The following is a 58,951-nucleotide window of genomic DNA, read 5'->3' as shown; positions in this document are numbered from 1 at the left end:
ATAGCTTGATCCAAAGCCCTCTGGTTTTAGCAGCCTTTGAGACAATGACGGTGCCTCCTTTGCTGGGAGGAACAAGCCATATTGGGCGTATAGGGGGAGAGCTGGCATTTGGCTTGGATGCAAGTACCCCGCTGTTGTGTCTTTGCTCCGTGACTACCCAGTAGGACAATGGCGGTCTGCTCTCGTGAGCTTCCTTTGGCACAGGGTTGTCATCATCTCATGCCTAGTCTGACCCTGGGTGGACTCTTACTGCAATCTCTAGCTGTATTAAAAACAATGTTTTGGTCTCCAAGTCTAGGACAATTACAAAGGAAGTCCAGGGAAGCATTGCTCCAAAACGATCGAATGCACTCGCTAGTGACTTAATGACATGGCTTTAATGAGAAGTTAACTGTAATAGAATGGAAACTGGAAACAAAACCTTGCCTAGGTCCCTTCCCGTGTGCTCAGGTTGGTGTCAGCAGCTCAGTAAATGCTCACTGCCCCTGGGTCACAGGAGCTTTATTTTCAGTCTGGGGAAAAGGGTTTAACATGTCTTTTTAAAACACTAAATTATAAGCCAGTAAGAGGCTATGCATTCTGTTTGATAGCTGTTTTCATGTTAATTTAGTACAATTTCTTCTGTTTACATAAATATTTAAGTAGGAATTTCTTTTGGTGCAGTTATCCGTTTATTAAACACTAAACAGAGAGGGCAGTTATGAACTCCTTGTTAGGAAGACCTCAGGCCGTATTCTGATCTCTTTCTTGAGGGTCACACGGAAGGCGACTGTGCGGAGCTGCCTGACAGGGCAGGTGCAGAGAGCAACGGAGAGGGAGTGTTTCAGCCCAGCAGCTAGCCGAAGCAGTAAGTGAACATGGAGGAGGGAAGGTGACAAACACAGTGTCACGGCACAACCAGCTGCAGAGGTGAGTCACTTGGCACTATAACAGCTCTTTCAGAGCCAGACTCTTCAAGACTTCCCAACGCCCACCATCAACTGGGACGTCAGTTCTTTATAATGCTTAATGATGGTACTTGTTTGATTGTAAAGATTATTTAACCCCTATCACATGCAGAGTGGGAATGTAATTAGGACAGCAGCAAATGCATAAATATGCAGAGACCCCAAATCCTCCCATTGTCAGCTGTGAGAGTACTTATTTCTATTTACCTCCTGTATTCATTCAAAATCTGGGTTCCAAGACCCATTTGCAAATGGCTAAACACTCCTTCAGTCTTGCATAGATAGGAGATAGACTTCTATTTTTACGAGGGAGTCTAAATCTCAAAGAACTGTAGTAATATTTGGTAAAAGACCCCTTTGTCCATTTTATGTGATGTTAATCCTGTTAGTTGCCATAGAACGTAATTAATTTGTACAGGTTCAGTAGTGTGTGGGACTACAGGAGCTACTGCTTCTTGCAAAATGGACACTTTAAATCTCTAAAACTCTTAAATTACCTGCAAAACTATTTTTAAAAAAGCTAGGCTGAAAACTGTCACTCTTCCTTTTGAATAATATAATAGTCTTGTCATATGATAGTGAAATCTGCTTTTATTTTTAGATTTGCTAAGAGCTAAGTACTTAGCTATTTACTCTCAGTTGAAATATCATCTTTTGGCTTTTGATGCAGAAATGAAAACACAACATTCTAATTAGTAGGAAGTAACAGCTGCCTTTATTGATTATTTTAAAATAAGGATAAGGCATTTCAAATATTCACAAATATTTCTGACATATTGCAAAATAACATAAAAGAAAAACCATGATCATATGGAAAGCAAAATAGTTTTAAAAGATTTTACAAATGAATTATTTATTTCTTCCAATTCAAAAGTTTGTCAAACAGAATATCTGTTTGGTCAAATGAATTTGCTATACATACTGTGCTTATGGCATCCTAGAGAACAAATTGGAAAAAATTCTTAAAACAATGCTCTATCAGAAACAGCTTTTTGGAAGAGGGCCTCTAATGGTCTGGCAGTTTCATCTCCGTGGACTTTGTGTAAGGCCCAAAGTGATTTTTTTTTTGGGGGGGGGGGAATTTGGGGGTTTTATAATATGGAACTGACAATTATTTTACATCATATGCAAGTATTTAAAAAGATCTGAGCCTATTTTCTTCCATGTATGCCTTTTTGATGCTTTAAGGCTATGCCACTAACAACATTTTATCAATCTTTGTCATTTTCTTAAATATTACAATTTTTCAAATTTAGAACTGTTGACAGCAATGATGATGATGTTTCTCCTATAAAAATCCCAAACCAAACAGAAATACCCCGGGGAACTGCACATCACATGCAGGATGCATAACTAAAAATGTAGTCCAAAATTCTGCTAAATACTTAGCTCCAGCTAGAGCTAATATTTGTTTTAGTTCCAAAAAATGTTTACTGTATACAAAACAGTTGGATGCAACATGGACATTTGACAAAGATCCCTCGATGCATTTCATTGTCTGAATTGTTCGTATAGGATTAACACAGCTGCCTTTTTTGCTTACGTCTTTCAGGTGGGTGGCAATGGCATAAAACTGCAGCTTGTGCTACCTCGGGGAAGGAACGTTCCTCGTCATTTCAAGGGGCTCAGTCGTACGGGACACAGCGCACCTCCTCCGGGCTGCTCAGCCTTCAACATAACAGGAAGCTGCGGGCAGGACTGAGAGTCCTTTTGGGCTTGCTCCTGAGCGAAATGCAAACGTGTACGGCATGACCAGATGCCAGCTTGCATCAGGTGAGGATTTGCTTTTTTTGCCTTCAGCACATTGCAACATGAAAAACTGCACCAGCATTTTGTGCAAAAGGGAACTGTCAGGAAATGTTTTTCAATGAGCACCACTAACTGACTTTGGTAATGTATCTGTTGGCACAACCAGTGGAATCAGAGAGTATGATACGCTCCTGTCTTGTACAATACGAAAGCACAGCTGCCGTTTACCTTGCAACTACAGTCTGTAAATATTAAAAACATAAATATGTTAATAACCATACACATATACACAAAACACAGCAGTAGCAATATTACAGGATGCAGTACCTACTCTATATAACTGCTTTTTGTTAATACAGATACAATGCCAAAATAAATGCTTTTTGATATGCAGCAAACCCTTCTTTAAAGGTCAATGGCAGTAAGATAGCCAAAGTTCAGGGCCAGGCCTCAGCTAATCTGAGCTAGCTATGAAGCTAGGTCAATCCCACTGTCTATCAATATAATCAATAAAACTATTGTTTTATTGCAGTACAGAATCACAACATTTGGCATTAATTCTCCCTTTTTCACAAGTGCTTCTTGGTATGAGCACTCATCAGGCTCTACAGGCGATAATGTTGTTACATACAAAATATAATTAGGGCAAAGACTAACAGAAACGCCCAGCACTGGTTTAGAGTCCCTGAATCCTGGTAGGTGCTCTTCACTATTTTAAGTGCAGATTCACTGGGGTTGCACTTAGCAGACCATCAAGAAATTGTCACTCTCTAAATGTTTCTTTTTCACACGGTTTTGTTTTGAAGCTTGGTAGGAAGAGGATGAGAAGGGCTAGAGGAGATGACTTGTGCCAGTCCACTGTCTTTGCTAGTGTTCTTCAGAGCAGCGTCCTCTCCTCAGGATGACATCATCTAGTCCAATGTCCCCAGTTCTTTCTTTCCCTTTCTCCCCCTTGAAAACAATCTGGGAAAAGAGAGAGACAAGTTGGAGTGCAAAAATAAAATGAAAGAATCCTAGGTTGAGAAAGGTCTCAATAGAAAGAAAGCAAAAGCGTAAGAAAGCGCAGACAATCTTAACTGACTTACAAAGCCTGTTTACTCTGCTCAGAATTAAGGCTGTTTTTTTTTTTTTCTTTTTCTGATCTTCTCCCTTTTTCACTTTGGCAGGATTTTAGTGAGGAAACAACAGGTCAAGATTGAGATACAGTAAATCAAGGCGTTGATCAAAGCATCGTTCCAGCTGGCAGACCTGAGGTGAGATGAACTTCCACATACTATAATCTGTGGTGCTGGAGGGTGCTAAGGTTTAGCTGCTTAAGGATCTTTCCACATATCATCTCTGCAATGTTCTCATTGATCCTCACAGCACACACACAAAATCATGTGTATTCTGCAAAATGTTTTCTTAGAGAGGAGCTTTCCATTCCTAATATACCTTGCAGCTGGCTTAGTCTGAACGCCAAACATAGTTGTAGGAACTAGAAGCACACATCCTTTATTTAACAAATTCTGGCTCCTGCAAAATCATGGTAACCTAAAGAAGCACTGGCTCCTTGGAAAACGGATTTAAGCACATAATTAGCAGCCAGATTTAGCCTGAGTAGGAGAAAATTCAACAAATAGGAAGCTTGACTAGGACTGTAGCATAAATCATGCAGAGAACGATACACACAATGGTGAGCAGACTTCCTTTAAGAAAACATTCTCATAAATTAATATTGCTCCCTCGTCTATTGCTAGAGATTCACAACTCTGAACTGCTTTAATATGCAGTAAGTATTTTTGTCCACGGTTTAAAAATTATTCAAAGCACACAGCAAGACCTTATAACAGTCTGCTGGTTATCACTGAGCTAGAAAGAGTTAATACAGATTAATGGATCAGAAATTCAGCTGAGTAGTTTAAAATAATTTGGATTGCTGAGAGCATATTCCTCTTCCTAATTTAAATACAGACTAGGTACAGGGGAGGTAAGAGAAATACTATGCTGAATATACTGAAACAGTTTTTAGAAATAAGTGATTTTGGATGTGCTCTACAAATAGTTTATGCAGCGCTAATTCTTTACAAATTGTGATAAAGGATTGTGGTCTCCCTAGGCCCCTCAAATCACTAGTGTTTAGTTGGTTTTGGTTTTCATCTATCTAGAAAATTAAATTTCCTTTTTTGCACTGATTCCTCTGTGACACACTGTGACAGGGGCTTCCCTGGAGTTTTTTTTCATTCCCTGATCCTTTGAATAAATTGTTTAGGTCAGCAGACCAGGATTCCCACACTAGATGGAAAAGTTCCCAAACTCGACTGTTCAGTACGGCACTGTGAGGCAGCTCCAGTCTGTCAGGCACATGGACAACCACTGTCTAGGCCATACAGAGAAGCAGGGGACAGTGCAAGGGGAGAACTGGTGTCCATGTTTAGGAGCTGGGATCTCTAAAACTCATTTAATTTTCTGACAGATAATATGTTAGTAATATCCACTTCTTTAAAAAGCTGCTCCATAAGATCTTTATTTCACTCAACACTCCTGGCCATCCTCAGAGGCAGGGTGCTAAGTTTAGAGCAAAATACATTGTTCACTTGGTATAAATTTCCAGAGTCTCAGCCTATGACATTCACTTACATGATGGCAGAATGTCTTCTGGTTTATCAATTTCTTTTCTAATAGAGTATCAGGATTTATTGTTATTATTACTGAGCTAGTTTTCAGAAAATTATCTGCAATAATTCCAGCATTCTCATGTGATTAATATTAATTATTTAAGGCCACATAATGTACACATGGCTGGCTCTCCCCATGAACATTACAGCATTTACCAGCGAGGTTTCTAGATCACCTGATACAGTCAGAACAAAGCAGGCCTTTAGGCACCCAAACCCCTTCTTCATATCCAAAATAGAAGCAGAGGTTGTGGGAAGACTGCCGAGCTTTTGGTACATCACTTTATCATGCAATGTTTCTAAAACTACCAGGTGTTAAAATGTTCTCCATGATACTGCAGACAGCTTCTTTTGATGGTGCTAAACAGCTCTGCGTTACTGGCATCATTCACCTCCCTGACCAGATCACCTGTGGCTAGGCTGAACAGCACAAAACGCTGACAGACTGCACTGGTAACCTCCCTGCATTATCAAAACTGAATGGTTTCAATACCCTTGCTATTTTAACTAGTTATTAATTCACATGGGACACTTCCCATTCCATGACTTTTTTTTTTTTAAAGCATCCTTCATGAGGAATCCTGCTACAAGCTTTTCTGAAATCCAAGTACAGCACGCCTTTGTTCATTGGACTGTTCTTTCCTACATGGTAAGTGACTCTCTTAAACCTGGATGAGGTAGATCAGTACAGGCTATTGTGCAGTTTCCCATGCGTGTATTGGTGTAGGTGGGTTTTCTACATAGAATGAATTTAAAAAACAGGCCTTGATTCTCTCATCCTTAGTGTGAGTCCATTGGCAGAGAGAAATTTAGAAGTAAAATACAGACTAAAATTGGACCTAGAAAACAAATAATCCAGTGCTACATCATCTAAGTGTCTTCAGTTTCTCATGCTAAAAAAAGACAGTTTATGGAATTGTACTTACACTCTTGATGCCCAAGCCTCGCAAAGTTATGTGCGTCTGTCTCCAGCCATGGCCACCATTTCTTCCCCAGACAGCTGGTCCGTGAGGACCGTTTTTCCTCACGAAGACGTGGAGGGCACCAGAATGCAGCGCAGACACCTTGTGCCTGAACGACAGGCACAAGTCCCTGGCCTGAGCCATGTGACCCAGCGGCAGGATGAGATGTGCTGCTCTTCCATCTTTATCTTTGGGTTCAGACACCGTAAGATACTGTCCCCCTGCAACAGAAAAAGATGTTAGTTTTTTAATTGTACTACATTTCAGGACCAAATGCATAACAGTTGTTTAAAAAAGAAAAGAAAGAAAAAAAAAAGGAGGTCTCCAAGGTCCAGTGAATCTTAAATACAGTCTATAGTTGCTGGGGAATGTGAACCAGAACTGATGCATCTCCCTCTGCCAAGCTGAGTAGGATTTATAGCGTTAGTCTTCCCAGGTTAGTTGTTCCCTGTCTAATTTCTTTTTAACAAAGCAAATAATACATCTTTTGAAAATGAAAAGTGTATATATTCCTTCACTTCTGTCAACCCCACTGTGACTACATGATTTTAAATCCAGGGTGACATTAAAGCTACTGTGTACATTTATACACGTTTTAAGAGGCAAATTTTTGCTATTGGATAGATGAATGCAAAGGCCAGCATAAATGCTACAGAGCTATAGTTCTGTTGCTTTTTTTTTTCTTTGGGAACTCCGTAGTCTCCAGTTGGGAGAGCAACAGGTACAAACGTGGATAGGCTTTTTACTTAACCATAATTTAAACACTTAGTCTGGGTTAGATACACAAATCTAGAAACAAGTAATGATTTTTGAATGTCTGTTAGCTTGATACATTCTTTTAAGTCTTCCCTAGCCATAGTCAGTTGGTATGGAAGACACAAACTTAATTCAAAACCCTATTATTCTCCCTGATCCCATAAGAAGGAAAGGCACCTTCATAAAAACATCTAGTACATGAAAATTAGAGGCTCTTGTAAGTGCGGCAACATCCATTAAACCTAAAAAAGAGGCACGTACTTCCCTAAATCCCATGCACCCTTTTCATGTAGGCACTTAAAACTACAATAAATGAAACTTCAAATCTTGTAGAAAATCCAGACCTGTATTTTTGCTTCAAACTTTTCTCAAAAACTTTTTCAAGTTGGATGGTAACTTTCAAATCTGAACTGACCAAAGGTGGGTTTCACTTTTTTTTTTTTTTTAACCTCTTACTCTGAACCTAAGAATCACTTTTGGTGTCAGAGCAGAGTATCAAAAATCCAGGTTTAAGGATCTTAAGAAAAAGATGGCTTGCAGGCTTTTTATTTGAAACCAATACTATAGAAATGTTGCTTTAAAAAAAATATATTGCAGACATATACAGCATTTACTTCATTACAGAACAGGAAAATGTTTTACATTTAAGTGTTTCCCTGCTACTACTAAACCAGAGCTTCTTTTTTCTTTTTTTTCCTCCAGCCTGGTAACACTTACATTAAAGCTTAAAGCCTCTTTTTTAAAGAAATTACTTTCCTCAGAAGCTCTGAGATGTAATGATAATGCACCAAACACTTAAAAGGAAAGCAAATCTTGTCTCCAGTTCACTACTACTATATGGGTTTTTTAGTTCCTTTAGTCTCAATGAAATTTAACTAAGCAAAGTATCATGCAGCTAGCTAAGGCTTCAAATCTGCATGTGGGCCTGAAGTGGGATCCGTTTGTTCCATCTGTCCAAGTACCTGTTAAGGCTTTTTTTTTTTTAAATGCATAGCTTTTACATCAAGATGACTAACTGGTAAAATAAAAACAACAGAGTTTAAATAACTGCACCTGTAGATACAATTATATCAGCATAAAAGTAAAGACTTGATTCATTAACTGCATCTGTTTCAGATAGTTACAGTGCCTGAATTCAGTCCCCAGGAAACAGGTTTAGTTAAGCACAAAACTGACGTGTCTGGAGCCAAGCCCCTGCAGGAAAAGGTCCCCTCAGAGCAGCGTTTTCTGCATGCAAGATAAGCTTATCTTCATGGCACCTTTCTTCATGGCTTCATCATGGCACCTTTCAAAATGCAGATTCTGATAAACCAATAAATATTAAACTTTTGAAAGGTGAAAGCAAACACTCAGGGACAAGCTGTGAAAATAAATCTCTGAAGCAAGCTATTCTGGACAGGAGGGAGTGGGGTGGGTGATTTCGTGGGACTAGTTTTAACAGGTTATGTCAACAGCAACCGAACACATACAGGAAACAAAAGCTGAGATTGTCCCTGACTGGAAAGCAACGAAGGGAGAGAAAAGGTCTAAAAAAAGGCAGCCAGTTAAAAATCCTGGTTCTGGAACTTAACACACATTATCAACAATCTTAGAGTACAGATAATTAATACGCTTTGAATAGCATGCTTTCTCAGAAAATAAGTCTTTTCTTAGGCAAATTTGCCTGGGATGCAAGCAGGAGAAAAATTACTTGTTCCTAAAAAATTTCACCAAATGTTTTTAAATTCATTGCTCCAAAACATGTGTGAAGTATCTGAGTGGTCTTTTTTAAAGTGCCAGCCTGCAAGCAGGACACAGTTGCCTGTTCTCTGAGCTTTGCTATCTATCTGAGTCATTTACGTGTTTTCTCGAGCACCTGAAGTACTGCAGCATGGCCTGCGGGCGGGGAGGGACCTGCCTAGTAAGCGAGAGCAGCACTTCCCCGAGGCAGCTGAACAGCCCAAAGGCGGCACAGGGCTCACCTGCGGCAGCAGCGCAGCAGGGGCTCCTCAGTGGCAGTGTAAGCACAGACACCTACGACATGGGCGTATGTAAGGAAAACGGCTCACAGCGCCCTCAGTCTCCCTCAACTTAACCTATCACATCTTGCAGCCTGCAAGCGGGTTTCCTTCCGAAGTCGGCCATCCGCTCAGCTCACATAATGCGGCACTGTGCACTTCAAAGGCTGGGCTGCTGCCGATGAAGTAATCCCATCGTTACGGGAGCCGGAGTGTGCGTCTAGTCCCCCGCGCTGCCGGGGGAAGGGTATTCACTCGAGTGCCAGTAAAATTGGCTGGGGACAAAATACGACCAACTTCCAGCTTTGCCGATTTGCAGTTCTGTGGGACTACGCAGCGAGGGGGTCCCCGCTTTTGCAGTGCAGATGCAAGTACTCCTCCTATCCTGCAAGTGCTAGTGTGCAGGCCGCTGTCACATTCATTTCAAGGTCCCTTTACCATCCCAGACACACACTTCCACATTTTCAGAAGTCGCTGCATACTAGCAACCTACCTTTACTTAACAGTTTTCCTATATACAAAGTTGCCGTAGCTTACAGCAGAATTTTATAAAATCAAACTGAGACAGACCAGAATCAGAACATTGTATTTGGCAGCAGAACAAAAATATTTCCAGCTCTGTCTATAATTTTACTAGTGATATGGAAATAATTACATTTGCATGGTGGCTTGAAAAATAAGCTTTGTTTCTCTGTAAATAAGATAAAAGTTGTTCTCTAGTCCACACTTTTGTTCTGATTCTTTTAAGACAGATAGTCTTTTACTCAATACATTTACTACTCCTTCAGAGACACTCCTAGTGTAAAGATACTACCTATGATAAAAGTTCAAATTCTCAACTGAACTTTAGTGCTGGGAATACTCAGTTTTGATTTTTCTACACAGAAGAGGTGTGGGTGTGAAATACATCCCAGAATTAAAGGGAACAGAGTCTGTGTAAATTTATCACAATATAAGAACTGTCACCAACCTCTGCAGGACCAAGTTTGGGTGGTTCTTCAACCACACGATGCAAATGTACACGTTATCTTACCTGATGGATCTCGAACTGGTTCCCAGTGCAAATCATCATCTTTGTCCTTGATCCAGCCACATAGTCCACTATCAAAATTACAGCTGTGTACCAGCACACCTAGGCAGAACAGAGCAAAAATTAAAAAGAGTGATCCTGACCCTTTTGTTGGGGACCTACAGCAACTTCCCATGTGGCTGACGCTGGCAAGCAAATGGGCTTATGAAAATAAAATGCAGCGGAAGGAGCACTAGAAAAAGAATCTACAGAAATACTGAAACAATAAAGGGGATGCTATTATTATTATTTACAATTCAGCCCACTAATTTTGTGATAAACTTGACAAGAAAAGAAACTATAAAGGCTTAGTTTTATGGAGCATAGTTTAAACAAAGAGGCTTAAGATGAAGGAGTCCTGTAAAAATGTATAAATAAATAAGAATGCTCCAAAAATCCTAAACCCCAGGGTGGGGCTGGGGATAGAGGATGTGATCTTTACCTGGGTCATCATTTGCTTCAAACTCATCAGCAGTAATCCCTTTTTCAATTTCAAGTATTTCAAACAGATTATTGCTCACTCCCGGCTGGCGTGGAACTGTGAAAAAAAAAAGAATGAGAGAGATAGATACAGGTAGTTAGTGACCTACTTCCTTATCTTTAATAAAAAACAGCATAGCCGCCCTGGGCATTGTGCTGCTCTTGGAGAATTCAATATATTTAATTATATTTGATATGAAGATTCATAAACTTTATGCCTATGTGATTTACGTTGTAACATTTATCTATGAAAGGGGATTCCAAATCTGCTAAAGGCTTTTCAAATGAAAGCTGCTTTTTTAACCCGAGAAAAAAAAATTAACCTTGAAGCACAGTATTGCTCTCCAAACGCTCTGTTAAAGATAGTCATTTTGCAATAAAACAAAGCCACACTAAAGCCCTTTCGCAGACTTTCAGATCCACTCACCTTCCACAGATGTTTATAGGGGAATTTCAGAATTTCAGAAAACAGAAGGCCCTGGTACTTGGAGGAGGTCCCACGTGAAGGAATGAGATCTCCTACACTTAGAAACACAGCTAAAGGTATATCCATCTATCTGCAGAGGATTAGAATTCCCTAAACAATTATCAGGGCTGTGATGAGAGTTGAGAAGGAGTTTTACAGTGGAAGCTGGAATTCAACTGTAATTATACTTTTTACACTCCAGCAAAATCTGCCCTTCAACTGCTGTTCTCAGCTGCAAAGAGAAGGGACATGCTGGGAGACTTATGGCCTCTGGGACTGTTAGGCATTCAGCAGCCAGGTCATCTTCAAATTTAAGAGGTCTTTGGGGGAACCGTGGCTGCAAAATGCACATGGCTACAATGACTTCCACTTATTTCTGAAGACTCGGTGCCAGTCTGTGCAAGTCTGCAGAAGTAACACGCAGATGTCATGCCTGATGGACAGCTGTAAACTGGAGACACACAGGTTGTACTGGATAGAGGTGTCTTGATAAACCTCTTAGAGACAGGTCTGGCATGTAATTAACAGCAGTAATGTGTTTCAGACAAGCCCTTAGATGTTATAGACACCTCTGACACCTATGGTATTTGTGAGGGCTTTATCTACTAAAAACTCAACACATTCTCCATTCACAGTGCTAAAATAAATATTTAAATATCTATACATGCTTTTTAGGCAAGTGAGAACAAGAAGAATCGAGATGATTTACGATTCTAATCTGAAATAAAGGACTATTTTGTTTTCAAAAAAATCAAATCAAAGGTAAAAAAGAACACACCTTTGGGTCAGTCTTTTTGCACTAGGATCAATATGTAAATAGTACAGTTGAAAGAACGCCTAAATCCATAAGATATAGCAAAATACTTTAAATCAGAATGAAGTAGCTTCCTTTGGAATTAGGATTAAATAAACAGCCTGATTAACAGTTGACCAAATGCATGTGTATTTTAAAAGTGGGATTACCAGGCTACAGATCTTGGATAGTATTTTTATAATAAAAATAAATAAATAAAAAGCTGGAAGTCTGTAGGAAACTGATTGATTCCTTAATAACATAGTTATTTTAGGAAGCATTACTTCTCTCATTTTTTACCATTTGTAGATTTTGGAATATGTCTATTTGCAGTCTTGGATCTTAATGCACAAACTGCCTCAAAGACTTTAGGGTGGCTTAGGGAGTAAAGGCTCCTTAACTTTTAACAATAAACTGTTTGCAATAATATTTTTCTGTTTTGTTTAATCTGTTGTTTAGCTTGTATGATTACATTTTGAGATTTAATGTGAAAGAAATGTTACAAATGTGCACAACCTGCAACACCTAGGCCAATAATCACTCTGCTGTATATTTATGCCCAAATACTATATTCAGACATATAAAGAATGAAACTCAGTTTACCTCAGGCACCAGAAAATCGTCACAGGATTGTTCTGAAAACATCATTCACCCCTAGTCCCTTCCAGCAGTGTATTCCTGCCTTTCCGAGGAGCTCCATCTAATATGTAGCCTGGACAGTTTAACAGTTACAACCAAAGGAACCGACACATCATGCAGTTATAGCCATACCTGCATAGAGGTGCTTATGATGGGGTACCTTCCTCCGAAGTAGAACAGTATAGGCACTTTCATACTGCTCTAACGGCACCTGCGTTACGGTCATGGACAGACAACCACGAGTAGCGGCTTATCGCTGCCGTGCATTACCTGTGTACGTGCACCTAGAGCACCACCGCTGTCACAAACGCAGCAGCTATCAGCATGATTTAAGTTCAGCTGCAGGAGTTTGAAGTGCCTGCAGTCACTCACTATGGCTTTACTCAGGAATGTTAAAAACGGGTAATTCAATTTCTTGAGCTTACTATGGCTAGACTGATGGAACATCAAAATTTGCAGCAGTATTTACTTACAGACACTGCTGAACTGACAGCATCCTGTTAGTTACTGTCCTTTCTGGCAGCACTGTGCTCTAACTGCAATTTTCCCTTGGATAAGCCCTCACAGTGAAATTTCACCCCATGTTATAATCACGCTGTACTCTCCTAATCCCTGTGGAATGCAGCAGTTACCACGTATGACACGTATCAGTGTTGTATTCCCCAGGGATTATCACCTTACCTTTCCTCTCCTCTGAGCTAAAGAAAAAAAGATACTGTTAACTGCCTGCGCTGTGAAGAAAAAGCAGGCAAATAGCTTCACAGTTTTTGAGTGCAGGAGTATGTTTGTACTATATAGCTCTCAGTCTGCAGGGAGCATACAGCCTTCTCTTCCAGTGCCTTTACATCTGCCACGTTCAGCTGACACAGGGATGGGAAGAAGCCAGCCCACCATAGCTAAAGTAGCCTAAGTGCCCACCCCGGCGTTACAGATGGACTCCAGACTGTGTTCGGTGAGGAGTCGCACTGTCATCAGCCCCACGCTGCCATGCAGCTACCTGCCATGGGGACACCCACCTCCTCTTTTGATCTACTTCAACCACTGAATTTAGCACTGTGCACTTCAGTTTCTTCCGCTTCTTCCTCTGTGCCTTGAAATCAGTTTTCTTAGGGACAGGGGGCTCACACTGTAGACTGATAACAGGTTTTGAATGAACAGTATTTCCCTGGGAAGGGACAGAGAGATTGTGGAAACCCGCTGCCCTGACTCCTGTGCATGCTCTAAGAGGTGCAGGATTCTCCAGGGTTACAGTCTCTAGGTCTGTGCTTGCCCTGTGGATCCCCTTCCCGTTTCCCCGAATCTCCTATTTATAGGACAAACTGCAGGAAATATTAGCAATTTATTTTCCAGGCTATTTCAATTTACTTAGTAAAACACCATTTCTAATGCATTGCTATAAGAATCTGAGTTGCATGTGCATGCATACACACAAGCGTTCTCCAAATTAAAGTTGATATTATGGGTCTATAATTTAAGTTCTACAAAAATGTTTCTTCAAAACTTTTCTCCGAAGTCCTATCCAAACATTGTTAATATGAACTTCTAGAAGAACATGTTGTAATGCTTTAAAATAGTCTCCTTAGTGCTCAGACCTAATTAGAGGAATGTACACTCATATCCAGAAACAAGAGCTACCACAAGAGATGCAGGACTCTAAACAGGATCCAAGTGTATGCTCTTTTTAATAAGATGACTAATATGTTGAGTGGAGATAGTGGGAGAACGTATTTGGCACAATTATTTTCTGCAAGCTTTCCAAGTCCTTTCTGTGTACTTTATATAGCATATCAGTGTGCTTTTCACTTAACTTCAATGGTTTGATAAAGCTTGTTAAATATAAACTTGGCTTTTGTTGGAGAATTTTATAAGCTATGGATGAGCCAATACACTAACACTACAATATTCTCAAAGTTCGTTAGCCAAGTTCTTCATAAATGTGGGGGGAGGGACATCTAACAGCTGTTTAAGATGAATGTCTTTTCAGCCTTTTAATCCTTGGGAAAGCAGTAGGACATTTTTCATTTACTTGTTAATGACTCAATTCGGGAGTAAAGGAGATGGTATTTATATATGGCAGATTATTTATAATTATAGAATAATCACTGTCTTGGTGTTAGAAAACCAAAACAAAACATGAAGTTGGAGTGCAGTTTCATGTTATTAGTATTTATTATTACTATTAATAATGTAGTGTGTTCTGCCTTACAAGAAACATTGCGTTCTTAAGCAATTCCATGCCACAAAATACTCACAGCTGAGCTTCCAATTTCTGCTTAAAAAAAAAAAGCCAAGAGGAAACAGATTTTTTGACTGAGTAGCTGATTAAAAAGCTGTTAAAAGTTAAAGTAGTTATGATTGAAAGTTTTTAAATTCCACTTCCAAAAAACCCAAAAAAACCCTCAGAAGTGATGAGATCTCATGCAGACCTAGTACCAAGAGTAATCCAGAGGTCAGTCAAAATTCTCTGTCCTTTAGTGAACAAGAACACCTCCTCTTTTGCCCAGGCTATACTGATATATGCTGGACTAAGAAGAAGGGGCAGCAGAGAGGTACACTTCACCATTTTATCTGGGTACCCCCAGTGTCCAGCACACGCTGCCAAAAACTCCGTGGATTCTCATTCTGCCATGAGAATTATTTGAGCAGCAGCTTCCATGGACTTTCCCTCCCTCTTTGGTATCATTTTCATGAGAGGAAAAGGTATGGTGCTAGCGTGTGACCACTCTAAAGTCCAATTTTGAATTTTTCAGGCAGTTATAAGGCTCGTTAACTTTGACCTACGTATATTTCCAGAACATTTTTTTTTTAAAGTAACATGCCCACCTTTCTGTGAGCAGCTATTCAGGAGGAGGAGAATGGCATTTCAGTTTCAGTGAAACACAGCTAAAATAAGTAGTCTACGGAAGCTTAAGATCAGATCTTGGAATAAAACTAGCTGGAAGATTGATGGGAGGATATGATTTGTAAGAGTCCTAGATCCTGTGATCTAGCTCCAGAAGACAAAAAGGAACAAAATGCCTGTCTTAAATGCTTAAGTATTAAGACAAATTCATCTTAACAGGTATGAGAACAGTGAGGACAAATTAAATGCTATTGAAAAACAATACTATTCCCATAACATGAAAAAGTAGCAAACTACATTCTTTGTTTTTAGTACTTCCCTTATTTCAACAGTTTCAAGGATCACATAACTGCATTTGCTGCGCTAAGGACTTTTCAGTCATTGAAAGGGGGAGCAAAAAGGATTACGTTTTAATCCTATCCTTAAATTTTATTAACAGCTGATATGAGGAAAGTCTCCAAATTCCAATCTTTGCAGCCCCACTAAGAGCTAAGAAGGACAACTGCTGAACTATGTTTTAGTACAAACCAGGGGGTTTTGTTCTTGCTTTGCTGATACCCAGTATTATACTTTGTCTTTAAGCCTGTGCATTTAATGCTTGTTACCCAGATCCTGATGGTGGCAGAAATTCAGAGTCGTATAGGGAAGTACATTCTATCTGTTAAGAGACCTTATGCATCTTAGTAAACAAAAAAAGATTTCTCTGTACTTCACTGCAGTTTGTATCAGTCCCCAAATAGTTAACTATTAAGCCATTGCTGCATTCCTCCACTGCCATTCCCCCTATATCCACATCAGGAGAAGATTATCCTTGGTGCCAGATTCCACTGTCTGCATCTGACTAAGTGGTTCAAAGGCCAAGGGTAGGAATTCCAGCTTAAAAAAATATTCATTTTTTGTTGTCCGAAAAAGCAGCTTATCAAAGTTATTACAGTAATTTTAAGAAAAGGGGTAAAGCATCTAAGGCAACCACCACAACCTAATACCTTTCAAAAATTCCCATGGTTAGTTAACTAACATTATCAGCAGAGTACTTTGCAATATTTCATCCCTGAGGAGACCACTGCAAATTCACTGGTTCTCAGCTAATTTCATGCACCTTCAAGAGTTCTCTTTGCTGCAGCCACAAGCTGCACAACACGAGCGGTCAGGCGGCAAGGCAAAGCAGCATTTACACCATGCATTTTGTCAAAGTCTGGCTAAGGCTTCTGCTCTCAATAAATAAATGAAGAAAATCCATGCACCACAAGATAACCCAGTCTAAAAACACCACTTTAAGTACTAAGGTCTTCATCAGACTAAGGGCTGGAAGAGCGAAACCAGCAGTGGGAGCTGGCCACAGCGCCCTGGGTGCTGGCTTTGCCTACTGTCACGTGATAAAGCACTACCCCCTGGTTCTTCGGGATGCTACAGCCCGGGGCCGCATGCCAGGAAGCTGCCACTTAACAGAGCACCATAACTCTGCTGAACACTTGGCAAAACTGACGTTGGTGCTACCTCATGCTTCGAGTGGATCCTAACGTTTAGTTCCCTCCATCACTTCTAAGACAACAGTGAGTGCTATGAGGTGACTAAACTGCTGCCTGCCTTACCCTGTGGCAAATGAGTAAAGCAGCCAAGAGCGAGGCTTTTTCTTCTCTCTTCAGGCAGCCATATGGACCACTGTGCAAATTCCTTTCTGAGAGCCAGTTTTTTGCTACCTCAACTGCAGAAGTGGGGAAGGAAACCTAAAGCAGCTCAGCATAAGCTAAACAAAATCAATTCAAATCCATGACCCATGAACACTGCAAAGATGTCTGATGGACGCAAGATTAAAATGGCAACAGAGTTTTAAGAGGCTGAAGGAAGCAGTTGAAAAAGTTGCTTCCCCTGAGGAAATATGGAGGCAAGTGAAAAATAAGAAATCCACACATGGTTTGGGGGGAGGAGGAGGTTGGCACACCCATGTAGCAGATATGAGGCATGTCAGGGGTTAGCTGAATCTTATTAATTATTTCAGTTTAAAATTCTCTATTGTCTTAACATTTTCATTCTCATTGTTGTGCTTAGCTGGGACAGGAAAATGTGAAGAATACTTTTTAAGAGCCCCTGGCTGAAACAAGATGGAAGCACCGCTGCGCTGAGCTCACGGTGCCTCACGCAGAGCAGTTTGCATCCGGGTGGTCTCTGGGCCAAGCCATAAGGGCTGCAGCAGCTGCCCAGGCGTCAGGCCCTGCTCTCCCCTGGGCCTGGAGCAAGCGGCAGGCTGCCCTGCAGGAGCTTGGGCTGCACGACAGCGGGCAAGCGAAGGTTAGCACACTGAGCAAATACCATTTGTAAGCTATTATGAAAGGTGTTCAAGCTAATGTATTTTATCTCCATCTGCTGCCAGCTAAGAGCATGCAGCAGCCAGTTCTGCAGCCCAGCTAATGCCCCAGACCTCGGTGCCTGGCAGCAACTCACACATGTGGCTGAACCCCTGCAGTGACGGTATTTGGGCACGTATGAGTATCTCCATATTATCCTTACAAGTGTGGGGCTGAGAGCAGGCAAGGACAGGCTGACTGATGCCCTGCCCATCACTCTGTAGCCACGCATGTGGCTGTAGCTTTTCTGCCAGCTCCTACATGCCCCCCAGGAGGAAATGCAACTTCTCCCCTTCCCCACAGTCTCCTGGGGTAACAGGACATTAGTCAGTAGGTGAGGTAACACCCTCCTCTACAAGCAGCACTTTCCTTTGCAAGGCAACCATTCTAGAATAAAACCGTTTTGTTGGTTTGCACTCTTGACTGTAGGCTTCAAATCCTACCAAACTAAGCTGGGAGGAGAACCAGTGACCACCAGCTAGCTGATACTTTCAAAGTAACCATAACAAATGAACAAACAACAACAAAAAAAGACAAGATACCAGCTTTGTTAAGGGTCACATTACTTGCACCACACAATTTCCTGTCATCTAGAGCACAAATAGAGTATTTGCTTTTGGTCCCACAGCTATGTTATAAATTTAACGTACAGCAAGTACATCTTTAGCAGGGGATAAAGGAAGAGGTAATATCCAAAGGCACCTATCTGTCAGTCTGAGCTGAGGAGCTGTATATCCCTGTGTTGCCTACCGAATCCAATGACAATTGCTGGCACCTGACACCTCTTAGAACGCTTTATTGTGCAAGGAAGTCTTGGAAGCTATGCACGTATTATCACAAACCTCCACGGGCAGCAGAGGACCTCATAAAATGTTTATAAACACTTTGTAAAGATAACTTTCTCTCTGTTTGTTGTACGTACAATAACGTAAGCTCACAATCACAAAACAAAAAACACTTTTACTTTTCTGTTTCCCAACCCACATATCTCAAGTGTTCATAGCGAAGGCATTTGGTTCAAAAAAACATAGGCTTTAGTGAGAATTCAGGAAGACTTAACTGACAATAATAAACTCTATACGATGATTTATTACCTCATGAAAATAGCTGAACATTATCCCTCTGACGCAGAAGTCTGCAGAACACTTACGCAACAAGACAAGGTTGGCAGTGGATTCTACACATTCTGGAATAATTTCGACAGATCTCTGTATTTTTTTAATCTCTTGGTTCCCATCATATTTAGTTTTGGGAGGCTTTACAAAATTTCTTTTTAGAACTTTACATTAAAATATTTTTGTGCTTTAGTAACCAAATAGATTACATAGATCAGTTAACAAATAACCCTGAAAAAGTCAGTAAGAACACCCCTTTGAATAGTGCCAGGCCTTATCTTTCTCAATTCTAAGTCAGTTTTTGTCTCCAGAATAAATTAATCAAACTGTCTACAGCAGATAAAATATTAACAGGGGAAACAAACCTTTTATATAAAGAATAAAATACTTCACTGTGTAATCACCTAAGAGAACTCCTCCCAAGAAGTTACCGTATAGACGCCACAGCAACCAGAAAAACACACCCACGTTGCTTGTCCACCTGCTGTGAGACAGCAGACTTTCTCCTGCATTGCTTCAGCTTTATTGTACATCAAGCTGCAGGAAAAGGGCTGATCCAACACACCCTCCCAATCCCTAAAATTAACTGCAGGGCTAAAGATGAAATTGGGTGTTGAGTATTTCTTGGCAGACGTGTAAGTCTGCATGTGCCGGCAATGTCATCTGTGGTATGCACTAAAGGTGGCAGAGAAACGGTGCTGTATCTTTCAGAGCAGCTCTTAAAATGACACAGCCTCATGCTATGAGCATCTTCAGTATCATGAGCTTTTCACATATCCATTTTCATATACACATTCCATAAAATAAGCTTTCATGATATTTTGATGCAATTTTGCAGTTGCTTAGTTGTAAATATTAAAGTACTATTTGAATACATACAATATATATAACATAATGGAGTCTTCAGCAATTCAGACACGGTTCCACCTCTTACCATTCTTACAGCTAAGGAAATGTGCTGTGCAACAGTGACTCTCAAAACTTTGATTTTTGAATCCATTAACTCTTTATGAGTTTACTGAATAGTTCTGTTTGAAAAAAGTTGTCGTTTTCCAAAAAGTCACAATGTTGCATTTCAATATTTTTCAATAACATGCCTTTACTTTCTCCATTCAAAACTTTTGTTTGGAAGTGTAATTCGGTTAAGATCTTACACAGGGCAATATGCTCACAAATAATTTCAGGAAGAAAAACTGAGTTCTTTCTTGTTTGAATTGATCCAAAACTACTTCCCCACATTTTTGTTAGGCCACAAAATCAATTAGGTGTACAGCTTTACCATACGACCATTTTCAGTTTCACATCTTTGTTCTCATTTATAGAATGTTCCAAAAAACAAAAGTCCAGTGCATGCTTTCACCTCACTGAATTTACAATTCTGATAAATAAAAGAATATGTAAATTTACTTACTGAACACATCTCCTCGGGGTTTCTGAGGATCTACCTGGATCCTGTTGTCAACTGTAGTTCCTTGGGAAGACGTAGTTTCAATAGGAACATGGGAAGGATCTCCAGTTGTCATCACAGGAATTCTTTGTGGTGGTAGCGTAGGCCTTAATGTTGTAGGGTGAGGTTGCGTTGGAGGTGGAGGCCTCGTCACTGGCTTTGTTACTGGTGATGTTGTCATGGGCACATACCTGGTGGTTGGCCTGGGTGTAGGTCGAGTTGTTGGCCTGGGTGTAGGTCGAGTTGTTGGCCTGGTCACTGGCTTTTCTGTAACGACAGCAGGTACATATGGTGGTCTGAGGGGTTGCCTTGTGCCTCCAGCATCAGGAATCCTATTGGTTATACTACTGCCTCCCTTAGGAAGTGTGCTGTTGCCTTTGAATATATGATATGGACCAGGTGGTTCAATCATAACTTTGGGAATAACTGCAAAGAGAATTAAAATGGGAGCAAAACAGACACCTGAGTCTTTCGCTTCAGAAACTTAACAATATATTTCATTAGTACGTGGAGAGAATTTGATGAAATCTTTTCTCTTGTACTGAATGTTTCCACTGATTAGAAACACACTTCAGTATCAACACTACTGAATGATCACATCCCTTCAGATAGTACTTCTCATTACAGTATTTTAGAGACAATTTAGAGTGACTGAAGGCACACAGCACCTTCCAGCCCTGCCTCCTCCCAAGCACCAATTCACCTTCACAGTTGGCAAAACTTTCTCAAAAGAGGCGTTAGTAAAAAACATGGTCAGGAAGGTATGTCTTAAGGTGAGCTCTGAAACTGGACAGGTTTGTACTCAGGAGCAAAAGGTAAGTTTAGTAAGATTCCAATGTTTTAACTGTTTTGTTCATGGATAGGCAGATGCCTTTGGCTTAAGAAACTATTTCAGGCCTCTCCACTTCTTCTAAACACTTCTCCTTATCAATAAGCATTAACCATTTTACAGAGATTGAAAGTAAGCCAACTAGCTCTCATTTAGATCTATATCTTTGCTAAACACCAGGAAAATAAGTAAATAGTATTTTTAGTCTTTCCAAAAAGGAGAAGGTGAACTGAGCATCGCCTAAATCACTGACACGTATTCCGAGCTGCCTACAATACCACCTCCCCCAGTATTTTGTAAAGAAAGGATGACATATTTTAACTCGGTTTCACAAAGGGAGTTTCTGCAGACATGAAATGCAAGAACATCTGTTTTGTTATTTACAATTTACTATTTGTTAATAAACCTTTGTATCTCATTGGAGATCTCCCCAATAAGAACTCCAGTCATATAGTTTGTGTACAAGTGTTTCAAGCATAACACAGTTAAAATGAAGAACTGCTGTTCGGTGAACAGTGAATTGTTTGGTGGTAGCAGGGAAAAAGGTTTTCTCTCCGGCCATCTGTTTATTACTATTCTCTTGAACAGCATGCAGTTTTTACATTATGGTATATTAAAATATAAAATGCACCTTGGGACTATGCCTAGCAACACACAAGCAGTGTGTCCACATATAATTGCAAGTGTTCAGGTTTTGAAAGATCACCTTAGACAGATTATACTCCCCTCTGACAGCTATAGCTAAAGGGAACGAGTCCCCAGTGGCAGTGCTCTTTAAGGAGATCAGTGAGTCACCAAGGACCAGAACCCATGTATAAACCCAGGGTCTTCAAAAAGATCCTGCAGATCCATCTGAGAGTAGTGTGGGTCCTGAGGGGTATCAAATGAGGGGGGAGATCCAGCAGCCTACCCTGTACCAAGGGGGACAACTGCTTCACCCAAGAATGAGATGAAGAACTGATCACAGAATCACAGAATGGTTCAGGTTGGAAGGGACCTCTGGAGATCATCTAGTCCAACCCCCTGCTCAAGCAGGGTCACCTAGAGCATGTTGCACAGGACCCTGTCCAGACAGCTTTTGAATATCTCCAAGGAAGGAGACTCCACAACCTCTCTGGGCAACCTGTTCCAGTGCTCTGTCACCCTCGCAGGAAAGAAGTTTTTCCTCATGTTCAGACGGAACTGTCTGTGTTTCAGTTCGTGCCCATTGCCTCGCGTCCTATCACTGGGCACCACTGAAAAGAGTCTGGCCCCATGCTCTCTGCACCCTCCCTTCAGATACTTGTACACGTTGATAAGATCTCCTCTCAGCCTTCTCTTCTCCAGGCTGAACAGGCCCAGCTCTCTCAGCCTTTCCTCATAAGAGAGATGCTCCAGTCCCCTAATCATCTTTGTAGCCCTTCGCTGCACTTGCTCCAGTAGTGCCACATCCCTCTTGTACTGGGGAGCCCAGAACTGGACGCAGTACTCTAGATGTGGCCTCAGCAGGGCTGAGGAGAGGGGGAGAATCACCTCCCTCGACCTGCTGGCAACACTCTTCCTGATGCATCCCAGCATACCATTGGCCTTCTTGGCCACAAGGGCACATTGGTGGCTCATGGTCAACCTGTTGTCCACCAACAATGTACTGGATGGGGATGGTGAGTTCTTCCAGAGATCCCCGCTCTCAGCTCTGCTCGCAGCTGGGGAGCAGTGCGGGGGGCACAGCAAACTACTGAAATTGCCAGCTGCAGGATGCACATAATCAGCAGGGTACAAGTCACACGTACTCTTGACCAGATCCTGCCCTGCTTACTCAATTGCTCTCATTCTGAAGCAACCTCTAGAATGAGGCTGTGAATAGGGTTTGGTAGATCTCTTTCTAATTATGAAAATGTCTCCAGGAAATATATTTTTATCAAGGCATGCTAAGACTCAGAAAACTCTGAATACATTCTCTGGCCCTTAATTATCTATTAAAAATAGCTAAGAGAAACTGATCCCGACATTGCTATATCTCAGTATTTACAACACAGGACTCATGACCACATTTAGTTTCGGAATTCTTTTCTTAAAAGGAGCGTTACGTACGTATGCAGTTTGTTCCATTGTCTCTGTACCCTTCTTTACATTTGCATTTGTAGGATCCTTGTGTATTGTAACATCGTGAAAAAGTACCACACTGATGCTGGCCAAGGGAACATTCATCTATATCTGCAACAAAAAGTTAAATAAAAATCATTTACATCAAAGGAGAAACCTGCCTTTCCCCTTATCCCCACAAAAACACAAACAGTATATATGGAAAAAATTAGGAAAAAAATATTAATTTCAAAAAATTCAATAAAATTGAATTGCCAGTAGAAAAAGGAAGACAGGCAGTCATAAATTAATGTGGTGATACAGGTGTCAGGGTAAAAGGGACTGTTGTGTAATTCTTGTATTGCTTGGCTTATAGCTTAGCATCAGCTTTGGTGATTTGCTGTGGGTAGATTACAGTTGAAATCATGAAGATTATAATTTCAGTAACTACTTCTTGAAGATGACTTGGTAAGAAAAGAAAAACTGAGTTTAGGAATAGGCATGTTCCTAATGCAGCCAAGCATTAAATTGTTTGTTCATAAAAGGCTTCCTCTTTGTTATTATACCTGGATAGAATCTGCCTGAAACATCGTCTATGGCACTTCCATGTGACTAGTGATGCAAGCAAAATCTCCAAAATTGCAGTGCTCTGCATAGGGATTTCTCTCCAAAATGTACTTAAACAAATATAAAGCAGTGTCATTATTTTACATGATCCCTTTTTCAGTGAAGGGATCATAGCCAGTTGAGGCACTGAGAAACTTAGACAGCGGGACCTGGGAACATCTTTTTCTCTGTCAAAGGGCATTACATCGGCTGCGTTCCAGCCTCGTGTTCAGACGAAGACCTGAGTTATTTTCCAGCCCTCCTCCTTCCCCCACCCGTTTTCAGGGGAAGAAAAGTTGCGCAGCCTAGGCTGGAAAGAGCTGGGGTGTGCTCTAGCCACATTTAATCATCTTGGAGCTTGGGGCATGCTATGAAGCACACCTGTGTGACAGTGCAGACATAACTTACACTCATACGCTGTCCCAAACCTACCACTGCTTATGCCAAGTGAAACCTGCAGGGACAAAGACTTTGGAAAGAACTTCCTGAGGTCACCAGCTCTGCTCTCCCACTAGCTTCCTAGGGAGAACCAGTTACCAGAAGGGGGCCAAATACATGCTTTCAGTTATTTCTGTCATCCACCCTTTCCTAAAATATCAATGAAGAGCAACCTAAAACAACCTGCTTGAATGTTTCAGCCACAATAAGTGAACATTCTTCTTTAAAACATTAATTCCAGTTTAGAATATGTAGCTGTATTCCAGGCATACAAGAAATTTGCTGTTGTCATTACCATGGCATTGGTATTTGCCTCCAATATACATTAGATCAAAGCCTTTATGACATCTGCAAATGTAGCTTCCAAAAGTATTGATGCAGTGCCTAAATCGGGGACAGATAACTCTCCCAGTAGCACATTCATCAATATCTGCAAAAAGAAAGGAACAGTATTATTCTTTGTAACACTTAAAATGCTATCTATATTAAACTGGCTTCACGTAACAAAAAACTGAAGAAGAACAGGCAAAGTATTTTTGAAAAGCTCTTTTTGGCTGCAAGCTGGTCAGGCTGTGGCTCCTCAGTTCAACTCTTGGTCACATACCCAAATTTGTGTCTCCTGTGCCAAAAACAAATACTGTGAGTGACCATATCTGTGAGCAACAAGAGATGCATGGATGTAAAGGATATCACTACTGGCTTCTGAGCGCTTGCTGCATGGTCTTGCAACCTTGGGACCCTTCCCCTGGGAAAAGATATAGAAAATACAGAAAACACAACAGTTTCTTCAAAGGTATTCCTTAAAATACTCATCCTTAAAACTATAACATCTTTTGTCTAAAGAAAAGCTATTTCATGTCAGTTGTATAACTTTCTTTTCTCCCATTGAGCCCTGCATGGTTACAAAGATAGCACCTTAATTTACAGCCAAGGAATTATAAAAAATACTCCAGTAATTCTTTTTAAAATACTCTGAAACTTCTCCGAAATATCATTCCTGTAGCACGGGTCATATGCACATATTCAAAGTACATCACCCTCCAGTAGAAAGTGGTTTATTCTTTTAAAATCTCAGGTGTCCCTAATCCATGGACTGCCCATTGAGCCTATCAGAAATCTTCATCCATTCAGACTCACTTTGAACAAGAAAAGTTCAAGCTAATCCCGGAGTGAGGGTTGGGGAGCGTGTATTTCTGGGACTCCTACCAGTTAGTTACCACAGGCCAAACACTTTTTGAGTAACTGCCCCTTTGCAAGTTCTTACCCTGCAGTATGTGCGCTGCAGCTGACCCCTTTCAAGAGGAGTTGGTTACCTAAGTGACCTCAAAGTATCTCCGCTACTGAGGTACGTGGCTCCTGTGTGCTCACAGCAGGACCTGAGACCTGTATTCCAGGCAGGGACCGAGGCTTAGGCAGACATGGGTGATGCCTGATCAGTGTCAGATGCCCTTCCTCTCGCCGAAGCTGCTGTTTGCCAGGCTGAGTAACTAAGCCAGGCAGAGGCCCCGGGAGTAGCCGATGCTAACCCAAGGCTGCTTTCGCTACCTGGAACAACTCTTGGCAGGAGATCAGGCAGATACACAAAAGCCACTTGCACTGCCACTCTGTAGCCCTTGGAAACTCAGCTGAAGCCTGCTAAGTACTTGAACCCTAATTCTTCACTGAGGTAGAGACGCGCCATGCATGGCTGCCTCTGACGCATGGTGCTTCTGAAGTGTGTTGGTTATCTACAGGGCATGGTTCAAGCCTTTGCTCTGCTGCTCTATCAAGTTCTTGATCTATGGGAAAGCAAGACTTTGCTCTCCAAGCAATTCTTTTTCCAAAAAGCAGCACTTCAGCTGCAGGTGTCAAGACTGCAAAACAAAGCCAAGTGACTGATGCCTTGCTGCTTGTGAAAGAGGCCTCACGAAGGCGGAGAGGGGTGCAGAATCTGAGTCTCTTACAAAGCACGGAGGAAATGCTACTGCTGGCAGACAGTTGCTCTGTCAAAATCAAATATTCTTGATTACTAAAGAACAGTTCAAACAGGGAAATAAAAGAAACAAAACTGCTGGTTAGTTAAGGCAGCTATCCAAGATGGGAGATGTAACTTCAAACTCTCCAAGCTGTGTTTCCCACAGCCAAAAGAAGTAACCTAGAGTCATGAGTTACTGGCTAGATGGACTCTCCCAGTAGCTCCTGCTGGCACCGTCCCACTCTGCATAAAGAACTACAGAGGAGAGCAAGGATTCAAACCTGACCTCCCACACACTTGGCCCATCAGACTCCTCTTTGACATGAACAGTTCTCCTTTACTCTGAGACTGGAGCACTTCTGCTATGTCTCAGTAAAGGCCTGAATAAGAAAGAACAAGAGACCAAAACTGGGCACGTCTCCACGTCCCTACACACCTAAATCTTCCTATGAATCTGCCTCTTGGTTTGAATACATTATTAACATTTTTACAAATGCTGCTATGTTCTGTAAGGTCATTTAATTTACAAGCCATAATTTTCTACCTTTTACTAAAATAGTATTTCAGCACTGCCTATTTCAGACTGTTGATTACTATGAGTTTGGGTTTTTTTTAATCCTAACTTCAAAAAGCAATTCGGTAAGAATAAATCAGCCAGAGAATATATTTCATCATGGCATGGAGTAAGTTCTTTAAAACCTAATGTAGTTTGTTCTGCCTTTCCTTCTGTGCTCATGATATTGCAGACTTACTTAAGGGAAGAGGTGTGTTCAGTAACCAGAGAATTACAGTGGTATCATTTATTTGTCTGTGCAGTTATATGTCCTAAACGTATAGGACTGAACAGCTGATCAATACCCCTGTTGAAAACTGACGCAAAAATTAATGGAAAAGTGTTGTAAAATCTACTGCATACCTTTAAGGTGAGATGTGGATGCTCTTTGTTAGTAGAAAACTGCTTTTTGATCATTAGCTAGAATATGGTATGCAAGTGCTTGTGCTTAGTTCACTAGGGTACTCAAACAGTATAGTAAGTGTGGCTTCTTTCAAGCCCATGGGCCCACGGCAATTTACACCTGGGCCCAAATAGCGTAAGGCTGTTTCCTTTTGCCTGCTGCAACACGCCGTGGCTCACACCTGCTTCCTATGAAAACCAGGGCGTAAAGGAGTCATTTGTATTCCCATGGCAGCCTGGACTGGAACGGAGGTACGCGCCCAGACTGAGCATCAGGAACTGCTCCAAAGGCAAGTAACACAGACAGCACCTCAGTGGCTGCGACAGTCAGCCTTCAACAGGGAAGCAGAACTGCAAACAGTCACTTCTCTCCTTGTGTGAATAAGGCCATATTACCAACCCGAGTACTAAACAACTATGAGATTGATTTAAAAATAGTTTGATTTTTATGTTTCCAAGACCATATTTTCATGTTTCTCTCCACAATCAAAACTAACAAAAAAGACTGTTTTGCAGTGAAAATAATTATTTTCAGTCCTCAAATAATTTCAGACCTTCTAAAGTTGAAGTGTAAATTATTAATTTCATAGAATGAAAAACCCAATTGAAAAAGCTGGTAGCACTGCTTCATCAGTTATTTTTTGATTCTAGAGTCATTTATAATCCTGATTTTTACTGAATACTTTGCTGAATTCCATTTTGATTCTTTGTTATTTAGTTTATGTGATTTACCTTCGTAGCTGAATTGTTTGGTTCTTTACTGATTGGCTGGAGGAAACATTTTAAAAAGAGAATGATCAACACAGGATAACAAACTAAGAATAGAATAATTTTTAGAGGAATTTCCACCTGTGGTAAAAATAAGCACTACATTCCCAGCTGTCTTTTGAACTCTCCTCAAACTAGGATTTCATGAGCTAGAGCCAATGCACATTTCAATTTTCTTACCACCATCTACACTTTTGCTTGTGCTGCAGCAACGTCTGGATGCTCCCAGGAGCTGACGTGCTCCCCAGCAATGATGAGCTTGTACACATGAGCAAAAGACATAGCCCTAGCCCCAAATAACTTCAAATCTTGAAGGTATTTACTAGTTTTAGTACAGCTCTAATTTGACAGAGAAACTCTGATGGACTATGTAGGAAATAACACAAAAAGGGTGCATGTCACAATCATGTCTTACCAAAAAACGGGAGTGGAGCATATTATGACCCATGAAGAATAACATCTTTTGCTGTGACTACTTTCTCTGCACTGTGCAAGGCTGCTCTGAAATTTTTGTGGAAAATTTAAAAAACAGGTTATGCAACAGATCTGAATGGTGCACACCCACTGATATGTGGGTACACACGCATGCACACAGTTCTTCACCTTTCAAGAAAAAACGCGTTTTTCTGAAAACTACACTAAACTGAACTGAACAAGCTTCATATAACAGGTCTGAGTGCTAGTCTTCTGATTATTTAAAAACAGCATTAAATGTCCACTTTGTTTATTTCAAAACAGGTATGAAGGTTGCTTGAATCTTCTATAAAAACGCACACTAGAAGGATCTTGTGAGTATTTTTCTAGCAATTTTCTGCTTTAGGTACAACTTCCTTGAATTTGTACCAAAAATCACTTGGCTCAAAATGCCACAAATCTCTTCCAAAGACCTCCATCTGCCATGTCTACAGCATGATTAATCATAATTCAACCCTTTCAGCATCTGACAATTGTTATTTTTGCTACTGTTGAACCCATTCTTTTGCATACACACACATGCCAATCATACACTTGAGAAAGCCTCCGGCTAAGTGCCTGCTCCTTACATCAGAAGAACTAGTTTCTGTCCCTTGCTCTGCCACAGGGTTCTTGGTCAGCATGGATAAGTCACTTCAAGAAGCAGTTGTCTCCCCTGGACAGTTGTGATACCCAGAAGCATGATTAGAGTCATCCACACTCTCTTAAATTCTTTCAGTGCAAGTATGCACAATTCCTACAGGTTATAGAACTGTAGCTCTGAATAAGGTACCAATAATAAAATCACTGGAGCATCGTATCCACTCAGGATGTATAGTTAATGACTAATGAAATCACACGTCATGCTGTTCTTCATACCATAGTAATGTGTGGCACAATATAGTCTGATTAACCAGGAGCTCCTTAACCACATTCAAGATGGTGAGAATAAAATATTCCACTTTTATGCTGTCTGAATTTCTGAGTTTATTTTAACTTGGGGTTTTCAAAGATACCTAAGAGAGACAGGAGTCTAAATCTCATTAATATTGGGAGTGTGCACAGACCTTCACTCTGCCCCAATCTAATCTCAGCAATTTGTATAAATTATCCCTGCATTCCCTGAACCAAGGCACCACCCTGCTTTCTAAGTGTATGAGAGAAAGCTGCCCTCTCCATCCTTTTTTGATACAGACAAGTACTTTGGAGCCCCTGTTAGCAATACTTTAAAATTAGCCAGTAACAGGAGGGAGTGATAAGGGCCAAAAGCTTTGATGCCAAGCAGCCTGTGCAGACTTCAAGCAGACAGTCAACAAAACTTGTGGGACTGGAAGAAAACATTAGGGATCTCTGACTTACACCATTTGAGAATAGCTGAGCAACACCCCAAACCTCATTCCAATAATGTTTTTACACTGCATGTACAATGCATTCTAAATACACCTGATAAACTCTCTTGAACTGTGTCCAGTGTAAGGATGAAAACATTTCTGGGGAAGAAAAAGAAATCTGCATCTTATCACTTACCTACGCAGGTCCTCCCATCAGGCCCTAGCTGCAATCCTGGAGAAGGACAGCGGCAGCGTATTTCCCCTTTCAGTACATCACAGCCATACTGACAGTTTGCCATTGAACAAGTAAGGGCATCTACAGAAAAATAAATGCACATACTCAGACGAAGACCCTGATTCATACCAGAAAATCACCAAGATCTTTGGAGAATTAAGATAGTTCAATTATAATAAAAAACAGTGGGAAAATGCTTGTTGAATTTTATAGGTGTCCATTCAGGCCTTTGAATGGCAAGTCCACATGCAGTAAATTTTTTCTTTCCATGAATTTCATTTATAAGGGGGGGGGGGGGGGAAGACAATTGTAGCAAGTTGTGTTATGAAATGCAATCCTCAGTCCCCATGAGGAAAATAAATCCCAGTACGTGCTATAAACCCCCCAAGGCAGTACTACCATTTTAAAATAGCACCTTTAATAAAGGTCATTTCTCTCTCCTTCTCTCTGTCCAGACACTCAAAATATCCACTTTTACAGGAGAGAGAGTAACCTGATCTCCAGAAAGATCACAGTACAGTTTTATACCAAACAATCAACATCTGCAGCTCTAATGACTTTACATTTATATAGACATAGCACTGCAGAACTGCAGGTGTCTTGCTGCTGTGAAAACTGCAAGCCCTTGTTCCTGAAGGCCAATTAACAGTGATTTACAGCGCTGGAGAATGTTTCTGGGGAAGCTAGTAATAGAACTAATAAAATCAAAATATTTGCTCTTGTTTGGTTTAGCCTAATTTCATTAGAACAAAGAAGCTCATTTTGTGCAACTGCCTGATTTCCAGCAGGATTTACTTTTACTTTGGGACTCATCTTCATTTCATACAAGTTTCCCTGGGAACCCTGAGCAGTAACACAGGGATAACTGAAGGGGAGGTTTGAAAAAAGAAAGCAACAAGCCTTGACATACTAGAGCACGTTCCATCTGGCATGAGCATGTAGCCATTCAGACAGTAGCACTTGTAGCTGCCGTAGGTATTCATGCATCGATGTTTGCATGGCCGGGGTTTTAGTCCACACTCATTTAGATCTGAAAAGAAGGGTACGAGGGAAGGGGGTGGGAAAAGAAATATACAAAGTATTTGTGAAAATGCTAGCAGTTAAGAGTTCCTGAAGAAAGAAGAAAAATATGGCAATTTGCTTTTTATATACAGTCCAGCTCATCAGCAAGTGTCCAGAACATCCTGCATGAAGTCCTATTCAGTCCTTCTGCCAAGTGGAGTATTTTCTTCTATAAGTATCATAGATATCCCTTTCAGAAATAACAATATTAGCATTAAATTATGTACTAGTAGAAGTTTCATTAGGGAATACATGACTTCAGACTGCTCACATCTTGCTGCTATCCACATCACCCTATGACCACGATCAACCAGAACACTAGACTAGGAGAGGCAAAGCACACATCACTGCTGCAAACACTGTCAAAGACCACGCTTCAAAATTAGTGGCAGAGGAAGGCAGGAAAGCTGATGCTGACCCATTGAAAACAGTCTAGTGGAAAAAATGTGCTCCTTATCAGCTAGACAATACTGAAAAAAGTACCTGACATCAGTGATATTTGTCAAGGACTACCCATGAAGGCTAGTATTTCAGATTTACAGTTTAATACACACAGAATTCATCACTTAAACCGAAAATACTCAGCCCACAATTTTCACATTAGTAGACAAGGCTTCTAACAAGAAGTAAAGACTGATTCAAGAATTCCTTCAGAATTCCCTTCCAAGAATGCACGTTGATTTTATCTGGGTAAACGAGAATAATCTGTTACTGACCATAGTCATTTGCTGTAGTTATGCAGTAAAGATGACAATAATAAAGTTGAAAATAATAAATCTATTCACAAATCCTGTCAGCGGGTAGTTTTACAACTGAATTACTAACCCTCATTTCTAACATTGCACAATGCCATCTGGAGTTTTGTTACAGTAAAAGAGTGACTGTTATTTCCAGGAACTTTTCAAAGAGCCACCACTCCCTAACCAACGTCCTGGAAAGGTAAGCCTTGGCTCCTAGCAGTTAGTAGGCACATGAACATAATACCTGCTATATAAAATGCTGGCTGAGAGGGAGATGCATCCTTTTTATAGGCTAGATGTGAAAGATTAGAGATTAGAGACATTAAAACAGGAAGACAAATGTACCTCCAGTTAGAATCATGTCAGTAATTCATTAATTACTTTATGCACTATAGATAGCAATCTTAACAACAGTCTATGTTGAAATGGAGAGAAAAAAGTTGCATTCACTACAAAGAGGAAGTCAGAGAGAACACTGGTTTTAGGAAGTTAAACACAGAATTCTCCAAATTCCTAGTATTTGGAATTTAAATTCATCTTGAAACACTGTAATCATTTAGTTTTGAAGGGCAACGTTCTCCATCCTTCTTTTTCCAGGACAATACTTTTAACTGCTAGTCTAAAAGTTGCAAGTATTTCCCCTTTCATTAGGACTGACACAATGTAGGGCAATCGGGAGCAAAATAAATCGCGCTCCAAGACACCAATGTAATTCCAAACCAGTCACAAGGATTTTGCTTGTACTTGTAATAAGCATTCTGTTATGCCACTGCAGCTCCCGAGAGCTCCAAACAATCTATGGTTTTCTGAGCTACTTTATTTTCACCCTGCTGGAGACAATGAAGGGCCAGCATTATGCAGGCCTTTCCCACAGCCCTTCCCCTCACTGACCAATGCAAAGTTTTTTTATTTTGTTTTCCAAGACTTTGGGACATACAGCAGGTTTAGGGATAAGAATACTTCCTGCTTCTTGTGTTGGGAGAGGGCAGTAGGAAGGGATACAATTTTTGCTTTAATCCTGCATAAGGCTGACCAAGAATTTTCTAGCCTGGAGGGTTTGCTTAGGTCCTAGAGAGGTGAGGAAGACCAGGTGAGTAACGTTGGTCAGAAAAGGTTGCCAAAAAGGGGAAGGGCTGAAACTGTGGCTTACAAACAACGAGCTCTGAGTACAGAGGCCGATGGCCTTCTCTACACGCTTCCTGCAGAACGTGCATTTCAGAAGGAGCGTCCCTTCTCCATACCTTCTCACTCCCACTCTCCAGGAGTTTGAAGACATTTCCGAAGCTGCTAGGAGAACATACTAACTTCTCCCAGCAGCCACCAATGCCAAAATTGTAAGAGTAAACATGCTGTATTTGAGAGAAACATCAGTAGGAGAGATGTACATTTTCTACTGTGAACTCAGTATCTTCAGTCAGGAGTGATGACTATTGATAGAATACAAGCACAGGTCAAATGGAAGAGCAGCAGATGATGCTCCTGGAGTGGGAGGGTAAGTTTTGAATGTGAAAACCTTTACATAAAAAAGTTTACTTAAAAATTCTCAATAATAAACATGTGAGAGATGTGCATTTTGGAAGGCAAACTTCTCTAGGAGGAATAAAAAAAAACTACTTTTTTTTTCTTTCTTTTGTGAAACTCATTAAAATTACACAGTTCCTGACAGACATTACAACTGCACTAACAGAGTAGTGACACATTCAAAACCTTTGTTAAATAAATAAAAGTCATTGTTAAATTCAACAATTTTGTTAGAGTTTACTTACAATTCATAAAAGTATCTTCACTGAGCCCAAACTAAGGACTATTTTGAGATTCACAGGCAATAATAACTTTGAATTTAAAGAGAAAGAAAGGTTCTTATTTTAAGTCTAAAATATCTAATTTTTTCCTGCTTTGTACAAACCCCATCACTTTACAAAATAAATGCATAACGGTTGCATATAAAATAATTAGAAGCAGGGCCAGAATAAGGAGCAGTAATACTGAATTTAAGCTGTTAGGGCAGGATTTTATTAGTGCCTGTATGATCCTCTAGTGCTTACATCCCATTGCACTTCACATAAGTTTAGATGCTCCTAAAAACATGACCCTTAAGAAGAACTCTTTCCCTTATTTCTGGAGCTACTACCACAGATCCAAAGTTGAATAACATAATGATTTATGGCTGTTCTCAGTTTAAAACTTTCCATCCTGTATAAAGCGTAGATTACATTATCACCCTTAAATAATTGGATTCTTCCACAGAACACTGAATACTACACCACCATTTGGTACAAAGTATTTTTAGTACAGAAACGAAAGCTTTGGTGTTGATGAATAGGTGGCTATTAGGAACATACACTGAGAATAACCTCTTAAAAAGCAGGTGCAATGAACTGCATTAGTATATCACACCACACACTTTGGTGAATTTTGACTACATTTAGTTACTTCTACTGTATTCACTTTATTCTGTTTCTGCCTGTGAATAAATACTGTCACATCAGTTTTTGACTCCTCTGATTCAAATCTTAAAAAACATGCTGTGAGTAAAATGCCTGTGTCTTTCAACAGTCAATTTTTTTTCTCCAGACTGACATAACAGAAAGCTAAGGTCACAAGGCATCAGAAACGGGCTATTAGCACAGCTCCATTTAAATGTACAACTCATGTGCCACGCGTTTTCACTTTTGCCTTTGACATGAGCTGTTTTTAACCTTACGGAGTCAGAATGAATGCTACTGTTTAGGAAAACAAGGATTAGCAATACCTTGGCTGCTTAAAAGCAAAGCCAGCCTCCAAAAAGGTTAGATATGTTAAAGCACACAGCTCAGCCCGTCTTATTTTATTTTCCCCTAAATGCAGCTTTTCTGATTCTTGTTTTCATCAGCACAGACAGGCACATACTCAGCAACCACACTGCAAGCAACACTCCATTTCCTAGGAGGCACATTGTGCGATTACTGGCAAGTCTTACGGGTTCTTCATAAAGCCCTGCATGAATATGCTGACAGCTCTCTTTATCTACCTCCACACTCCCATAATCTGTAACAGCGTGCTTCCCTCAGAAGAGTCCGGATGTGCTGCACATGGACTAGGGGAGCACTGAAACCATCCTGCTATTAATATACTGTATCTGCTTCAGATGGGTGCTTTTTGTTCTTTAAGTAAGGCCTGGTTTTTCAAGAACAGGTTCAAGCTAATGTTAGCAGTTAACAAGTCAGCTATAGCAACATAACTCTTGAACACATGTTGGTTCAAAAAAGGTCAGGCTACTTACCCAAAGATATCAATTGCATATTTCAAACAATATCTATAAAGAGATCTCAGTATAAATGTCTATGCATCAAAAGAGGAAAAAAGAAAACAGTGGAAGTTTCCTCAAAAAAAAAAAAAAGCTAAAGAGTATGAACTCAAAGGGTAATGAAAATAACACTTTTACATCCTTTTTCTTTGTAATAGAGCATCATCATTCCTTCTAGTGACTTAAAACCTTACATTGGAACTTCAGTTATAAAGCATAGCACTATTAAGAATTTAACAAATATCCATTCACTATTCTGAAACTGCTAATTTCACTGCTCAATCACTTAAACTCAAAAGTTGCCTACAATTACACAGTTAATGCAAAATGAGCATTCTTAACTTCAAAATAACGTAAGACAGTATCATATATAAAAGCAGGCTGAAAGCTTTAGGCACTAAGGAAAGCAGGTCTGTAACATAAGCGCAGGCTGCTGAGCACAAGTGTTTTATTTTAAAAGAAAAGCAATGAAAACATGAATGCAAGGAAAGGACAACAGCGCTATGCTGGCAAATCTGGATGTGACCTCTTTGACAACTGCGTGGGACCACAGGGGATCTTGGGTAATGCCTGATGTCTGTGTGCACCTAACACTGGAGAGCGTCTTTCCGAGAATGATGCAGTACACCGTGCTGTTTTCTTTGATTAGCTTCCACAGAAGACTCCAGCCTATTTTTTTGCCTACTAACTTGGATCAAGCAACGTAGAAGTCAAATATTCAACATCAAATTTACTCAGACTGAGGTAATAGAAAGCCACTGACCAGAAACCAAGTTAAAGATTAAGCTGTTACCACCCACGCTATACAAAATAGATCAGCTTTCGTTCTCAGAGAGTATCATCACACAACCACATTAAACCTGTTTATGGAGCAGATTTGTATCACCCTATGAATTTTCTTTACAGTACTTAGGTCTGATAAATCAACAGCTGCCAGATTCATAAGTCAGCAATCCTCATTTTCTTCAACTTTCAGCTTTGTGTCAATTACAGTTTTGTCTTTATCTGACCTGATAAGCAATTTCCATTGCTCAGTTTAGAAAGGAACTTAGAAATAAGTAAAAGGCAATGCAAGTCCTGGAAGAAGAGCAAAGAAATAATAGCAAGATACAACAGTAAGTTTTGTGGAGTGTCAAGCCTTTTCAGAATACAAGCACACAGTATCAAGGAAATACAACAGTTATTTGCTCTGCACGCCAACGACACTGCAGGCTCAGCTTTCTCATTGCAGCCATCAGGCCACTAGCCTCCAACCCCTTTGCAAGACTCTGCATTATTGTCTCAAGCCGTGAAGCCACCTGAAATAAAGGACCATCTCACCCCTTGAAGGTGCATTTGTTGCGTGATGATTCAGGGGGCGCAAAAGAAGGGGTTCACTGCTCTGACCAGGTAGGCTTGTATACAGTTGCTCATCTTTACAGGATGGGAAGAAGGCATAATAAAAACAAAATGACCAAATCTTTCTAATACACATTACTTTATCATCAAAAAAGAAAAAAATCAGGTGCTGACAAGAACTGCCCTGCAAAAAGAGAAAGAGGTAAACTTTTACAAGATGCTCCTGGAACAAGCAGGTAACAAGATAACAAGTTACAGGAGAGATGCCAGATATTCTTTTATGTGAAGGCAACCTTTCCCAGCCACAGAAAGCAACCTGCATACACTTTAAACAACTAGCAAAAACTGTAAGTTTTCAACTATTTGTATTTGTCAGTGAACATGGATTTTATTGAAGAGCAAGTATCAATTTTCTGATGAACACATTTTGAAAGAATTTTAAGTTCCATTATGACCACTATGAATTAGAGAGCTAGCAAAGGGTATTTTCTTTCAGAATGCTCAGCAATTTTTTTTTTTTTTTTTTTACTGGTTACAGCTGTAAACTTGCGCTCAAAAAGCTAGAAGGGAAACACTAAATCACTACTGTGATTTGAATGCATTTGGGAGAGCACATGGTTACCTCCTGTGCAAAGCCATTGCAATTTAGTTGCTGATGCTAGTAAAACAGTAAGAGAGTATCAGCTAATCCTACTTTCTGTGAGTGACCTAAAGCAAGGTCTAGATTGCCACTGCCACTACAGTGCCCCTGGAAAAGGACTAACATTCGGGCATCATCACACAGTTGAATTTTGACAATTCAGCTGAGAGGCTGGGTTGCTGTCTTGGCTTGATCTGTGGAATATGGTTTGATCCACAAGGTCCATGAACAGCTGAGATGTAAAGCCTGTTCATCAGCACTTGCACTCACAGAATGCCTTTCATCCCAAATCTGAGCATACTTTACAGCCCAGTACCATTCACGCAGCCCAGAAAGACTTCCACCTCTGCAAGGGGACTCCAATAGCTCTTTTGCCAGCACCATTACTTTCTGTTATTACTAATGATTATTCTAGAACAGAAGCAGGGAAGATCTCCCATGTACTGAACAGGACAGCTGCTATATATCAAGATATAATATAGGCTGCGTTTATCCCGTATGGTAAGTGTGCTTCATGGGATGCCCTACAGATCTAATGCACCCAGTACTCCAGATCAGGGATGGCTGGACCATGCTGTGGCTCTCTCCCCAAACATATATTTGGATTTCCTTCCAGCACAAGTAGGGCTCCACATGAACTATGAACATTCAGGTCTCATCCTCATGTGGCATTAGCATGTGGCAAGGGTGCATGGCCTGACCCCAGGAACAGCTCTAGGGTCTCAGCATATAAGGTAGCATAGATACAGCTGTAGTCACCCAAACTGATGTACATTTTGGCCACTACAGTCAGCATGCATCTCATGCACATCTGCCATGGCACCTTTGTCACTGATACCACACAAGAACATTTGGTCAATACTGCCTAAAAGGCTGCCTTTAATCATTTTCTACCATGTGCGTTTTCCTTCTTTAGCACTTCTTGGAAAGTGATTTATTTCACTCAAGACACTGCAGTCTCCAGCAATTTGCACAGAATATATTTGATATTATTAAAGTTATATATATGTGTGTGTGTGTGTGTATATGTGTGTGTATATGTGTGTGTGTGTGTATATGTGTGTGTATATGTGTGTGTGTGTGTATATGTGTATTTATTTATATATAAATAAAACTTACATATGTGTAAAACAATCATTAGTTCACTGCACTATTTCCTAGAAAAATTCCAGACTGACCAAAACAGGCATAGAATAAGACAGTCATAACATCCTATCCATGTCAGCCCAGAGTGAAGGGAGAAGGAGATAGGATAATAACTTGAGAGATGACAGAGTAAGTGAGACTTAAAACAAAACTGAAAAGCACATTTATTTCCACATCAGTTTGGGATGGATTAGTAAATCTGAAAATAAATATTTATATATTTTAAAGAAAATAATTCACTTCAAAATCAATGCATCAAAAGAAGGTTAGGAAACATCAGAGAATACATTTCTGGACAGCAGCTTAGCTCTAACTTTGGCAGATTTGTCTACCATACTTCCTCAGCATTCTCAGAAAACATTTACAAACCTTTTCTGTATGCTGGGACAACTGGAAAAGAAAACAGCCTTAATGAGACATCTCTATATGTGAACATGTCTTAGGCATCGAAAGCTCATGAGTTCTGTATTATAGTACTGTTTTATATTATATGTTCTTTATACCACAGTAAGAGAACACTTCATCTTTCCAACTTCTAATTACACATTACAAGTTTTTGCTAGCTAATTCATTCAGCATTAGAAACACAGAAAGAAGAATGCAGGGATTAAATTGTTTCTAATTAAACATATATTATTTCACTACCCAAACCTGAGAATTGTTACTCTGCTATGAAATAGCAATCCTAACCTCAAGATTTAAATTATTTAATCCAGATTCAGGAAAGCATGTAAATACATACTTCACAGTAATCCCACTGACTTCTTCCGAATGAAAGCAAATGTTTTCCCTGTATCATTCCCCTGGAGATGTTATTTTTCCTACAAATTAAATCTCAATATCAGAATAGCTGCAGCAGGAAAAGACCTGGTATTTGAGTTCATTACCTATGACCGCAGGAAACATACGCAACCTTGTGATGAATACTACACACTTGTGAACAATTAGCAATGTAAGAAGAAAATTAACGTTCCTAGGCAAGACACAATTAGCACTTCTTTTTGAGTTCCAAAGTATTTCTGTGATCTCATGAAGGAGTTCTCTTTCTTGGATTTACCTTGGTTGCAGGTTTTTCCAGCATATCCTGGATGGCACTTACACTTGTTTGGTCCAATGCATTCACCATGTTTGCATCCTGGCTGGCATATAGCTGCAAACGGAAAAAAACCTCATTACTCTTCTGTTCCCATCATGGCTGATGGCACACTACTTTCAAATGAATGACAACAACCTAACACATCGTACCATTTATGTTCCTCCCTTAAGCATCAATAAATGTATCAAATACCACTGTTCAAGCCACAGGTACGCTTTCAAAGATAGCCACCACCCCAATACACATGGAAAGAATGAGCCATCCATTAGTATTCTATTTCTGTATAATAGTACACTGCTGTCTCTGGGATATTAAACACTTTTAGTACCTGACCAGCAAGCAGACACCAGGCCTTCTCTAACTCTATGTATATATGTACTATGATTCACGTCATTAAGTTTGGTATACCTGGAATATGCCCTAGCTCTATAGGAAATGTGTACATCAATGCCAGAGTTAACAAATGAACAAAGTCATAGTTCAATCACTGATAAGCAGCAACACAGCTCCTACTATTCACCGATTTCCTCTACGACTTCTTAGGACAATGATATTTTTTATCCCCCATTAAGAAATGTTTTGACTGAATCTATCCCTTTTCAGGTCTTGGGATTCTGGCATGGGAATGACATTTATTTTTTCCTTTGGTGGAAAAAAGGAGTGGGTAAAAGCAAAAGCAACACTGCAATACGCTACTTTATCACTGCATGCATCCAAGTCACTTCTATTCAGAACATTTCAAGCATATATCATCAAAATTGCTGTACAAATATAGTTGAAGAATGTGATGTTCTATTCTGCTTTCAGAATCAAACTTGCCAAGTAATTTGTAATTCCCCACTTGGAGCATAAATACAGAACTCCAAGAAATAATAGTTATAAAGTCATTTTTGGTGCCTCTTTTACTTCAAACACAAGTAAAATGCATAAAACAAGCTTTTAAAACTTCAATAATAAAAAAATTGCTTTTGAAGAAACATAATTCCAAGTCCAAAAGTTTAATAATAAAACCAACATTGCTTTTGAAGAAATATAAGTTCAAGAATTTATTCCTACTGACCTATGATTAGCTAACAGGAATATTTTCAGAGTGCTAAGAATCCTGCACAACTCTGGAAAACATTTCACAGCTGAAACAATTTTAAACAGACATTGCCAAGTATTTTTATTATAGTGTCTTCCTATTACTAGACATATTATTTTAGCCTACTGGAAAACTGAAATATTTACTATGCTCTAAAATGATGTTTATCATGATATATGACAAAATGCAGATATAAAATGCTGGTGATCTTACTGTTTAAGCAAGACAGACACAAACTAGAGAGAAACCAGAGAGTGGCATAACTTGAATACCCCACAGTTAGGATTTATTACTTATCCCTGCTTTAAGTTCATCTTGTAAAATAATGGTATCATTTGGAATTTTTGAAGTAACTAACTAGATCCAGATGTAATTTTAATTAATCTGACAGCAGTCTATATCATAACATTGGATGTATTAAGGATCTAATTTAACAGAAATCTGTCAGAAGGCACTCACAAATGTAGCCTGCATTCTAGCCCAAGCTGTTCTACAGGGTTGAAGTAAACAAAATTAAAATCCAAACAAGAGATTAGTTTTTCTTCTGGTTGTGAAAGAAATATGCAAATGCCTCTTGGATGTTCTAAAACCTTTTCCGTAAGATTCAAAGAATCCAGAATTGGCAATTCCCACAACTGCATCCACAGAAGGGACTATAGCATAGAAAGAGTTTGCGCCATTTAAGTTTTAGGACTGAGTTTGCCCTCTACTATCAGGACATCTTTCTATATGTATATGTACATACATTGTATGTATATGGCCAGTGACACTCCCTGAGAATATGAGACCTTGTTTTTAATGCATGGCACTGCTCTTGATGGCTTTTCCTTACAAGCTGGTGCAGTTTCTTTCCTAAATCTTTCTTAAGGGATATTTTAAAAGGCAACATAGACAGGTGTTTTTAGTTAATGCAAGATGTTTTCCCTATAAACATTGCCCAGAAACAAAGAAAGAGTATGCAGAATCACAGAAACATCTTTCATTTAAATAGTTAGGGGAAGGGGCTGCTTCGACTACTAAAAAGAATGTTTCAAAAAATATGCCCTTGAGCAATGCTTGGACAGATTCGATTGAAAAGCAGCTGATGCCTCATGAAAAACTTCCAGAGCATTCTACTTGAAAATGACTACCTCCTCTTTTTTAATCACTATGGTCACAAACAGAAAAAAAGATCTTTGTTACATAAGACCTCATTATACACTGTGACTCTTATCTTCATAGGCCCAACTCCAACTTGGGGTTGATGATGGCAAAATAAAGACGATTGACCCAACTTCATGACTTTGAATACGGGAGAAAGAAAAAGATGTGATCCAAACCACAGTAGAAACAAAAATGGCTACAAATATGTTTGTGAAAGTTTCCATGAAATTTCAGCTGCCTGTTAAAGAAAATCCATACTGAGAAGCAGGATACAGCTAGATAATAATAACATTAAAAAAAAAAACCAAAGAGCCATGGGATCAGCTAGTATGAAGTGTTACAGTTCCACAACTGGACCTAGGGCAACTTAGGGTAGCTGACAGTAAAGTCTTGCCCCCCCCCCTTACTTATGGTGAGTGTAAATTAGGAGCAGCTCAGATGGAGAAAACAGATCTAAGACTTGAAGATGAAAAGGCTTATACAATTTAGTAATGGAAATTTTTCCTCTAATTCAGAAAATCCAATAACTTCGTCATTAGAAACGAGATGTGTTTATTTGCAAGCTTGCTTTAATTCTGTCAGTCAACCTAGTAGGTCAGATACTGTACTATAACAAAAATTATATATTAGCATCAGGAAATAAACAGTTTAAAACAAATGACATGGAACTGTCTACAGATAAAAAACAGGGAATGCAGGCTATGTTATCACATCCAACAATAGGAACTCAGGGATCCTCAAGAAATGATCTAGTCCAATACATCTCAACCAGTTTAGCCCTATAGTACATCTGCGGTCATTTGGTGTCTTGTATGGCATACAGCTAATGGATAGGAGAAAGGTAAGTCTTAATTTTAGACTGTCTCCCAAGTCCCAAGAAATAATTAAGTGCACTTAAATTGCATGATAGATGTGTCTTTTGCCCATTTTCAAAAGTCTCAAGTGAAGGAGATTTCAGTGCCTCAAAAGTCTACTGCTTAAGAATCCCTGCTATTATGATTTATAAACTTTCCATGAAAGTTTTCTAGCAAACCACAGCTCATAAAGTCAAAGACAATATAAAATGACATTTTGCACATTAAATGGGTATTTGGAAATCCATGTTTGCTGCCAAACACCATCCTTGGAAAAAAAAAATGTTTATTAGAATATAGTCTGTGTATCTCAGCTACTTAAATATTCTGTATCTTATTTATACATAACAGCTGAAATTCAATACAGTGTTATGACTGAGAATTAATATATAAAAAAGAGAAGCATTTAGCAGTGAGCTTCACAACATCTGTAATTCTGCCAACACTGTAATTCTGCCAACACTACAAACACATATTATATCATTTCCTATCAGGAACCAAGCCACGCTCACCGAGCAATAGGTATGTCTTCCTATTAATTTTAATGAAGATTTGTACGGTGCTCAGGATTTTTAAGAAATAGGCCACATTCAGCCAAGTCTGTGCACGTGGCTTGGATTCCACTGGCTACATCGATACTGCCTTTTCCACTGCACCTCCACCAGGCCCAGAGAGGTGGCCTGGCTCGCATTCTGTCGTCTCTCGGATGCAAATAATCCTTTCTTCTCAGCTGACTTTCCTTGCCAAAGGGACTAGTAGATTCACTGCACACTGCAGCTCCAGGAGTGACCTAACACACGCCGTGTGGATAATCAACAGGCAAAAGAGGTGCAGAACCTAAGTGGCAGTAAAGATACACTCCTGACTTCTAAAGGGTTCCATGTGAGTAAGGTCAACAAGGAGATCTGGGTATAAAAATAAACCTGAGCCTGACTTTCAGCCTTTCTTTTAATAGCAGGCAGTTATTTCAGTTGTTGGGTATGTCTCTAGACTGTGTGGTGAGGGTTAAATTTCATGTGTTGATTTCAGTGGGTTTTTTCTTTTAATTTTCCACTCAACTTCTATTCTTACAAAATTCCAAACGCTCCTGCTCACACACGGATACACTGAGTGCATTCACTTCTTAATACAATTAGACTCATAAGCAGTGACAGAAAATGTCTCCCAACTAATATTCTCTGCATCCTGAAAATAAAAAATTCCCCCACAACCAACCACAATAAAACAAATGGAATATCATTTCCCTCAGAACAACTCGAATTTACAATGACTGTTTAAAAATGACTGAAATAAGCCTAGTCTGTGCACTTTAAACTTTAAACTGCTATGCAACACTCATTTCCTTACTAAACAAGGAAAAAATGTAGATATTGCAGAGTGACACCAGGCTGAGAAAGCCACACTCTTACAGACTTATGACATTGTCTTAAGACAATGAAGTTCAAAAGCCAAGAGTCTGGGAAAGTTGCCAAAAAGAAACAAACTTTCTACTCTTTATAAGCGTAATTTTTTTTAAACAAAAGTTAAGAGCACCTAAGTACACTTGTTCTATAGACTAGCTGGCCACTAAACAGAAGATTGCTTATTTACCGTTGTATTAACCTCAACAAAAAGCTATGATTTCTCCCAGGACTCCTTTCTGAAAGCACTGAAACCGGCATCCTCATAGTACAGTGAAGTGGATTTAGAGAGAGAGAAGGAAATTCTAAGCCCAGCTATCTTGCTAATTAGTCAACTGTTGCTTATTTATCTAGGCCATAAAATAAACTACAGCTAAGCTTTCCATTTCACTTGATGCCCAGTTCATTCAAGAGATATCAGAAAATAAACACTGATCTCATGATCATTCATTCCTGTCTGCTTATTTTAAATCATTATTCTGGGCCAGATGCAGAGATTGCTCTCTCTCTTAATTCCCATTGACTTCAGTGAAGCTTAAGGAGGTATCCTACAGCCTTTTATTTGGCCATAAATGTAACAGAGTACTTATTTTAAAAGATTGGCAAGAACATGCTTTTCCCCCAAAATAAGATGATAAATACCACATTTTAAGTTTCACTTAAATTTCAGGACAAATTAAATTTCCTGTAAAAATAATACAGGGAATTGAAACATGAGAGAGAGAGAGTGGTTTGGGTTCAGGTATTTTCAAGTGTGGGAGAAAGAAGTTGTGGTAAAATGCATACACTGTCAGCATGTGTTAAGCTTGTGTAAAAGCTAAAAGCCACCCATCCTGCCACTACTAACAGCTGATGCTGCCTAAGCACGACTAAATCATCCTGAATTATTGTTGTTTAATTGCTGCATAAATTCAAGAAATGAAAAACACATTCAATCAATTCATTATGGGTCTACAATGGGTTGGGTTCCCCCCCTCTATTTCATGGGTATTTTCTCCCTGCACATAGTCCCCTCAGAATGACTCTGGAAGCCCCCCTCTGTTTTTTCTCAGTTCCACTGTGCTAAACTGCCTACCTTCTGAGGGCCTCTATTCCCATCTAAAATTTTAACCTTAATGATCTATTGCTTGATTACCACGCACTGTTTAGTGGAGTCCTAACTAGATGGCTGCACTGCCTGTGCACCTAACTGCTCTTTTTCATTTGTGGCCAATGACAGAAATTCCACAGCTTTCTAGTGAAGTATTTCTACTATTATAATTCTTATTTGGTTCTCCAACATTTCTAGCTATGTCTTCGATCAACTCAGCCTTAAGCATAATTCTTTGAGGACATACCCAAACCTTGCATCTTTTTCTTTGTTTTGTCACTTCTCTCAATTTCTATTTCTTAATAAAGTTATTTCTTATTCCATGTACCTGCTTATATTATGTCCAGAAGAGGGTTTCACTGAAAAAAGCTGCCCTCAAAGTCTTTAGTTGCTCTTTCTGCATTCCTCACTCAAATCTGCCTCAAAATGACAGACTGCAGATGTTCAACCTGCCCTTGAACTTCTATTTTCACCTCTCTGAAGTCTAAAAATATCCACAAGAACACCTGCATCTGAAACAAACTGTGCTGACTGTCCACCCAAATGGCTTTGCTTCCATCCCCTCTTCCTAAGTAACACATAGCCACTCATTTATTCTGTCCCTAAATCACAGCTCTTTAAAATTCAGTTTGCCCAAATGCAGGAAGTAATTTATGCATCAGCACAGAGACTATTACATATTATTCAGCTTCACAAACCTTTACTGGATCCTTTTACACTGCAGTGCCAACTTTATTATCTAGACTTGCTCGCTGGTGAAGCAGGCTGTCTTTTATGCTGCCTCTTTCACCTCAGTCTCCCTTTCTCCTGCAGCCTAACAAACCATAACCTCAAGTTCTATACCTCTTCTCCACAAAGCCAACTTGGCTTTGAAATACCTGCCTACTTCCATATATATCTAGCAATTCTACAGATGTTAAGTAACAATATGTCATAACAACACACTCAGTAAAATAACAAAAATCTGCCTTATTCACAATTATTTTTATCTAGAAATTCTCCAAGGTACTAGCTAACTCGCAAAATAAATCACTGCATATCTTTCAAAGATAAATACTTCTTTTTTTCTCAATCACATACAAATGCAAGATAATCCATAAAGTGAACCTACCACACAGTAATCAGTAGGTGGTAAAAGCATGCCATACCTATAACTCACATTACAGAATTACTTGTGAAAAAACAACTTTGCTTCCAAAATAAGTGTACCGGAAGTCACATCATCTCTGTAGACTTCAGTAAGCCTGATTAGGGCAACTGGGTATTAATTTTCAGATAATTTGATATGCAAAACATTCCTTACTTTATTTTTGAAAGACAAATGTCCTTGACCAACTTCTGTAGCTAAAGACCGATAATATCATCAGATAAAATGGTACTGTCTAGTGACTGAGCCTTTTTGCAGAAATGAGCATTCATGATAACAAATGTTAAAGTGCATGCATAAGCTTCCACCTAAAATATACAGTACCATTAAGTAACCAGCTCCTAATTTTACATGCACAACCACCACATTTGCCTGGGTAAATCAGTTACTAAATCTGCACATATGAATGTGGTAATAGCACATTAACATGATAAATGGCAAGCGGGGGGCTATTCATTGCAGTGAATTCTTTGCTTGTCTACAACTGCTGCCAAATGTGTTCCTAAACTGCATATGCAAATCCAGATCCCGGTTCAAGAATGCCTTGCTATTCAGACAGAACAACTCTTTAAAGCACGCACAACTTTAAACATAAGCTCAGGTAACACTGAAATCAATAGGATTTAATGAAGTCAGTGAAAGGTAATCAGATGCTTATGCACTTAAACACTCTTTTTAAAAATCAGTGACAAATTCATCCAACAAATATGCAGAATTAGAATTCTTCTCTGGAAAAGCAAGAAATACTTCATGTTTTGTCAAGTTTTTCATACCTGCACTTTGAGTGGTTCATGATAATCACTTAAAGAAGGGAGCTTCATCATCTCAAAAGCATGTTTGCTACCTGCATCGTTCTGTGTGTCTACTGAATTCCAGCTGGTAGAAGCAGACTAGCATGAGTGCCACTAGGTGTGGTGACAGAACAGAAATTGGGCCCTATTACTATCTTCTTTACAACATATAATACCCACTGGCTTCAGTGAAATAAATTCTGCATCACAGTGACAAAGTTGAATTTAATGCACAGCTGAACAGCTGATTGCTTTGCTCCCCTTCTGAAGACCAGTGTTCTCAGCACAGGGATAACTAAACAAGACGTATCGATTCCTAAGCAACACCAGACTATAACCCTGAACACTAATATAAACTGGTGTTGATTTCATCGCACTTTAATATGCCAAATTATACACTGCTGTAGATCAGGGGCTGTAAAGTTTCCCTGTTGTTGGAATGACAAGCTGTAGTAGAGGTGCAAAGCAGACAACTGGGGGCAGTAAGTGCTTCAGCTATCCCAAACGAATCTCCCACTGCCCATGATTCAATACCTTTAAAGCAAAATCAGGCCTCTTAGGTCTGTCAGCTTGTAAATGTGATGCTGGCAGCATAAACAATTTGCAGGAAGGAAAAATATTTCTTGAGGCTCGAGGGGGAAAAAAAAAGACAAAGGAAAAGAAAAAGGGAAAAGTGCAATATTTTAGATGATAAGCATGTATCTTTCATTAGATAGGTGAATGGAATAGAACAGCCCCGTAAATTTCCTCCCCCATCTTCCCCAAACCAGATAATTAAAAAAAAAAAAAAAAGAACATCTTCTTGTCATGTATTATAGCTTTCAAGTAAACTTACGACTTAGAGGCCATAACTCCAAGCCATAATCTTGCCAAAATTATTTCAAGAAATATGTTCAGCTAACCTTTGGGCTGGCACCTTAGGCTGGCTATTCTCTGCCTTAAGACGTAGAAAGCTGCAAAACAAATATCCAAAAAAAGAAATTCCAGCTTTTTTTTTCCTGTAAGGAGGATGGACTTGGCTGGGGTTTTTATCAACTTGTTACATTCCTGGAGACTTACACACATTCAACATTCAGAGCTTTTCTGAAATAAAAAAAATTCTGGTACACATTTTAAAACAGAAATACTTCACATCAGTATTTCTTTATGAGATTTAACAAACATGTTCTGATACATAAGAGTAATTAAATATAATGACGTGATGCTATTCTTATTCAATCAACTAAGGCGCTACTTTGTCATGTTTCATATGGGTACATAGTTGTAAAATTTCTCCTGTTTCATGGTTTAAGTTCAATGTTTCCATCAACAGAACAGAAAAGCTTTTCTTAAAGAGACAGTATCCTTTCATTTAAATATATATATTTTTAATGATGCATCTCTATAAAGCAAACATAAATGGTAGCATCTGGATGCTAATTTGAGGGTAATTAAAATGATATGCATTGTTAACTACCTGAACATCTGCAACCAGTAGAGATGCTGGCATATAAATTTAATGGTCATTTTTATAATGTTTAAATTTTGAATGTCATCTAAATTAAAACTAATGCTTAGAGACCTTTTCAGCTCTTACTAGCACATGAAACTAAATACACTATGAAAGTAAAACAAGATGCAAACACAGATCTATGTTTTGGGCTCATATTAAATCAATTTATTTGCCTATAAAATGAAGCACAGACTGTTAAGCTACATAACCTTATTATAAAAGACTGGGACTTCAGCAACAGCACTTCTTCGTATTTTAAGTATTATGTGACCAACACTTAAGGGTTTGCTTTGATTGCAACCTATTCTAGTTAAAACTGATTTCAACTGGTAAGTCCCTTAGTGGCTGTTCCAAAAGCCCACTGGAGGGAGGCTCCCCATGTTGCTGCTGGGCTTTGAGAGAAGCTCCAAGTATGAATATGCTACAGTTGTAAACGGTCAGACCATGTTACTGGTAAGATTTTCATGGGAAAAACTGGACTGCAAAACTATTCTCTTACATATGATGTTCAGGAGGGGTAAAACGGGGGAGTGGGAAGGATACTGTATCTTTAACATAGTAAAGTCATATTTTCATAGCTGCTTTAAAACTGTAACACTTTGGAATTGAAAAAAGGTAACTGAATAAAAATAGCAAAACCTCATTTTCTTTCTTGCATGGCAATATTAAAGCGGTATTGCAATTCTGTATAAAATGTCTTTTCTTAGAAGAATACATGAAAACGCACAAAGATATTTGTCATTTCTTAACAGCCAGGTATGCTGCATATCAATATTCATTAACATTGTCAACACAATACATTCACATAGGCTCTATTCTTGGAACCGCAAATTTACTAGCAAAACTATTACCGACTTTAAGGAGGCTTCCACCAACGGGCCAAACTCCTGGAAGCCAGTATTTTCATGGCTCATTATTGACAAAATCATGGTTTTATTTCGCTAAAGATTTGTGCATCTTGGACTATACAGAATTGCCATATCCATTTAAAGCATTGTTATGTGCAAGGAATAGAAGTCCTAAGCAACACAAAGCCTCTTCTCCCATTGACGTATGAGAAATGATTTATATGGCTAAACTCCCATGAACATTACTGTTGGTTATATAAAATCTCCTTCTAGGCATCAATGAGAGCACAACCATCCCCTCCCCCCTCCCACCACCTTGCATATCTGCAAATAGATTACATAGCACAGATACACAGTCTTTAAGCTTATGAGGACAGGAGCAGCAGCACAGACTGCGAGTTTCTTCACAGCTGTTGTAAGAAGGCAGCAGCATGCACAATTTCCAGCAAAGCATTTGGTTATGCCTGCATCTGCTATGTCAGTTTGTACAAGCCCCCTCTCTCTTGCAGGTCATCTAAGAACCTCCTGAAATAGTATGCATTTTACTCAGTTTGGCTAAGTCTAAATCCTAACCAGACAGCCTTCGATTAACATTTTTTACTGATGCAATACGAAGACGAGGTGTAAAGTGATTTCATTTATACTTTTACTAATGTTCTACTGTACCGCATAATTTCTTGATTGCTCTGTCCCTATACTTTTAAAAACTAATTTGTCATGATTTTACTGTAAGATGGTGGGAAACTACTTTGTTGACCTATTCTGGTTTTGTTTCTTAGGTAGAACACTCAGAAACCTCAGCATGGGGAAATAACAAGACTGAGTTACCACACACAGACACGCTAAAAATGCACACTCATCTTCTTAATCCCTTCTCAGGATATACCTTATAGACTTTGCTATCATTTAAGGAGAATTCAACATTTAGATGAGTGAAGTAATCTAGTAACATCACTACTTATAAAATCCAGCGGGATTTTATTCCTGTTAGACATCTCTTGTTGATCTAACTTTCTGTCCACTGGACAGACTCTCAAGAGTGCTGAAATAGGCAGACCCCTGCTGACTTTCACAGTCAAGCAGACTCATGCCAACAGAGGATCTGACAGTAGGTCAGCATCAATTTATAGAAGCCGCAGATCCAACCTTCTATTTTGTACACGTGAATGCAGCAAAATGAACTATTGCTGCCATTGCCTCTAGCAAAGGAGTTGTCCAAACTGTAATTCAGAATGAAAATTCAAGCAGATTTTTATTGCCCTTCTTTAAAAAAAAAATGTAGCTTAACCTTTTAAATCTACATTAAAGTAGTATCTCTTGCTACCAACTCTTCTATAATAAAATGAGTTTAGTTCCTGGCTGTTAAACTGCAGCTGAAATTTCAAAGCAAAAGGCAGCCTACATCTTTAGTGTAGCTTGACTGTGTATAACTAGCATACAAATGAGTTACAAACAGACATGCAGCCAAGTACAAAGCAGGTGTATTTTGGTCGTGAAAAGATATTTGTAAGCTAGCCAGAAGAAAGGCAGAGAGACCACTAGTTCTAAGAATGACATTCCAGGAACCCAGATGGAATATGGGCAAATATGTCCACAAAGCAAGAAATAGTATTTTTCAAATAACCCCTAGCATAGCCTGTTGGAAGGTAAAAGGAAGAATTTCTGCTTTCATACAGAAGATTAAAGAACATCACAGAACATATAAGTCTCTGCATGAAATCAATGCTTTTCTTATCCTGTATTTTAGTTTTCTGATAGGCTAACCAGTTTGCAGAGCTTAACATGTGCGTATATATTCATCACAGTTGATTTCTGTACGCTAGTTTCTCAGCTGGTGTCAGTCAGCAATAGTTCCACGAACTTGCATGTGGTTTGGCCTACCTCTGGCCTAGCAGAGACACTTGGACAAGGCCTGGATTATCCTTTCCTTGAGAAAGGTTTAGGGAGACAGTCATCCTTATAGAATATTCTCACAGACATTTCTTTAAGGGGATGAGATGGGCTTCAGCTGGAAGAGCTCTCATTTGGTGTCCTAGACTAGAGCTACAATACAGGAATGGACACACCGAACAACTGTTTTATACCCTGGAGTTGTCATTTCTCACCTAGTTCACAAAGAACTGAGCTCCAGCCCTACCTCTGCTGGGAATTCTCTTACCTCAGACATTATTGCTAAACAACACATTAAAAAAAGGCTGAATTAACTTTCCAAGGCAAAGTTTCTCTGCTAGTGCCTGAAAAAGTGCACCTGTGTGAGATCTATGAAATGATGCATGCCCCAACTCAGTTTTGCCTTACCCATCTGTATACTTTAAAACGCACAGAATGGGTACTGGGTCAGGAAAACACTCCCAGTACCCCAGATGCAGTGCCTAACAATGCAAGAGAAATTTATGAATTAAAAGCATAGTGTGGATATTTGCTCTATAATTTTGCTGTGTGCACAGCAATAATGCATAAAAATCCAAAACAATAGCCCTAACTTTTACAAATCTCTCATCAGGCACTTTTATTAGCATAGCTTTTTTCACAGAAGTAGGCTTTTGGGTGATTACTCCCACTTACTGTTGTTAAAACACAAGTAAATTCCACAGACAGGGCAACAATATGGGATTTTTGGACTAATTTCAACTGGGAAATTTAGCAACATCTAACTTTAAAGCCCCAATCCTGTGAGTTCATCAGTGTGGAGAATCAGCTCTACTGATGATGATGTCACTTCATGTGAACTAAGACCTGCTGCTTAAACAAAATTTCTGCTGCTTCCAAATTAGCCTTTTTACACACCAATAAACCTAGTTTATATAAACCTGAGAAAGGCTACTTGGTCATATTAGTGATGGAATCGATCCACCATTCTAAATCGAGATTAGGCCACTAAATAAGAATGGCTGGATTTTCAGTTTACAATGACTTAGAAATGCCAATGTATTTATTTGCAGTTAAATTTGTTTAGCACCTTTGAAAATATGGCTATATTTATATCATTCTCAAAATGGATTTAGCTGCCTAAACCTGGATCTCACTTTAGTGTTCATAACATGTTAGGAAATAAAAATTCCAACCTGCTTCAAAATTGCTGGGAGGGACACCTTCTCAATGCATTTTCTGGAATTGAGAAGAGCATTCGGGAGGGCAATTTTATGACACAGCAGAGAGCATACTTCCACCAGCTGAAATGTTAAAGCTGAAGGCTTCGGAAAGCAGACCTACTTACACCTCCTCACATGTACAAGTCTATATTGCTGTAATTTATTAACAGGAGACAGATGATGTTTCAAAGGAAAAGTGTAAATTAAAGAAGAGGCCTGAACTGAACTTCTTCCTACACATCTATACGAGTGAAAAAGACAGCTGAGTTATGCTGACTTATGTTACTAAGCAGCAGTAAGCATGGTTATGCTATATATACACTCCTACGTTACTGAGTCAAAGTGACATAAAATTAATTACTCTGCACTTCACAAAAGCAAGTTTAGCTAACCCAGTCCAGTTTCCATTTGCAACAGATTATGGATGGATGACCGTGAGAATTACGTTACCATGGCTTAATGAGTTACCACTTGTCAGCTGAGTGACATTCCTACCCTGGTAGAGCTGGCAAGTACCCGCTTAATTCTCCTTTGCAGTTAAACCATTACCTTAAACCATACAGTTGGTTTAAGCTAACACATTTTCTTCTCAATAGCTTTGGGCAGGAGGCACGTCCACCCGTGTTTGGAGAGCAGCCAGCACAGCCCAGCTGGACAGCAGGAAATGTGTCTGAGTGTGTTTGCAATCACTTGTTCATGGCTCACCATGGTTCAGAAGACATGTAGTAACTCTGTAAACTGGGGCAACTCTGTCATGTATCTGAGTCTATATTCTTGCTACTTGCTGGTTCACAGCACCTCACGTTTGTTCTCAGTAAGCTAAATTCAGAGGTGATCAGTACATTCACAGTAAATTACGCATGACTAAACAGGAGAGTCCAAAAGTGCTGGAGCACTCACAGACATAGCAAGGATAGTTTAAACTACTTAGAGCATAGCAGTTGCAGTCTGTTAATACAGAGCTCAGGGCGGTCTTGTTGCCTGAATATTTACAGCCCCTTTTCGGACTCATTTGTAAATTGGGTCTCACTACTCATTTTTAATTTTGACTCTATACTTGTTTTCACTGCATAAATATAACTTATTCTAGAAATGGCAAAGAAAACACTCATTTAGTAAGGAAAGCCTGGCCTGTATATGTGCCATCCATTGCAGGGACAGGACTAAGAGGTCTGTCTTTTGCCATGGAGAGCAGGAAAAACAACTGTGTACTTGGATTTTCAGAAAATTTTCAGTGATATCCCTTTGTACAGTAAAACACTCAAGATCTCCTTTGAGGCCAGGAATGCTGCCTTCTGTGCCAGGTTAATCCTTCATACTGAAGGTCACATTCCCAAGGTGGAGAGTTGACTACAGATTTGCTGTTTGGCTGCCAGCACTAGTAAGATTCACTCTCATTAAATGTAATCTCCTACTATACGATATGCTGGAATTTTCACCACGCACAACTGGGGCAGCTGGGGCAGATTTTCTTGCTTTATTTTTCTAAAAATGCTTTGGCTCCAATTTCAAAAATAGGATGAGCTGCTAAATTTTTAAAAAGGTCTTCACTCAAATGTCCAAGAATCTTGGAAACCAGATACTCAGAAATTCTCAGCACCCAAGTATGGAAAATTGAAAAAAAAAAAAAAAAAGTACTGAGAATGCAGTGCGAATTGCACTGCTTTGAAACTCTGGTCCTAAATACTAGAGATGATCACATAAACCCCATCTCTGCACTTTTCAGAAAAGTGAATGGAAAACAAATCTGTGAAAAATGAACTTAAATGCAGTGGGAGGAGATGAGAATTTACCTAACTTTTGTCTTAAAAAAGAATGCTTATGGAATGTGAAAAAAGTGGCTAAGTCACTCCAAATGGCTTCATTGACAAAATTCAAAGACTAAAAAGAGCTTTTACTTTTTGATTATTATTGTTTTCATCTTGTTTTCAACTTTCAGTTATGTATCTTTTGCTAATTTCACTTTATGCTATTATCATCTGCCCAGACTATAAACTTGGCAAACTGCAAACCCAAAACAAACTTGGTAGTAGCGATAAATCAAAAGACAGATATAACTGCAATTGACTTCAGTCTAAATGCTATCAGTGAGCTGAAACTTACAGTCAGAACACAGGAGACAACTTGACTAAGAAAAGAAACAAAATAAGAACATTTTTCACAGCGCAAATTAGTGATGTTTGCCAGTTAGAGTCTTTGTAGTCTTAAACATTTAAATGCTCAAAGATTTTCAAGCAAAACTGTGTTATGAAAGATAGACATAGATTCTATCACCCCTGGAATGGCCTCAATCAACATACTTCACATCCTCCTTCCTTCTCTACAAACATTCATCTCAGGGAAATGACTGTTTCTGTTATGAACAACAGCCCTAAAATTAAAATGATTCATGGTATGGGCTAAGAGATACCAACCTGAGAACTCTGAAACTAAAAACAGTACCGGGGATATTATGTTCTAGAAGTATTTTCATTCTCATTCTCTCTCTCTCTACATATATATATTCATTTTCTCTCTCTCTCGCTCTCTCTCTCTCTATATATATCAGTCATTTTATATACCTACTGAACATTGTGTGCTTTTAACAAACTTGAGAGCCAGTCTTGCTGTTTACAGATTTGAACAAAACCTTTGCTTAGAGTCTACAGTTGCATCTCCAATGCTATCTCTCTCTCTTGTCTACATTCACTGTTTTGCAGACTAAGCAACTAACAGTATTTAATACCTATTTTACTTTAAAAACAGCTTAGCAAAAAAAAATCTAGTTTGCAGACACTTGCATCTAAATCAAAATGCTGAGAACCAGTAATTATAGGTTCGTTCCTGAAAAAACTTACAGGAAATCACTCATGTATGTACTGTTAAGCACATGAGCAATGGTTTCCAAGAACAAAGTCTGTAATTTTAAGAGGCTGAGGTATGACACTCCTAACAAACATAACTTCTACACAATGCTAGCTGCCAGCACAGAATGAAGATGTAGTTAATGATGAAGACCTACCTATTTGATTATCCTGCAATTATATCAAAAACTCTAAAAAGATGCGAGAATCTCAGAGAAGTTTCTCTTGATGTGTGACTCAATAAAAAGGATGCTGTCAGGCTCATTTATACCCTTAGTTTGGGGTTACTGAAAGAATGTTTGAGCTTAATACCAATTGAAATATTTCCATTGACTTTTTAAATGAAATGTCAACAATCTGGGTTTCCTTCTCAGACATAAATATTCCTGCCCTGCAGTGCCTGTAACATTACACACTGCAGTATTATGTCAGGCTATTACACCAGGCCATGAAACAAAGTGGAAACAAAACAAATTAACAAATTCTCATTGCCTTAACCAAATTTTACCTTATTCAGTTGCAACCATTTATAGTACTGTTAATAACAGATTGAATTTTAACCTGACGACGTCCTTTTAAGTAAGTCAGACTCACACGTGCAAAAGCCTAAGCCCTGCAATGTAAGAATGTGTGTGAATATATGAAAGATATAACTAGGTGTGTGCAAGCCTTTTCTGTGAGTGACTAGAAGCCCCAGCAGCAGTGATACTCACGTTGGCATTGCCCCCAAGATAAACGGGCCCAGCCCCAGCAGCAGTCGATTCTGCTTCCAAACCGACACAATCCTGTGGAGGAGATTATTTGTCTGGGCCACCTGAACAAAACAATTCAAAGAAGTTTGGTGAAACATTTTGAAAGTAGCTAAAACTATTCTACATTAAGAAAAACAAAGACAAAAAACAGCAAAAAAACCTCTCCAGCATGGAGACACATACCCTTTTTTGGGTAAAAAATAGCTGCTGAGTATAATAGTTCTGTCATTAATACAGCGTTTAGCTCAGAAAATGTACATGACTACAGGGGAAGAGGGAAAAAGATCATTAGAATGACCTTTTAAAGCTGAAATAACTGACATACTTTGCAATGTGCTCACTACTGCCACTCTCAGGTTGGCGTTGAGTGATTTCAGAAGTCTGAAACACAGAATTTATAATGTGCAATAAACCATCATCATAAAGTTTCAGCACTCATTTATTTCACGATATATGGCCAAGTTTTCTCACTGAAACATTAAAGGAAAAAATCAGAACGAAAACTTCCTATACTGTTAGACAGGATACCAATACAAAAGAAGAACTGTATTCTTCCCTTGTCCTAAAGAAAACAGATACTGCAGTCTGAAACATCACAAAGTAATGCCACAAAACAATGTTGTTGTTGTTTTTTAAACAACAAGGTAAAATAAACACCCTATCTGAACAAATTCTAAAAAGAAATTTGTGGAGAGGGGATTATGTCAGCTGACTCATACACGCACTACACCATTTCATTTAAAGCCCGTTCATTTTCTTACGGTGCACACGAAGCACTCCCCAGCTTGCACTAAGGCAGCCCACTACACCTGACCCAGCTGAGCGTTATTCATCAGGCACACGCTCTCCAAGCATTCATTCCCATCTTGTTTCATGTTAAAACTTGAGCTGCAATCTTCATCGCATTATGTTTCAAGTGCCGCGGGGCATCAATAAACTAATTTTATTTTTGTAACACACGAAGCACTTCATTTTTAATTTTTATAGAAGGCAGTCCTGCTACGGCAATAAACTTTTTATACGCGAGAACGTATTTATACTACCGAGCAATACAACCCCCCCCCCCCCCGCAAACAGCGTGCAAACGGCGGCACTTACTTCGCACGAGCAAAGGGTGAAGGACCGAAGGAGCCTGTTCGTACGGCGAAGCCCACGACCCGCGCCCACCCCCGCCAGGCTCATCTGCCGCCGACGCCGCGAGGCGCAGAGAGGGAGCGCGGTGCCCCGCCCGCCCCCCCCGCGGCGGCCGTTAACGGCCCCCAACGGCCGCGCGCGGCCGCGACGGGCGCCGAGCCGCCCGCGACGCAGCCGCCTGCCGCCGCCGGGAGCCGGCCCTTACCTTCTGTCAAACTCGGCGGCCGCCCCGAGGCAGAGGCAGGCGGCCAGCAGCAGCCGCAGGCAGGGCTCCATGGCCGCAGCGGCTGAGGGGCGCCCGGCGGAGCGGAGCGGAGCAGAGCAGAGCAGAGCTGGCGGAGGCGCCGCCGAGCCCCCGCGCCTGCCGCCCGCCCTCCTTCCCTCCGCGCCGGGCGGAGGAGGCGCCGCCGGGGAGCCGCGGCGCCGCCCGCGGCCGGCAGGGGCGCCCGAGGGTGGCCCGCGCCGCCCAGGGCACCTGGCCGCCCGCCGCCGCACCGAGAAGGCTGGGCTTTGCTGTAATAAACTTTCCCGGCTCTGCTCCGTGAGGCAGCGCGGCCAGCCGTCCCTCCCCAGGAACCGAGGCCCACACCTAAAGCCAACCGCGTTAAGATTTGGCCTTCTGTCCCCAGCCCACCCCCTCTCCCCGAATAATGCTTTTCAAGGGAACTACAAGGTGCGCGTTTCTTTCTGGCTCGCACACGCCACTCAACAGCCCGCACATGTTGCCATGAGTGGTGTAAGGTGTCCCAGATCTTGGCCAGAGGAAAAAAGTGACAAGTTTAAACATTACCCATACACCATGTAACAACCTCCCCGTGCCACTCACCAGCAGTGATTACTACAGCTATATTCTGCATTAAGATACTGAAATAAGGCAATTATTTTTGTTTTGATTTTATGAACTACATCTTTTGGGACTTACTGAGGGGCCCTGTTTTAATAACAACCTCCCACCAGTTTAGTGTCAAAGCTGTTCCAAGATCCCTCCACTTACAGACAAATTGGCCAACAATTTCAATTAGATTACAGCACCAGTTTTGATTTGAGCCTAAATCAAGGCTAAATCTCATCAGCTTTTCTTACAAGGGTCTGGCTATAGCTTGGAACCAGAAAACAAGTATCTTCTGGTTTGGGCTGCAACACAAAGCCAGCGTTTGGATGCCAGTTTCCTGAAATATGATTCCAGGCTTTCATTTTGAGCTGGTGGTTCTGCTTAGAGCATTTTGCACCTTCAAAACACTTCACAAATACTTAAGCAAAGGCAATTTTTTTTGCACAAGGTATCAATTTGTACCAATAAGCTCTATAAAATTGCACCACCACCAGAGCAGTTTTAGGATTTTTGCACAACTTTACTGCAGAAAGCCCCCTCCCAAGGCTGCTTCCCTCCCTTTTGCCATCTTCCCAGGACTATGCTTTCCCTGTGCTAAGCTCTCAGTCCACTAGTCGGACATGGAAGAAAAAATTCTAAAACCTACAAGGTCATGATTCTGCAAGGTGCTTGTTACCTGTGCTCAGGTAACACACAAGCTCTGTCCCTTAGAGGACTGAGCTGGGTAGAAAAATTGCACCAAGGACCTGGTTCCCTTTGTTCGTATTGGGACAAGCTGATGACCAAACACTGAAGACAACTGTCACAGTGGCATTTGGGAAAGACAGCAGAGCATCTGGTTCAGATTAGACCACTGTTGAAATACAGAGCTGATTTCCAGCTCTTGACTGTTGAAATACAGAGCTGATTTCCAGCTCTTGAGTGACTGCAACATTATTTTCACTCAGATATGTGGATGTGGGATCATCCCACAGCCCCTACACAATGGAGTCATTGTCAAGGTGTTATGGCCAAACAGGGAGATACCCCACTGTGATACCTACAGGGATTTCTCTCTGGTAACAGCATCCTGTGGCTGTATCACTACAACTTGTAGATAAGAAAGGTCCACAAATAACACTGCAGGATGGTTGCTAGCCAAATTCCCAAGAGGTGCCAAAAGCAACACTCCAACTTCATTGTGAATAAAGGTCCAGGGCAACCTGACACTTTCCCCTTGATGTCCAAAAGGACACGTCATAAGGTCA

At 39.9% G+C, this 58,951-nt stretch overlaps 1 protein-coding gene across 3 annotated transcripts; it reads right to left on the bottom strand.

Moving 5' to 3' along the window:
- Positions 1-1,639: 1,639 nt before the first annotated feature.
- On the bottom strand, positions 1,640-57,228 carry NPNT (nephronectin). 3 transcript variants are annotated; one of them, XM_067297587.1, is made up of 13 exons: positions 57,078-57,228; positions 55,700-55,800; positions 47,614-47,664; positions 39,164-39,256; positions 30,805-30,924; positions 29,856-29,975; positions 24,494-24,628; positions 23,164-23,286; positions 20,229-20,690; positions 10,580-10,675; positions 10,102-10,200; positions 6,280-6,536; positions 1,640-3,659 (listed from the first exon to the last, which is right to left on the bottom strand). In XM_067297587.1, the coding sequence occupies exons 1-13, from the start codon at positions 57,146-57,148 to the stop codon at positions 3,564-3,566; spliced, it is 1,824 nt and encodes a 607-aa protein (XP_067153688.1). In that variant the 5' UTR covers positions 57,149-57,228; the 3' UTR covers positions 1,640-3,563. The 3 variants fall into 3 exon arrangements, with proteins under 3 accessions (XP_067153688.1, XP_067153690.1, XP_067153689.1); XM_067297589.1 differs by having other exon boundaries at positions 20,229-20,531; positions 57,078-57,227; XM_067297588.1 differs by lacking the exon at positions 47,614-47,664.
- Between the last annotated feature and the right edge of the window lie 1,723 nt (positions 57,229-58,951).

This window comes from Apteryx mantelli, chromosome 5, assembly GCF_036417845.1.
Source record: "Apteryx mantelli isolate bAptMan1 chromosome 5, bAptMan1.hap1, whole genome shotgun sequence".
Taxonomy (NCBI): domain Eukaryota; kingdom Metazoa; phylum Chordata; class Aves; order Apterygiformes; family Apterygidae; genus Apteryx; species Apteryx mantelli.
The sequence above is the reverse complement of the archived record's forward strand: the minus strand, read 5'-3'. Positions and strand labels throughout refer to the sequence as shown.

What these genes read in the sequence shown, in the direction of transcription:
- NPNT (XM_067297587.1), bottom strand. Translation starts at nt 57,148, where the DNA reads ATGGAGCCCTGCCTGCGGCTGCTGCTGGCCGCCTGCCTCTGCCTCGGG. An exon ending in CCTAAGGTGCCAGCCCAAAG is followed by an intron (nt 39,257 to 47,613) that starts GTTAGCTGAACA and finishes TTCCGTTTGCAG; the next exon opens with CTATATGCCAGCCAGGATGC. An exon ending in ACCAGTTCGAGATCCATCAG is followed by an intron (nt 6,537 to 10,101) that starts GTAAGATAACGT and finishes TTTCTGTTGCAG; the next exon opens with GGGGACAGTATCTTACGGTG.